Raw genomic sequence first — 72089 nt, forward strand, 5'->3', positions numbered from 1 at the left:
TTTTAAACGACTCAAAAAACTATAATGCAGGAGCAACTAAGTAATAGAGAGAGAGTGGAGCAGATTATGAGTTTGATAAGTAGGTATAAGAGTCTTTATGTAACAGGGAAAGACACCATACAACATTACATCGGAAATGATCCTATGCAGTATGCTCAAAGGGGCTGTTGAAAGAAAAGAGTGAAATTTTGCAATGCCACGTTTCATTGCTGTTATTGGAGCTGAAGAACGAAAACTTTAAAGCTAATGATTCCTTATAAGTTAGTAGTGTTGCAGTGCTAGTCAAATTCTTTACTAAAAGAGGATGATCCTACTTTGAATATCTTGGCATCCGGTGAATCTGCTGGAAGCTTCAATATTGCTGTAGATAAAAGTTACCAGATGTCTAAATAAATGAAAAAAACTAAACCTTCTAAATCTGAATATTGTATTTTTTTGGAAAAATGCAATGAGGAAGGACAGGATAAGAGGAAATTCAAGATTTGCAAGAAAGTCAAGTTCCTCCGGGATTATATGTAAGTAATTACATGGGCAATCAGAGACTTTGGCATTTGAAGAGCCAAACTAGTGTTGATAGGGAGGCTTTAAGGAGGGGTCGGCATTTGGGCTTGCCACTTGTCACTTTCTGCAGCATTCTGGAGTTGGCTTCTTTGTATGGAATGCAAGCTGCCAGACTTGTCACAATCTTTCTCATCTTCCATGCTGCCCATTGCAATATCACCACTACCGTACAAACCACTCATAACTTCATCTTCCCAATCTTAACATCAATTCTCTCTCCTTTTCTATTTAGTCAGCCCCGTCATTTATTTAGTGTTACGATAGATGTTCTCCTTTGAAAAAGGAATAAATGGTCTAGAATGCGGAGAAATATTCAAATTCACAACTTAATAATATTAGAGAGTTTGAGAACTAATAGGTTAATTAGCCTATCCATGAGCTTCTATTATAGCAGGCGGCTTTGGGATATCTCAAGTAAAACTCAGACTCCGACCATTAGCAGATTATTAAACTTTTTTTTTTTTTCCTTAAAAAAACAGAGCTATTCAAACTTCTAAGATCATTAATTCTGAAAGTTCATCAATAGCAATATTGTTAAACTTAGATAGACTGATCAGTCCTAACTTCAGATCATTAGCATACAGTTACGTGGCTGATGTTCAGATCAACCATTGCCAGTGGAAACAAATTGATATAGGTAAAGTGTGCAATAATCTCGAAGTTACGCTTTGGAAAATTCCGAGGCGGTCTCCAAATGGGAAAGGATAACAATCGCACAAAATTTATGATATATGCTTGGCGAAATGTAAGAAAAGACTGGAATTCTAACTTGTATGATGCTGTCTTGGTTTTTATGGATTCCCAAGAATTTATCATCACCAGGGACTGGTCTGCAATCCACGAAGCAGTTCATCAAATCTTCTTACACTACTGCTCAAAGATCTAAATGCCACCCATCCTTGCATGTACACAAAATTTATTGCTATTTAATGTATCTGCATTCAAAGACTCCATTAAATTTGACAAAAATTGATCGCTGCACAAAGTAATGCACCACAACCACAATTATCTCACTAAAAGTAAAACCTCAAATAAAGAACTAATTATGAAGTTGAAGGAGTTCATTTACACCGATGACATCTCAGCGGAAGGAGTAAATAAACAAAAAATAACACAACTAAAAAGCTCGACAAATCAGCTCAGGAGTGAAGCAATTGAGACTCCAAAACTCAACGAAATCAACTCAACTAATTTTACAAGAATAATTTCAAAATGAACATAATTTACAGGCTGTTTTGGTTGTCTTTACATATTGGATAACCATGTCTTGCTGCTTCTAATTTGGCTTCTTCGGTAAAGACAACAAAATAAGAGCAAGCTAAAGGGGGTGGGGAGAAACTGTACACAAGATGCAGAACAAATGGGGGTATCGCATCGCATGATGAAACTCGTTTTTTTTTTCTTATATTTAATTCTTCCACTTATTGGAGGACCACGCATGCCTTTCATGTGATGCTAGACCATGCATGCCTTTCAAGTGCCAACAAGAGAAGAGCAGCATATTTTATTGTCAAAACATTTCTTAAGACATTTGTATAGTCATGGCTAACTTTTCATTTTATGGACCTTGATCCTGCTTGCCATTTGAATCAGATGTGGTCAAGACTGGAGGTTTTGCTTGACCAGTTTGCATGGGAGGAGCTGTCAGAACATAAGTCAGCCTGGAGGAGGAATTCTCAATTAATCCAGCAACTCCAGCAGCTGCAGATTGGGCATTTGAAGGGAGGAACAGATCATGTCTCTGATCCTTATAAGCACTCCAAACCTGCAAGTTAAAGATTGTTCGCAAACAGGATCAACATATCTTGGTTTCATTAGAAGGTCCAACTTAGAACAAAGTCTTAACACTTTTTTGATAGCTAAGAGTTGGTCCAGACTACAACTCAGTCTCACGGCCCAACAAGGAGAGGGATGATATCTAAGCAATTCTAGACCTGCATTTATTATTTTCATTTAGCATTATTGTCATCTAGAATACGGTAAGAAACATAACATCACTAAAAGAACAAACAACTAGATGATCATTATGATATTTATGAAATAATATGCTAACGGCTGGGTCACAAACTAGATTTTATACAAAACAAGAAAAAAAAGAGCATGTGTCTTTGATTGTTTCAAGATCTTAACAACTCAAACTGTAAACTCTTCTTCTTTAGAAAATCCAATTCTAGAAACTGAATTCTCAAGAACAGTTCCCATGATGAAGCAGAAAGTATTCAAATTCTGCCACAACTATTTTGTCAGTTGATTTAACTGTAAACTTATTATTTTGATCAGGAAAAAAACTGTAAAATTATTATGTTCTAACAGACAAGCAAATTCAGTTGGATGTCTAGATGACTTCAGAATAAGTAGTCAGTCCCTGAATAGATTCATCAAAGATATAGCAATATTCCAATGTCTCTTACGCCTCCCATTCCCACCCTAGGAACTTTTTCTGATTTAGCATATTATTGTGAAGGCAACCACGGAGGAATCTGCCCCACTCCATACTGGAAACGCTGAAATACTTAAAGATTCCAATTGCGATTCAAAGATTTATTAGGTTTGCCAAGCATGTTATAAACGTTTCTAAATTCATCTTATTCCAACAAGTTAATTTCTGTTCCCTTCCTCTTATTCTAGATAAAGATCTTTCTCAACAAGTCCATAGGAACATCTTAACATCCAAAATTGAAGAATTTATTTCGTACATGGGTGGGTGAAAGCCTCAGAATTTGAAAAAGTTTTGAAACAGTCACAAACTGGACGACACAAGCATACCATTGTTTACGGGTTTGGACTTACATCGGAAGCATTTAGTATCTCACGAACTTTAGTACAATGGGCCCCTTCTGCCGCAAAAGCATGCAAAACCTGGATAAATATGTAACACTAATTAGTAATGGATATCCAGAAATATATAACTGGCGAAAGCATGCAAAGAGTGGGAGAGGTGTTAAACATGCCTCTACTGAGTAACTTAGATTCAATCTCATACACTTTCCTTCGATTCTTTCTTTAGCCATTCCTTTTTCTGAGTTCTATCTTTTTCTATCACTTATTTGTTTCTTCCCTGGTTCATTGCTTCTTGTTAACGGAATACTTTTCACTGAGTAACTTAAGCCTACTCTAGAGCGATGAGAAAAGTGAAGGTGGAAGTTAACAAGTTAGAATGGGAAGAGTCTGTTTTTTCACTTCAGGGACCAAATCTTTTGAAGTTTCGGAACTCAGTGACTACTGGTATGAAATCTTGGGAAGGAGGAAAAATCAAATTAACAGAGTTACTTTTGATAGACGCAACATCTGGGGTTATGCAAATGTATGGAATCGGCAACAAAAGGACAATGTAACATTTGCAGAAGCTGGAATTATCAAAGTCGTATTCATATCGCATACTAAATTTCTAATTTCTTAGTCTTAATCACTAAAAGTAGTCAGGTGTTTTCTTAAAAACTAATACATCTCTTTGTCAAATATATTCATTGGACAGTGGTGTGCTCTTAAAGACAGAGCCCACTGACGAAGATATGCACGCCTTAGCACCTTGACGCCTGCACTAAAGCATCAAATAAGCGAGGCGAAGCGCACAACCTGGGCTTCTGAGCTTCAGGGCTTAAAAGCACTTTAAATAAGCCTTTAACACTGCACAAAAATCAAATCACACTTTATTTGTGAACAGTCGGTTCATTTAGAGCTCCAAATCCATATAAATTTGCCAACATTTGAACATCATTCTCATAAGAACAAACCAAATCATAACCACAAAACAATAACTAGCACTGCCACAAACTAAAATATCATCACACCACGAAAGACTTTACAAAACCCGGGAAGAAGTGGGATTTGCATGAACTTTATTTTGAAAAACCAAATGAGGTTGTATTAGATTCCACAATGACCATATCTCCAATTAAGTTTTACAGGTTTACAAATCCTAACCGGAAGGGGCACAATGTTCAAAAATTGGGAGTTGTCTGTTATGAGATGACTCAGGAAGTATTTCCAAATACTTAAAACCGAAAAAGTAGACTACAAGATCATACAAATACAGTAACAATATCAAGACATACTGACCTCAACTGCAAGCACCCTGCCAATGGATGCTTCAGACTCATTCCACTTCATCTGAGAGCGAAGTCCATTTCTTCCTCCAGCTCTCCAATCAAGAAGGCCTAGGAGTACTTCAACAAGTCCAACCCTATATTATACAAAGCTCTTCGAGTGTAAGTAAAAGAGGGGTGGGGGGGGGGACTAAGAATATCCTTCTCAGACTCAATAAAATCGTTAATTTTGTTGGACATCAAAAACAAAAGACAACATAAAACCCAAAAATTTGTCGAAGAAAACTGAATACTTTCTAAGCACCAAGCAAACCATGAAAGTACTGAGGGCAGTTCACATTCATCATATTATTAATGACCCATATTGAAGAGGCCAACGCTCAAGCAGTCTTAAGCAAAATCAGTAATCTAGATTCCTTGGGAGTAACTTTATCCCATTCTCATGTCCAATTTTACCTCAATCTATAGAAGGTGGGAAAAGAATTTTGATTTCCAATAATCATGTTTTAGGGACAAGGTAAAATCATTTGCAGCGTCATGTTATGATTTGCACCATATTTCCTTTAAGTGGCTGGCTTTGGTGGTACGAGGAGAGGTAAAGGGCGGCCTAAGAAGTATTGGGGAGAGGTGATCAGGCGGGACATGGCGCGGCTTCAGATTACCGAGGACATGGCCCTAGACAGGAAGTTGTGGAGGTCGAGAATTAAGGTTGTAGGTTAAGCGGTAGCTGTGCTTTTTTCTACGGCGCACCAGAGTGAGAGTGAGGCTAGTCTGTTAGGATTTTGTATTAGACTGCTAGTGGTGCCGGGCTTTATCAACTGGTTATTGTTTTGCTTTTTATCTATTTTCTGGTTCTTGTGATGCTGTTATTTTTTTCTATGGTTTTTATTGATGGTACTGATATATTGCCTCTTTTCGTCTTCTTGAGCCGAGGGTCTATCAGAAACGGGGGGGTAGAGGTAAGGTCCGCGTACACACTACCCTCCCCAGACCCCACTAGTGGAATTTTACTGGGTCGTTGTTGTTGTTGTTGTTGTTTCTTTAAGCAAATCAGGGTTCCGTCTTCGGTTTAGCTCCCATTTTTTTGGCAAACAAGTAGTAAACCACATAATACAGATCGTGATCACTCTAGATTAGAATGATTGATCCATGATTAAGGAATCATATTAAGGGCTTTAGAACTAGATCCTACTACTTTTTTTATAAAGATGGTGTTCAGGGCAGCTTGTGCACACTTCGCCTATTCCGCCTGCTACCTTCCACCAATGCAGGTAACACCGTATAGGGTAACTCTACATTGGCTTAGGGAGAAGCGAAGAAATCATCTAATGTCTTTGGTTTCTGCTGGAATAGCCACCTGGTACATCCAAATATCTCTAAATTACAAAAGATGGTCCCAAGTCTCTCGAGTTTGACTTCGAGTAATACTACCTTAGGAAACACACTTCTACCTCTTTCCCTAAACGAGTCCACCACAGAATCACATCTATGTTTGAAATAGTCCATTCAGATATGAGGGGTCCAAATTGTGACTTAAGGCTTTCACAATTTAGTTACACCTTTGTTGATGACTATTCTTGCTATACTTGGCTTCTTCTTAAGGAAAATAGAACCGACTAATTTGTGCAACTCCCAAATATAGAAAACTAATTATTAATCTTTACAAGTCTAGAATACAAAAATCTAAGTTTTCACAGAATTAAATTATGTACTCACTTAAGTCCCTGCGCAACCAACGCATCCCTAGCTCGGTTTCCAGCAACGACTACACGTTTTAATGTTTCAAGAGCTAGAATACTTCCACCTTGCCATCCGATAGCTTTCATCAAAAGGGGAACAACCTGAGTGAGCAACCAAAGGCACAGATGATAGTTAAAGTATGATTTTGCAGCAAAGATTTTTATTTTAAACAGCAGAAAAGCCCGGGAAACAAAAATCAGTCTACTTATTCTAAGTTATGTATTGATAAAATACCTGGGGTGTACCAACACTAGTAGCTGCCATAGCTTCAGCGCACGTCGTACTTGCTGCAAGTTGATGCAGAACACGCAAACAACTAAGACGCACACGCTCTTGTAGTGTTGGTGAAGGGGGCTGCATTGAGTTATCGTCAGCCTCATAGGCTTCCTTGGAGTGGTCAGTATTTTTCACTTCCCCGATGGCCATTGTTTCTCTTCTCCCTTCATATGCCACTGCAGACACAAGTTTTGGCACATATCCTAAAAATCCAACATGATCTGCAAGAGCAGGGTGCACCCTTAATAAGGACACCAGAGCAGCAGATAGAAGCAGAGGAAGTTCGGGGTCAACAGATTGGACATCATAATGTGTCGCAGCAATTGATGAAAGATATTGATCCAGTAGCCCTTCCAAAAATCGCTTCGGGTTTCTAAGAGGAAATTTTGGATCTTTTAAAAATAGTCTAACATAGATTCCTCCAACCTACACCACAATAGCAATTCTCCATCAAAAAAGAAAAAAGTAGAGTCATAGAAAATGGTTCTACACCTTGCATTTATCAATCAGTACCTGCGGCTCATCCCTCATTTCCTGTTGGCCAGTTGCCTGCTCAGGTACATCCCAATCGACAACACTGCCTTTCATCTGTTCTCGATATAGTTCTGATGCCATGGTTGCAATTTGAGCAGACAAAGAAGCAGCCATTGCTGGAGTCCACACGAGTTCTGGAGTCTCTGTCGTTTGTTCAACAATGCTCACAACAGCTTCACCAGGACCATCCCTGATGACCGATACCAAGCCATCAGGAAGAAACCTAGCCAGAGTTATAGCAACTCTAGGTCCATGCATTGGCTGTCCAACAAGCTTTCCCAACAACGAGGCAGCTGCTGCTCTTTGCTGCAGAGGGACTTCTGCACAGCATCATTCAATATTTTTAAACTACTGTCTAGGATGTTGATCTACAAGAGAATGCCAGGAAAACAAATTACCTTGCAAAGGCAGGAGAAGTTCAAGAATGTAAACTACTCCACCATGCTTCGCAGCTGCCCATGCAAGCTCTGGTGTGCTAGCTAAAGCATACAGAACATGAAGAGCTCCTTCACGACAGCTAGGAGAGGAGTGAAGCATTTGCAATAGAAGGAGCAGACTGGATCCATCAGAAACAATTGCCTCCAAGCACGGAGCATATGTTGTCAAGCGTGACAGGACACTCAGACACAGTTGGGGAACAATGGTTGTTGAAGTAACAGGAACAGAGAAGCATTCAAAAACTGGTAATAATTTTTCTTTTGCAGAAAAAACTGATGCCAAATCTGGGGTGCTCGTCAGGAGATTCTGAAGAAAGACTACCAGATGTCAAACCTCAAATCAATACATATTCAACAGGACAAATGATTTCTCTGTGTACCTGGAGCGCAATTAGAGCAAACTGGAGTTTCTTAACCAATTCATCTTCCTCATTCTTCATCTGTTTCACATCTGAAGGAGTTGAAGGATCATTAGACAGCTGCTCTTCATTATATGGTCCATTAGTCGTATCATTTTGGAAATCTGATGTCCCGGTGGTTGACGGAATATCTGATCCCACTGCAACATCACTCCTTACTAGACATGATATAAAATCAACAAGGGAAACACAGAAGACCTCAGGTTCACTAGTTTCATAATCAGGTTGGTCATTGTACACACTCAAATATACATTTCCAACAAAAAGTTCCTTAGATAATGCTTCATATGCGAAGGAATGAGAATCTTTCAGGTCATATGAACCATTGGGATCCTGGCTAGCACGCTGCTGGTCAACAAACTTTAAGAGTTCTGCTCGGGTTGATGTATTCCAAATTATCTGCATTCAGAAGCAATAGCAAATTGAGAGGGACAAAAAATCTCAGAATAGGCATTGAGTTTTAAAAAGGATAAATAAAAAGGAAAAAGGAGGAAAAATAAACAATCTATAAACAATAAGTTTTATGAATGCAATATGGAGAAGAACATGTCAGCTCGATCTAAAGGATGATTGCCCAGTTTTTCACATGCACAGAGATTGTGTCTCAAAGAAAGTCTTTTCTGGAAAAAAAACTCTCAAGAGCTCCAAAGAGGGTACAGAATACTTTTGTACAAGTTAGGACCAACTCCCACGAGTCCCCTGTCAGCATAGATTAGTGGGTGCATTTTGTGGAGGACTATGTTTTTGTAGGTTGTCCACTTTCTGTGTACCACTTGTATACTGGGGCTTTTTCCCATATTAACAAATAAACTTTTACATTACAAGAAAAAAGGAAAGAAGAGTAAATAGTACAACAAAACAACAACAACCCATTAAAATCTCACAAGTGGGGTCTGGGAAGGGTAGAGTGTAGAGTGTACGCAGACCTTACCCCTACCCCGGAGGGGTACAGAGACTGTTTCTGAAAGACCCTCGGCTCAAGAAGACGAAAATAAACAATATATCAGTGACAGCAACAGAAGCCAGAAAAATAATATTAGCATCGTAAGAGACAAAAAATAGATGGAAAAGCAATAACACTACCAGTAATAATGCCACAGTACTATGAAAAAACGGAAAAATAGTGTGGACACTACATAAACCACTAGTAGTCCAAGGCAAAACACTATCAAACTAGCCCCGTCCCCGGTACAAAGTAGAAAAACGCTCCGACTCCCTCCTAACCTTCAACCCTAATGCTCGACCTCCACATCTTCCTATCAAGAGCCATGTCCTCTGAAATCTGAAGTCGCGCCATGTCCTGCTTGATCACCCCACCCCAATACTTCTGAGGCCGCCCTCTACCTCTTCTCATACCTGCCAATGGCAACCGCTCACACCTTCTGATCGGGGCATCTAGGCTTCTCCTCCGCACGTGCCCGAACCATCTAAGCCTCACTTCTTGCATCTTGTCGTCCATGGGAGCCACACCCACCTTCTCCCGAATATCTTCATTCCTAATCTTATCCAGACTAGTTTGCCCGCACATCCATCTCAACATCTTCATTTCTGCTACTTTCATCTTCTGGATACGAGAATTCTTGACTGGCCAATACTCAGCCCCATACAACATTCGTAAATAGTGTTTAAGAAAAAAAGGAAAGAAGAGTAAATAGTGTTTAAGTATGATTCTTTCACGAAACATACTGAAGCTGAGCTGATATCAGAATAGTCAACTTTTTGGGCATTCTTTTTGTTACTCCCTACAGGAGAGATTGAATCTCCCGGGGCTTTAGACAACTGAGAAATAACAATAAAACAGAGGCATCCCAAACCATTTAAAAGTATTACCCTTTATCATACTGACAAAGCTGTTAAGGAAAAAACTCGGTTTTGCATATGCAACAGTATATCCACCAAGTGAATTTAAAAGATCTGCAGCAATCACCTCTGGGGTCTCCAAGTTCGAATTTAGTTTGAACAATAGGTCTTTGGGAGATTGATCTTTCAGCATACTGGCAAGCTTTGGTGTCAGCAAAGCTCTAAGCGCATCAGCAGCAACCATATTATATGGTGTCTGATTCTCATCAGCACCCAAACCACTAAGTCTTGCCAAAGCCAGAGCTGTCCGTACAGCATGCATATTCTTTGCAACTTGAACACTAACACCAACACCATGAGCTTCTGACTTATCCGTCTCTTCTGCAGTAGAATCATACTGAAACAACAGTGGCAACAGGTACCTAAAGAAGACGACCATAAGAAAATGAATACCATATGTTCCTGAAACCATGACTTAAAAAGAAAAGTATAAAGAATTCAACATCAATGGACCAGCCACACTTTATGTGACAAGTTGGATCAATTTCATGGTTTATTTTAAGGGTAGAAAGGGCCCTTGAACAGTGGGACAGGAAGATTGAACAAAGGAGGCTTTTGATTGATTGGAATCCTTGCACCTTTTGGAGGGTAAAGTCGCAACCTCTGTTGCAACTCCGATCCCCACTTCGTGGTTTTTGCTATGAACTTTTATTTTTGTTTTGATTTTATTATTATAAATATGATTTACTAGGTAAGTATTTTAAATAAATCCAAGCATAGCAATAGATAGACTTTTAAATATAGTTTTTAAATTTGTCATGTTTGATATTTTCCACACAATTAATCCAATTAAAATTTAGAAAAGTGGCAAGACGTCACCAATCAACCTATGCTACATTAAAAGGGATCAAAGGAGTAATCTATTTTAGGTTATAAGAAACTCTTTGAGGATAAAATAGTTGCTAATTTTCTGATACTTAAATGATCCTAAAGCAAAAAATTAGCTGCGTAAGGTAATAGCAACTTAGTATTAGGGAGCACATAAATAAAGAAAAGTGCTATTTCAGAAACTGGACACATACTACATGAAACAGAGATAGGACACGAGAATGCATGATTGATAACCTAAGTCATAAACTCAAAAAGCTAAAGATAAAACAGTAACTGACAGTTTCAGGTTCTGTAAATGGTTAGAACCATGGCAGTCAAATCACTCATTGTCAAAATATTCTGTCAGCTTGAATACTATTTAACATTTATAAATGAGTGATTCCTAAAACAAGCATTCGAAGGTCCTTTTTAAGTTCAACAGCAAATAACTGATACAACGAAGGTCCAGTCATATCACCTGTTTGGCTCATCGTGAAAGCAGGAACACAAAGCAAAAATAGAGGTAGGATTAGGCAAAAAGTAATGGCCGGAAGAAACAACAGGTTTGACACTATTCAGCAAGTACCATAAATCATCTATTCTTCGTTCGTAATCTATGCAGTGTTAAATAGTTAGTAATATATAGTGTCCCACATCGGGAGTAGATACTTATTATTATGTAATCATTGTATATAAATAGGGCATTGTACAATACTTCAGATATAATTAATAAAATTTTTCCGTGCTATACTTCTCACATGGTATCATAGCGTTGGTGCCAGACAGTCTCAATTTCCGACGACTTCTAGGGTTGTTATTGCGTCACCTACGTTTTCTTCAGTGTTGTGCTAAAACCAACACCACCACAGGGTCCTACGCCTTCCGGCGACCAAACCCCAGCAAACCCTCCCGGAAAATAACCTCCCATGCGTCCACACGCGCCGGCCGGAAGAAGAAAAATTCCGGCGAGATCTCCTCACGCGCCGCCCTCTGGCCATTTTCTGACAAAATTTCTTTTGGACAGCATACTCGCGAGGCTATTCCGAGTCTATCCATCCAAGTTACATCACATTCCGACGACCATTTTATTTTCCGGCGACTGTTAAGTTTCCGGCGGGAGACAATTTTTTTCTTCACTGTTCCGGGGAGTTTTTCATTGTTCTTGATTGTGTGTGCTATTTGGTCCAACAATGTCTTTGGGATTTGATGTTTTTGGTTCTAAAAGCACGGGTTCTGGAAATTCGAGTTTGATGATTACTTCGAAACCCTTAATGGGAAGTTCAAACTACTTAGCCTGCGCTTCTTCTGTTGAGTTGTGGTGCAAGGGTCAAGGTGTTCAAGATCACTTAGCCAAGAAAACTAGTGACGGAGATGAAAAGGCCAAAGCACTCTGGGAGAAAGTTGATGCTCAATTATGTAGTTTGTTGTGGCGATCGATTAATTCCAAGATAATGCCTTTGTTTCGTCCATTCCAGACATGTTATTCAGTTTGGGAGAAGGCTCGTACTTTATACACTAATGACATATCTCGTTTTTATGATGTGATATCTCGGATGACAAACTTAAAGAAACAAGAATTGGATATGTCTACCTACTTGGGACAGGTGCATGCAGTTATGGAGGAATTTGAGAAATTGATGTCAGTCACTGCTAGTGTCGAAAAATAACAAGAGCAACGACAGAAGATGTTTCTAGTTCTTACACTTGCTGGACTACCTAATGACTTTGACTCGGTGAGAGACCAAATTTTGGCTAGTACTTCGATCCCTACAGTTGATGAACTATTCTCTCGATTGCTTCATCTTGCTGCGCCACCCAGTGGTCTCACCACCAACTGTTTATTCCTCTATTCTCGCATCTTAGACAATGGAAAATCGGACATCTCTGGCTATGGAGAATCGACGTGGAGGAGGTCGTTTTGGGAGATCTCGACCCAAGTGTTCTTATTGTAATAAAGTTGGACACACTCATGAAGTGTGTTATTCTTTACATGGTCGACCACCCAGAAACGCTCATGTTGCTCAGACCAAGACTAAGGTAATCAGGGATTTTCTTTATCTGACGGGAAATATAATGAGTTCCTTTAGTATCGAGCAAGTAAGCAAGCATCTCCGCAAGTAGCCTCGGTTGCTCAGAGTGATACTCTTGTTGCTGGTAATTCTTTTGCTTTTGTTTCTCAGTCTAGTACTCTTAGACTGTGGGTCATGGACTCGGGAGCTTCTGATCATATCTCTGGTAATAAATCACTTTTGTCGAATATTGTGTATCTACAATCTCTTGCTACTGTTACCTTAGCCAATGGGTTCCAAACTAAAGCAAAAGGAGTTAGACAAGCTAATCCCTCATCTTCTGTCACTTTAGATTGCGTTCTTTATGTCCCTGGTTGTCCTTTAGTCTTGCATCTGTTAGTCGTTTGACTGGTGCCCTCCATTGTGGTTTATATTTTATTGATGATTCTTTTATTATCCAGGACCGCAGTACAGGGGCAGATGATTGGCATAGGGCATGAATCACAAGGCCTTTACTACCTTAACTCACTCAATCCTTCCACAGCATGTCCATTTACAGATCCTCCAGACCTAATTCACAGACGCTTAGGACATCCGAGTTTATCCAAGCTTCAGAAGATGGTGCCTAGTTTGTCTAGCTCAGGTATTGTGATCTCACAGCGGAAGTATGCCTAAGACCTATGTTACTCGGACTCTTCAAAAATGTTGTTGGGTGCGTGTTGGATCCTCCAAATTTAGTGCATTTTTGGAGGATCCGACACGAGTGCGGCATCACTTTTGGAGAGTCCGAGTAACATAGCCTAAGATATTCTTGAGGAGACAGGAATGACAGGTTGTCGACATATTGACACTCATATGGATCCGAATTCTAAACTTCTGCCAGGATAGGGGGAGCCACTTAGCGATCCTGCAAGATATAGGCGGCTGGTTGGTAGATTAAATTACCTCACAGTGACTAGATCTGACATTTCTTTTCCTGCGAGTGTTGTAAGTCAATTTATGAATTCTCCCTGTGATAGTCACTAGGATGCAGTTGTTCGCATTCTTCGGCATTGATAGTTTAGAGCTATGTACATAATATAATCTTGTCCCACATTGGAATGGGAGTAATATGTCCTTTTAGTGTATAGCTATGAATAAGGACCTCTTGTATTGTATTCATCATCTAATATCAATAACATATTTTCTCCCGTGCTTTCTCACATGGTATCAAAGCAATTGTGAGAGATTTATCGCTGTGCATAAATTCCAGCGACTCCGGGAAGAGAAATCAGTCACCGGAAGTCTTACCGGCGATTTTTTCAAGGTTGTTTGCGTCTGCTTTATCTCCGTCAGTGTTGTGCAAAATCCAACACTACCACAAGAGTAGTCATTGTCCGGCGACCAAACCCCACTAAAAATCTCCGGCAGAAGCCTCATCACGCGCCCCCAGAAGCTCACGCGCCGGCGCGTACGCCCACTTCCGGCCATTTTTTGAAAAACTCCCTTCAGAACAATTGGGTCGTCTAGTAATTCCGATCCTACCCCAACTGTTTTTGTTTCATTCCGGCCACTTTGAGTTTTTTCCGTCAGCTACAGTAGATTCTGGCAGCTACAGTAAGCTTCCGGCAGCTACAGTAATTCATTATTCTGTTTTAGTGTTTCCTTACTCTGTTTCAGTGGATTACAATTGATTCTTTCTCTTATTTGGTAATAATTTGCAACGATGTCTTTGGGATTTGATATTTTTGGGTCTAAAAACATGAGTTCTGGAAGCTCTTGTGTTATGATTACCTCGGAACCTTTAATGGGAAGTTCAAACTACTTAGCTTGGGCTTCATCTGTCGAGTTGTGGTGTAAAGGTCAAGGTGTTCAAGATCATCTAATCAAACAGTCTAGCGAAGGAGATGAAAAGGCGATAGCACTTTGGGCAAAGATCGATGCTCAGTTATGTAGCATCTTGTGGCGATCTATTAATTCTAAGTTGATGCCCTTGTTTCGTCCATTCCAAACATATTATCTGGTTTGGGCAAAGGCTCGTACCTTATACACTAATGACATATCCCGCTTCTATGATGTGATATCGCGGATGACAAACTTAAAGAAACAGGAACTAAATATGTCTACTTACTTGGGTAAAGTGTCAGTCATGGAGGAATTTGAGAAGTTGATGCCAGTTTCTGCTAGTGTAGAAAAACAACAAGAGCAGCGACAGAAGATGTTTCTAGTTCTTACCCTCGCTGGATTTCCTAATGATCTTGATTCAGTACGCGACCAGATTTTGGCTAGTCCGACTGTCCCCACAGTTGATGAATTATTCTCTCGATTACTCCGCCTTGCTGCAGCACCAAGTCACCCAGTGATCTCATCACAGATACTTGATTCCTCTATTCTCGCATCCCAGACAGTGGATGTTCGGGCGTCTCAAACTATGGAGAATAGACGAGGAGGATGTCGTTTTGGAAGATCTAGACCCAAGTGTTTTTATTGTCACAAATTTGGACACACTCGTGAAATGTGCTATTCCTTACATGATCTAGACCCAAAAATGCTTACGTTACTCAGACCGAGACTACAGGTAACCAGGGATTTTCTTTATCTAAAGAAGAATATAATGAGCTCCTTCAGTATCGAACAAGTAAGCAGACATCTCCACAAGTAGCCTCGGTTGCCCAGACTGATACTTCTGTTGCTGGTAATTCTTTTGCTTATGTTTCCCAGTCTAGTACTCTTGGACTATGGGTCATGTACTCAGGTGCTTCTGATCACATCTCTGGTAATAAATCACTTTTGTCGAATATTGTATATTCACTGTCTCTTCCCACTGTCTTCTATCACCCTAGATTCCGTTCTTTATGTCCCTGGTTGTCCTTTTAGTGTTGCATCTGTTAGTCGTTTGACTCTTGCCCTCCATTGTGGTATATATTTTACTGATGATTCCTTTATTATGCAGGACCGCAGTACGGGACGGACAATTGGTACAGGATGTGAATCAGAAGGCCTTTACTACCTTAACTCACTCAGTCCTTCCACAACATGTCTAGTTACAGATCCTCCAGACCTAATCCACAGACGTTTAGGACATCCGAGTTTATCCAAACTTCAGAAGATAATGCCTAGTTTATCTAGTTTGTCTACATTAGATTGTGAGTCGTGTCAACTAAAGAAACATACCCGAGCCTCCTTTCCACGTAGTGTTGAGAGTCATGCAGAGTCTGTTTTCTCCTTAGTTCATTCGGATATATGGGGTCCTAGTAGAGTCAGTTCAACCTTGGGATTTCGTTATTTTGTTAGTTTTATTGATGATTACTCAAGATGTACTTGGCTTTTCTTAATGAAAGATCGTTCTGAGTTATTCTCTATATTCCAGAGTTTTTGTGCTGAAATCAAAAACCAATTTGGTGTTTCTTTTCGCATTTTTCGTAGTGAGAATGTCTTAGAATATTTATCTTCTCAGTTTCAACGGTTTATGACTTCTCAAGGAATTATTTATCAGACATCTTGTCCTTATACCCTTCACCAAAATGGGGTTGCAGAGAGAAAGAATAGGCACCTTATTGAGACTACTCGCACACTTCTAATTGAATCTCGTGTTCCGTTGCGTTTTTGGGGCGATGCAGTTCTCACAGCTTGTTATTTGATTAATCGGATGCCTTCATCTCCCATCAAGGATCAGATTCCGCATTCAGTATTGTTTCCCCAGTCAGCCTTATACTCTATTCCACCTCGTGTTTTTGGGAGCACGTGTTTTGTTCATAACTTAGCCCCGGGGAAAGATAAGTTAGCTCCTCGTGCTCTCAAGTGTGACTTCCTTGGTTATTCTCGTATTCAGAAGGGATATCGTTGTTATTCACCTGATCTTCGTAGGTACCTTATGTCAGCTGACGTCATATTTTTTGAGTCTAAACCTTTCTTTACTTCTGCTGACCACCATGATATATCTGAGGTCTTACCTATACCGACCTTTGAGGAGTTTACTATAGCTCCTCCTCCACCTTCGACCACAGAGGTTTCACCCATACCAACCATTGAGGAGTCTAGTGTTGTTCCTCCTAGTTCCCAAGCCACAGGAACACCACTCTTGACTTATCATCGTCGTCTGCGCCCTACATCAGGCCTAACTGGTTCTCGTCCTGCACCTGACCCTGCTCCTACTGCGGACCCTGCTCCTAGTACACCGATTGCACTTCGGAAAGGTATACGGACCACACTTAACCCTAATCCTCATTATGCCGGTTTGAGTTATCATCGTCTGTCATCTCCCCATTATGCTTTTATATCTTCTTTGTCCTCGGTTTCCATCCCTAAGTCTACAGGCGAAGCGTTGTCTCATCCAGAATGGCGACGAGCTATGAGTGACGAGATGTCTGCTTTACATACAAGTGGTACTTGGGAGCTTGTTCATCTTCCTTCAGGTAAATCTACTGTTGGTTGTCGTTGGGTTTATGCAGTCAAAGTTGGTCCCGATGGCCAGATTGATCGACTTAAGGCCCGTCTTGTTGCCAAAGAATATACTCAGATATTTGGGCTCGATTACAGTGATGCCTTCTCTCCCGTGGCTAAAGTGGCATCAGTCCGCCTATTTCTATTTTTGTTGCTCGGGGGAGGTCTCGTGGCTTTGTATGTCGCTTGCGTCGGTCACTTTATGGTCTAAAGCAATCTTCTCGAGCCTGGTTTGGTAAGTTCAGTACGTTTATCCAGGAGTTTGGCATGACTCGTAGTGAAGCTGATCACTCTGTGTTTTATCGGCACTCTGCTTCAAGTCTCTGTATTTATCTGGTAGGCTATGTTGATGATATTGTTATTACTGGCAGTGATCAGGATGGTATTACCAATCTGAAGCAGCATCTCTTCCAGCACTTCCAAACTAAGGATCTAGGCAGATTGAAGTACTTTATAGGTATAAAGGTTGCTCAGTCTAGCTCAGGTATTGTTATTTCTCAAAGAAAATATGCTTTAGACATTCTTGAGGAGACATGGATGATAGGTTGCAGACCTGTTGACGCTCCGATGGATCCGAATTCTAAACTTCTGCCAGGACAGGGGAGTCGAATGATCAACTTGCAGATATTTTTACTAAGTCCCTCACTAGTCCTCGTATTGATTATATATGTAACAAGCTCGGTACATATGATTTGTATGTACCGGCTTAAGGGGGAGTGTTAGGTTAGAGCTATGTACATAATATAATCTTGTCTCACATTGGAATGGGAGTAATATGTCCTTGTACTGTATAGCTATAAATAAAGACCTCTTGTATTGTATTCATCATCTAATATCAATAACATATTTTCTCCCGTGCTTTCTCACAGGCATATAAAGTCAGCTCCAGGCAAAGGATTACTATTCGAGGATCGAGGCCACGAGCAGAACGTTGGGTACATAGATGTTGATTGTGCAGGATCACCTTCTCATAAACGTTCTACGTCTGGATATTGTGTTCTAGTAGGAGGTAATTTGGTCTTTTGGAAGAGCAAGAAACAGAGTAGTTGCTCGATCTAGTGCCGAAGCAGAATATTGGGCCATGTCTATGGCAACGTGTGAGCTAGTTTGGGTCAAGCAGCTACTCAAAGAGTTGAAGTTCGGAGAAAGCAGCAAGATGGAACTGGTGTGTGATAATCAAGTTGCTCTTTATATTGCATCAAATCTGGTGTTCCATGAGAGGACTAAGCATATTGAGATCGACTGTCAGTTTGTCAGAGAAAAGATACTCTCAAAAAATATTGTTACAAAGTTTGTGAAGTCGAATGATCAGCTTGCAGATATTTTCACTAAGTCTCTTACTGGTTCTCGTATTAGTTACATCTGTAACAAGCTTGGTACACATGATTTATATGCACCGACTTGAGGGGAAGTGTTAAATTGTTAGTAATGTATAGTATCCCACATCGGGAAGTAGATACTTATTATTATGTAATCACTATACAACACTTTAGATATAATTAATAAAACTTTTCCATGCTATACTTCTCACATCTGGAAAGGGTGAAAATAAAAAAATTCACTTACCACAAAACACCAGCCTTAAGTAAAGCATCTTGAAATTCAGATGACACAGAAACATGAGCAATTGTCTGAAGGGCAGCATCAACAGCAGCTGGTACAAGCTCAAGTTTAGTACAATGTACAATATCATCAACTAGGCCAGAAAATTCAAGCATGTCAGCTCTGGCACTCTCAAACTGACTCAAAACTGAAAAGGTTCTCATCACATTTGTGACAATGACAGTCGATAGTTCACTGGAAGGAGTAGTTGGTTGTACTACACACATGCAACGGGACAGAAGATTTGCAAGAAGTTGTATTCCGGCATCCCTTACAAGTTCTTCACCATTCAGTGAAGAAGATGCACACCTGAGACATAAAAAGCATGGAAATAGTTCATATAGCTGAAAGAGAATAGTATAGAGAACAAAATTCTATTCTATTCAGATAACACACGTTAGCCATATCAATTCAGATGCGGCAACAAGAAGAGATGCTCGATCAGAGGAAAGGAAGTTGTTGTCATCTTTGTCCAGGGTGATTGCATTTAACAACATTGGGTAACCAGCATATTTAAATGGCTCCAGTACATCTCCATATCGTCTATACAAAATGCATTGTCCTTTCAATAAAAGCAATAGTCTCCAAAGTTGTGGACCTTGCAGTCCTTGCATTGTAGCCTGACCAAAGTGTTTAAGAAAGAAAAAAGTAAATGGATAGAAGTAAATATACACATGCATTTAAAGGCAGTAAGAAGAAAAATATTGTCAAAACACTAGAAACAAGAAATAACCAACACATGAAGGCAGCAAACGCAGCTACAAGCTATACTTTACTCCCTCCAAAGTTAGAATATTTGCACAAACTTTTCTTTGGGTTTCCTCAAGAGTGTTCCACCTTTCTTTACAAGAAAAGCTAAATTTCACAGCAATCCTAACCTTATCATCAAAAATTACAGCGCAAAAGAAATGAACAATCAAGATCCTATATTTGGATTATCCATAATTCTTGTTTCTTTCAACGTTCTCTGTTGCAAGGAAGTTTCCACAAAGCTAACAGGTGGAACAGACCTTCAATAGATTTATCATTTTAAGTAGAATTGTCACTGAAGGACAAAAGACGATCAGACATCTGGTACGGCAACAAAATGATATATTGAATATAGATTAACAGAGGGACTGTTATACGCAAATATTTCACTATGTAGGGATTTGTAATAAAAGGAATATAGTCTTAATGTTTATTTAAAGACATTAAGGACCTTATCTCTTCTATATTTAGCATAAGCAGCAATCTTTTGGGGGCAAGATATTAAAGGTCTCACTGTTTCTAATGCTTGTATGTTTGTTCACTGTCAGCGCTTCAAGATTGCACATAATGATGTCAGAATATTAGAAGGCAAAAGTCATGCGGCTTCAAACCATAGTCTCTAGCCTTACAAGTGATAAAGCCTATTCATAACTGCATTAGCGCACTGAGCTCATTTACAATGTGTTACGGATCGAAAAAAAGAAGGAAACATGCTGAGCTTAGGAAAACAAAAGGAATCGGAGATTGAAACTATAACATATGGTGAAAAGAGATTTCTCTCTCCTGAAAAAATGCTCCCAGGATTTGCTGAGTGACTGTCCAGAAATTTAAGTCGAGTTAACATGGGTGAAGATAGGATTTATTATCATGCTGGTTTTAAATCCTCTGACATTACTAAAACTTGTTCAAGGTCTGAAGTCTGGTTTGAATGGGTGGAACGCAGCAAGAACTTGATGAGGACAACAACATTAAGTCTCAAAGTTATGAAGTGGTTGTAGATGTATTTAATGTAGCGTCGAAGGAACACAGCAGGTCAGTAAGGAGATGGAACATATGAGATCATTATGCAGACTTCTTCTGCACTCTTAAATACTGTAGAAAGTTGATATGTATAGTGTCCTATATTGGTAGAGAAGGGTTTAGTACTATGTAAACACCCTATATAAATAGGGGTAATGTAACACACAAATGAATACAAGAAATTCTTTCTTCCCAATGTCTAACTCTCACAAATACAACGAACACGGAAGGTACATTAGTTTCATTGTTGTACAGGGAGAGAACAAGTCAGTCATTATTAAACCGGAAGTAACATTAAAGGCTGGGTGGGGAGATATAGCCCAGAAGATTTTAAGGCTTATAAATGATGAAAATACAAGCTCAAATCGTGATGCTAAGGAAGCACAAGTGGAGGCAATGTTTTCTGCAACAATGGAGGCTTATTGGGCTAATGAAGGTGTCAATGGATTTAGGGAATTGGGCCACAAATTTAAAATGCTTACACTAATTAGCCTTAGTCCAATTGAGGCCCAAGAATCTCAAGAAATTGAAAAAGTCCAAGAATCCATTCAAAATTAGGATTTATTTTCCTTAAAGATTAGGATTTCTTAATTATTGTTTTAGTAGGATTATATTTATAGTTTTAGGCAAACTAGAACTGTTAGTTGATACTCTATTCCCACTAGAATTCTTTTTCCTAATTTAGTTAGGATATGTTTTTCTTAACCTTATTCTTCAACAACAACAAACCTTATTTTTATTCTATTTTAATTAGGATTAGTTTTCCTTAACCTTATAAATTTTACTCATTGTAAGGCCTATTTGGCCTATTTAAAGGGCTCAATATGCTGAAAAACACTTGTGATTAGTTTTTCTAAGCTCTTGCTTCAAAAACATGATTTCACTTTTGGTTGACTCTTCTTCTTTATTCAACGCTTCTTGCAATCTTGCGTGATTGAAGAACGGGCGGGTAAGATTCTTTTCATTTTACATTTTTCTCACGTGAGTTTGAAGAATGCTTTCGCTAGTTTTGTGAAAAACTTTAGCGAGGTGTTTTGTTTTTCTCTATTCTTAGTGCTTGAGAGCTGCAAAATCTTGAAAGTACATCAATTTGGTATAAGAGCACAAGTTTCAGGTTCGAATTCTTGAATTGCTATCTTGTTCATCATGTCGCCAGACAAAAAAATATAAAGTTCAGAATCCTCTTCAATTGATGAGCAACTTCAGATTGAAAGATTAAGATATACAGCCCTTGAACAAGACAACGAAGAAATTAAAGTGCAGCTAGATGGCGTTAAGAAATCAATGCAGAATCTGACTGAATTGGTTGAAAGTTTGGTGATTCAAAATCAGCTACCAAATCCGCCACAACGCCTACAACCTCCACTACCACAAAGACACAACATACTAGTGCTACCGTGACGTCTTCCACTTCGAGATCCACCAATTCAACCGCATAGAGCAAGACACATTGAGCAAGCGGAAGAAGCTATAGCTGACCAAGGCATGAGAGAACCGAGGTGCCATGCTCACTGTGATAAAAATTCAGATTCAGAAAACTCAAGTAATCAAGGTAGTGAAGAGTATGACTCTGATGAAGTTCAGTATTGTTAGAGAATGCATGTAGACACTTTTCTATATATTGTACATAGCATAGCATATCTTTAGGGATTGATAGGATCTCTCCTTTGATTATTTCCTTAATTAGCATAGCAATGTAAATGTGTATGTACTGATCACTTTGTGAAATAGAAGACAAGAAAATTGCTCGACTATCTCTGCATTATACATGGTATCAGAGCGGGGTTTGCTATTTCGTCGGAGTTGAATCAGCTTCCCTCGCCGGAGTTGTGGTGTTTCGCTGGAGTTGGTCAGCAGCTTAGGCTGCCGCTTGAGAAGTGAGAATCGACCATCACCACCTTCCTAGGAAGGACCAGCACCCTCCGATCTACATTTATCCAGAATCTAGCGGCCGAATTCCAGATCTTACGCACTGTCAATAACTTCCCGGCAGGATTTCTCCGGCAAGCGCGTGTGGGCGCGTGGAGGACTTTTCTGGATCTAACTTCGTACTAGAGTTTCCGGTGCATTTATGGTAGTCTCCTGATCAACGGACCACGCTTTGAAGAATGAACATCACGAACCAGGTTCTCTCTTGAACAGATTTGGGTCCTTTGCTGTTGTTCGAATCAGGTTCTTTCTTGAACATATTTGAGTTTGAAGCTGTCCTTTTTTCTGAATACTGTGTTGGAAGTAGATTGAGCCTGAAATTTTACGGTTTACAGTTATAGGTTGACTCTGTTACTCTTGGGAAATTATTTGTTGGGAACTTTCCAGTCTTAAGGAAAGTTGTTCCTTTTTCTGACTGTTTAGCAAGCAAAACTTCACCACGTTCTTCTGTATCTACCAACTCTCCAGTATTGTTGGTTTGCATTTGGTGAAATAATCTGTTAGTTTTTTTTATTTCACTTTTGTGCAAAGTGGTTGTTCTACTGTTGGTTGTTGGTGTTCCAATTAGTCTTAAAATATTGTGATTTTGGGCACGGTAAAATCAAATTGTTGGAAAATGAATAACGGAGGAGGAAAGGCTACACATAACAATGACTTTAGCAATGTTGTTTGTCATTACTGCCATGATCCAGGCCATATGAAGTGGTACTGTCAGAAATTGCAAGGGCGCAATCAGAGAACTCGAGCGGTTAATATTGTTGGCGCTTCTAGTCCACCTTCTGATAAAACAATTCTGATATCGGCCAAAGAATTTGCTAAATTTTCTCAGTATCATAAATTAGTGAAGGAATCCGCTTCAGTTAATGCCTTTACTAAGTCTAATAAAACATGTCTTATCACCTCATCAAATAAATGGGTGATTGATTCAGGTGCCACAAATCACATGACAGGTAATCCTAATATTTTTTCTAGCTTCCATTCACACAAAGTACCCTCTCCAGTTAGTTACTGTAGCTGATGGATCAACTTGTAATAGTGTGGGATATGGGACTGTTAAACCAACCTTCTTTATTACCCTGGCATCTGTATTAAGTCTACCAAAATTAGCCTTTAATCTGATTTCTGTTAATAAAATTACCAGAGACCTTAATTGTTATATCTCGTTCTATCCTGATCATTGTTTGTTTCATGATCTTATGACGAAGCAAGTTATTGGTAAAGGACATTTATCAGATGATCTCTATATTCTTGATGAATGGAAGCCTCAATTTCTTGCATGCTCCGGTGTTGTATCTCCTTTTGAAGCACATTGTTGATGGGGACATCCCTCTCTACCGTTGTTGAAGAAGCTTTGTCCTCAGTTTCAGAATATTACTTCATTGGATTGTGAGTCATGTCGATTTGCAAAACACAATCGTATCTCGTCAGGTCCAAGGATTAATAAGCGAGTTGAGTCAACTTTTGAGTTAGTCCATTCTGATGTTTGGGGACCATGTCCCGTTAATTCAAAAACTGGGCATAAGTATTTTGTCACATTTGTGGATGATTTTTCTCGAATGACTTGGATTTACTTTATGAAGAGCCATTCTGAAGTGTTTACTCGCTTTTCTGCCTTTTGGGCTGAAGTTAAAACTCAATTCAATGCTTCGGTACATATTCTAAGGAGTGATAATGCTAAAGAATACATGTCAGAATTGTTTAAGTCATACATGAGACAACATGGTATTCTCCATCAGTATTCATATGTTGACACACCCTCTCAAAATGGAGTTGCTCAGAGGAAGAATAGACATCTACTTGAGACAGCTCAGGCACTTTTATTCCAAATGAAGGTTCCTAAACAGTTTTGGATCGATGCGGTCTCTATGGCATGTTTTCTAATTAATCGTATGCCATCTACTGTGCTTGCTGGTAATGTGCCTTACAGTGTCCTTTTTCCAAACAAGTCAATGCTTCTAATGGAACCTAAGGTGTTTGGAAGCACATGTTACGTTCGAGATGTTCGACCATCTGTTACTAAGTTGGATCCCAAGGCATTAAAGTGTGTTTTTCTAGGCTATTCTCGCCTTCAGAAGGAGTATCGATGTTATTCTGCTGAACTTGGTAAATATCTGGTATCAACTGATATGGTATTTTCAGAGACAACACCATTATTCTATACACCTCCTACCTCTACAAGTCAGGATGAGGAAGATGAGTGGTTAATCTATCAGGTTACCTGTGATTTGACAAAAGGATCAGATGATGTTGTTCCTCCATCTCCCGGTTCTTCTGTTGAGCACCAATTTGTGCCACCACCTGCTCCATATGCGCTAGCACCTACTCCATCTACGCTAGCAATACCACCAATCACTCAAGTTTACTCAAGAAGGCGACAGACCAATGATACATGTCCTACACTGTCTTCGTCATCAGACCCTACTTTAGAGGACCTTGACCTCCCTATTGCTCTTCGCAAAGGTACACGTACTTGCAAATCCACATATTCCATTGCTAATTTTGTCTCCTATGACCATTCATCCTCTATGACTAGTTCGTTGAATCATCGTGGGTGTCCACTTTAGAGTACGAGTCATGTCAGCTCGGTAAGCATACTCGCTCTGATTTCCCTCGGCGTCCTAACGCCGAGCAGAGTCACCTTTCACTTTAGTCCATTTAGATGTTTGGGGTCCTAGTCGGGTCAGTTCTACTTTGGGATTCCGCTATTTTGTCAGTTTTATTGATGATTATTCCAGGTGCACTTATTTTTGATGAAAAATCGATCCGAATTGTTTTCTATTTTCCAGACATTCCATGCAGAAATTCAAAATCAATTTGGGGTTTCTATTTGCATATTTCATAGTGATAATACTCTAGAGTATTTGTCTTCCCCATTTCAGCAATTGATCTCTCATGGGATTATTCATCAAACATCTTGTCCGTACATATCTCAACAAAATGGGGTAGCTGAAAAAAAGAATAGACATCTTATTGAAACTGCTCGTACCCTACTCATACAACCTCATGTTCCGTTGCATTTTTTGGGGGATGCAGTTCTTACATCTTAGTATCTTATTAATCGTATGCCATCCTCAGCTATCCAGAATCAAGTTCCAATCTCTATCTTGTTTCCCCACTCACCTTTGTTCTCTCTACCACCCCGTGTCTTTAGGAGCACGTATTTTGTTCATAACCTTATTCTAGGAAAAGATAAGTTAACTCCATGTGCCGCAATAACCGGTTGAACCACTCCGACTGGCTGAGCTGCTGGAGCCTGATACTGGGGAGCTATCTGCTCCGGAGCGGGAGTAGTGGGAGTCTGGGCTCCTCCCCCAGCCTGGGAGACGGCTGGTGCCATGAGAAATGCGCCAGTATGGGCCACACTCTCCATAAGGCCCACCAAACGGACCAAAGCGTCCTGAAGTATTGGGGTGGCAATGAACCCCTCCGGAACCTGAGCTGGCCCGGTAGGAACAGTCTGGGCTGGAACCTCCTCGTCAAGCTCTATCTAAGGCTCCACAGTTGGGGCTGCTGCTCGGGCTCTGGGCTGAGCCCTGCCCCTGCCTCGGCCTCTGGCATGGCCTCGACCCCGACCCCTCGTAGGAGGGGCCACTGGAGGCTCTGGCTGCTGCTCAGCTGAGGAAGCGGTACGTGTTCTCGCCATCTACGAGAGAATAAGAGTAGAAGAGTCCAATCAGTATTGAGAAAACTACATCGCACGACAGCTGATTCACGTCCTGCACTTGACCCTGCTAATACTGCGGACTTGTCTCCTATTAGTCAACCGATTGCACTACGGAAAGGTACACGGTCCACACTTAATCCTAATCTCCATTATGTCGGTTTAAGTTACCATTGTCTGTCATCACCCCATTATACATGTGTATCATCTTTGTCCTCTGTTTCCATCCCTAAGTCTACAGGTGAAGCACTGTCTCATCCAGGATGGCGACAGGCTATGCTTGACGAGATGTCTGCTTTACATACGAGTGGTAATTGGGAGCTTGTTCCTCTTCCTACAGGTAAGTCTATTGTTGGTTGTTGTTGGGTGTATGCAGTCAAAGTTGGTCCAGATCGCCAGGTTGATCGACTTAAGGTTGCCAAAGGGTATACTCAGATATTTCGGCTCGATTACAGTGATACTTTCTCTCTCGTGGCTAAAATAGCATTAGTCCGCATTTTCCTATCTATGGTTGTTGTTAGCCATTGGCCTCTCTATTAGTTGGACATTAAAAATGCTTTTCTTCACGGTGACCTTGAGGATGAGGTTTATATGGAGCAACCATCTGGGGGAGTCTAATGGCCTTGTATGTCGGTTACGTCGGTCCATCTATGGTCTAAAACAGTCTCCTCGAGCCTGGTTTGGTAAGTTCAGCACAGTTATTCAAGAGTTTGGCATGACTCGTAGTGAAGTTGATCACAACTCTGTGTTTTATCGGCATTCTGCTTCGAATATCTTATTTATCTGGTGGTTTATGCTGATAATATTGTTATTACTGGCAATGATCAGGATGGTATTACTAAGTTGAAGCAACATCTCCTTCAGCACTTTAAGACTAAGGATCTTGGCAGATTAAAGTATTTTCTGGGTATTGAGGTCGCTCAGTCTAGCTCAGGTATTGTGATCTCACAACGAAAGTATGCCTTAGACATTCTTGAGGAGACAAGAATGACAGGCTGTAGACCTATTGACACTCCTATGGATCCGAATTCTAAACTTCTGCCAGGATAGGGGGAGCCGCTTAGCGATCCTGCAAGATATAGGCGGCTGGTTGATAAAGTAAATTACCTCACAGTGACTAGACCTGACATTTCCTTTCTTGTGAGTGTGGTGAGTCAGTTTATGAATTCACCCTGTGATAGTCATTGGGATGCAGTTGTCCGCATTATTCGATGTATAATATCAGCAAGGATTATTGTTTAAAGATCGAGCCCATGAGCAAATTGTTGGATACTCAAATATTGACTGCGCAGGATCACCTTCTGATAGACGTTCTACGTCTAGATATTATGTTTTAGTATAAGGTAATTTGGTGTCTTGGAAGAGCAAGAAACAGAATGTGATTGCTCGGTCTAGTATAGAAGCAGAATATCGAGCAATGGATGTGGCAACATGTGAGCTAGCTTGGATCAAACGTTTGCTCAAGGAGTTGAAATTTGGTGAGATCAGCAAGATGGAACTTGTGTGTGATAATCAAGCTACCTTTCATATTGCATCAAATCCGGTGTACCATGAGAGAACTAAACACATGAGATTGACTGTCACTTCGTCACAGAAAAGATACTATCAGGAATTTGCTACAAAGTTTGTGAAGTCGAATGATCAGCTTGCAGATATTTTCACCAAGTCCCTCACTGGTCCTCATATTAGTTACATATATAACAAGCTCGTTATATATGATTTGTATGCACTGCTTGAGAGGGAGTGTTAGATAGTTATTTATGTAAATAACCTAGTCCCACATGAAATAGGAGTAGAATATATATTATGTATAGTTATAAATAGGGCTATTGTAAAACACTTAATAGAATATAGGCGGAATTCCTAAAAATTGCCCTAAACTTGACATGGATTATTAGTTACACCCCTAAACTATTCGTGGTCTTAATTACCCCACTGAACTTGGCCTTTTGAGAGCAATTACCTCCCTGGACGCTGATGTAGCGAAGAGTATTGGTGCACTCTCTTTTAAGCGCGTGGGAATGAAGAAAATTGAAAAACCAGCTGCCAAGTAGGTTATTTTTTAACTTTTAATTGTCATATAGTCATATATAATGATTTATTTGTTACAACTATGTATTGTTTCTTGCTTTATCTTAACATATAATGTGGACTTTACTCTAACTTTTATTCTTTTTAATTTCTTCTATAGATATAATGTCTATTTATTCCAACTGCATATTTCTTCTTTTTTTTGGGCCAAATTTGTAAAAGTTCGGTTGGAACTCCATCATTTTAGCCAAATAGAAAACTTTTAGCAAAATAATGGAGTACTAGTTGTGTATTTTCTGTTATTTTTTACTTTAGATATAATATCTATTTATTTTAATTGTGTGTTTTTATTTTCTAGTGGGACAAGAGTGGGTTGCTCTAGTGGTGAGCACCCTCCACTCTCAACCAAGAAGTTGTGAGTTCGAGTCACCCCAAGAGCAAGGTGGGGAGTTCTTGGAGGGAGTGAGCCGAGGGTCTATCGGAAACAGCCTCTCTACCCCAGGGTAGGGGTAAGGTCTGCGTACACACTACCCTCCCCAGACCCCACTAGTGGGATTATACTGGTTGTTGTTGTTATTGTTGTTGTTTTTATTTTCGAGTCAAATCAGCAAACAAAATGGCTACAGCTCCATTATTTTTTACCAAATAAAAAGGTATAGCCAAAATAATGAACTTGCAATTGTACACTTTTTTATTTCTTCTTTTGATGCAATGACTATTTATTTCAACTATGTATTTTTACTTTTTCCGGTGTAAAAAAAATATTTTAGAGCTATATAAAAAATTATAGCCAAAATAATAAAAATCAAACTATGTATTTTTATATCTTTTTAGATGCCTTGACTATTTATTTCAACTGTATAAATCTTTATTTTCAGGTCAAATTCAAGAAACAATAACTAAAACTTTATTATTTTTAGCCAAATAAAAACAATTAGCCTAAATAATGTAGTTCTAGCCAAGTTTTATTATAAATATTATTCGAAAAAGATTATCTAAAAAAGTAACACACTTAAAAAGGTATAAAATATATTTTATTTTTCAAAAATTGCCACATGGACAGGAAAATCCACGTGGCAGGCGAGTGCATGCCACTTTTCTAGGATGAGATCGTCCATGGGGGTAACAACTATCGAATAACCAAGTATAGGGGGGTAATTAAGACCACGGATAGTTCAAGGATGTAACCAATAATACATGCCAAGTTTACGGGGGTTTTAAGGTATTTTGCCTAGAATATATCAATAATATATTGTTCTCCCGTGCTTTCTCACATTTTCATCTTACATTCTTCTGATGTGAGTTTGAAGAACGCTTTCGCTATGTGAAAAATTTAGCGAGGTGCTTTTGTTTTTCTCTATTCTTGGTGCTTGAGGTGAAAACCCTTGAAAGTGCATCAATAAATGTCCCAAAAGTAAAGAAGAATATTCCACAGGCTAGATGCAGTCATCCTATACTGTAGCAACCAAAAGTAATAGATGGACATCGAAGGGGATGAAAGCTTCTCTAATTAAATCCAATAGTTCCATAGTCATCATTCATGGGGGTTCAGAATTAACAGACAAAGATTTGCTCGGAAGATGCATAGCTAGGAAAGTTGAGATTCCTTCGCAGGAGACTCCAACTCTGAACGACATCTGAAGATGGGCTCGCAACACATGGAAATCCACCCATGGTGTCAATGTTTTCGAAATGAATGATTCTCAATTTTTATTTGAATTATCTTCTATGAGGGATGCAGAACATGTCCTTCCAAGAGAATGGCATTGGAGGAAATCCAAAGTGGTACTCGAATGGTGGACACCTACAACTAGTTGTTGGCCTGAAGAGATGAAGTGCAGTTGGGCATGGATAAGGCTTCGAGGTATACCCGTTAATTTATGATCTCAAGAAGTCTTCAAAGCAATTGGAGATCACTGTGGTGGATGGATTAAAACGGAGGAGACGACACTAAAAAATCACTTATGTTGGGCTAGAATCAAAGTAAGTGAGATCAGTGTTTAGAAAAGCGATCGCTTCGTCGCTTTAAGCGCGAAGCGACGCGACGCGACTCAGTGTCGCTTCTAGCTGCCTGAGGCGAATCGACCGAGGGAAGCGCACGCTTCAACGGAGGAAGCGACGAAGCGACGAAGCGAGCAAAGCGACGAAGCGATCGCTTCTGTTAAAAAAGCGACACTGAGTCTGTTTTTTTAAAAAGATGGCCCTTTTTTAAAAAGAGGGCCCTTTTTTAAAAGAAAAAAACTTTGGGTCTGTTTTTTTTATACAAAACAGACCCTAAATTGAAAAATTGGTCATTTCTTCTTCTCTCTTCTACGATCAAGGTCGACCAAAGCCTAGGGTTCTTCATCAACATTTCTGACCAGTCCAGGTAATTTTCTTCTTCTCCTTTCTTCTTCTCTTTTTTTTCTTTCTTCTTTCTTTCTTCTTCTGGGTCCCGTCAGAATCTGTTTTTTTTCTTTCTTTTTCCTTCTTTCTTCCTTCTTCTTTTTCGTTTATCTCTGAGACTCTGACAGTCCAGTACTCCAGTTTGCACTGTTCAGACTTCAGCGACTTCTTCTTCCCTTTATCTCTAACCCATTTTGTTTTTTCCCCCTTTTATTCTTCTTATTTATTACTTTTAATATGTATTTTAGTATATGTTATATTTTTCAGTTTATTTGATTTTTTTAATGTATATTTCAGCATATAAAATTAATTATTATTTATATATGTTATATTTTTCAGTTTATTTGATTAATTTTATATGTATTTCATTTTAGAAAATTAATTATTATATATATGTTATATTTTAGTTTATTTGATTTTTTAATGTATATTTCAGTATATAAAGTTAATTATTATTTATATATGTTATATTTTTCAGTTTATTTGATTAATTTTATATGTATTTCACTTTAGAAAATAAATTATTATATATATATATATGTTATATTTTAGTTTATTTGATTTTTTTAATGTATATTTCAGTATATAAAATTAATTATTATTTATATATGTTATATTTTTCAGTTTATTTGATTTTCTTAATGTATTTTTCAGTATATAAAATTAATTATTATATATATGTTATGTTTTCAGTTTATTTGATTAATTTTATATGTATTTCATTTTAGAAAATTATGTATGTTATATTTTAGTTTATTTGATTTTTTTAATGTGTATTTCGGTTTATAAAATTAATTATTATATATATTATATGTATTTTCAGTTTATTTGATTATGTATTTTCTTATATCTTAATAGGGATTTCAAAATGTCTCAAAGATCGAAAGATAAAGACCCGGCTTGGCGATATGGCGATAGAGTTAATGAGAAGAATACAAATATTGTATGCAAGTTTTGTAACAAGATTACAACGGGTGGAATTTATCGCTTTAAATTCCATCTTATTGGTGGCGATAGAAACGTCACAAGTTGTCCGAAATGTCCACCGGAGGTGAGGGATGAAATAAAGAATTTTGTTGAGAAGAAGAAGGAGCAAAAAAATCAAATGAGTCATCAACCATTGGTGACCAATCTTGATGATGATGGTGATGATGATATTGAAGAATTGTCACTAACGGGGAAGAGATGCAATCTCTTCAAGCCATGGATCGACGGGTACGAGTAGGACTAAAGGTCCTATAGATTGCTATTTCCCAAAGAAGCCGGAAGGAAAGAGCGGTGGAAAAGATGTACAAAAAATTGCTAAGGACATTTTGAGGGATCGTGCAGTTAGAGCTTTTGCACGATGGGTCTATGATGCTGGGCTCCCCTTCAATTGTGTCAACTATACTGACACTTTTGGAGACTTTATTGAGGCCGTTGGTCAATACGGACCTGGAATGAAGCCTCCCACTTATCATGAAATCAGAGGTCCTTATCTAAATAAGGAAGTGGAGGAGACTAATAAAATTGTGGAGGAACATAAAGTTGCGTGGAACAAGTATGGCTGCTCCATTATGATGGATAAGTGGACGGCAAGAACTGGGAAAATGATTATTAACGTGTTGGTGAATTCTCCCAAGGGAAGTTTGTTTCTTGAGTCCATTGATGCTAGCGACTCATCCACTGACCACATCAAAATGTTCACCTTGTTTCAGAACACCATTGAAAAGATTGGCCCAAGCAAAGTTGTTCAAGTGGTCACTGATAATGCGAGTGAAAATGTGAAAGCGGGTGGCATGGTGGAAGGAGCGTACAAGAATGTCTATTGGACTCCATGTGCGGCTCATTGTATCAACTTAATCTTCGGGGACATTTTCAAGGAAAAACCCTTCTCTACAGTTTTTGGCCAGGGCGTTAGGGTACATTCTTATATTTCTCAGCGGCCCTTGTTATTGAATATGATGAGAAGATTCACCGGACAAAAAAATTTGGTGAAACCGGGCAAGACAAGGTTCGCCACTGCTTTCTTGACTTTACATAGTATCCACTTGCAAAAATCCAATTTGAGAAAGTTGTTCACTTCAGAGGAATGGAGCAAGAGTAAATTTGCAAAGGAAAGTGCAGGGAAAGATGTTGCACGCATTATTCTTTCTTATTCTTTTTGGAATAATGTCCTTCATGCTCTTAAAATTGGTGGCCCTTTGGTTAAAGTACTCCGTTTGGTGGATGGGGAGCAAAAACCACCAATGGGCTACCTCTATGAAGCTATGGATAGGGCCAAGGAGGCTATTCAAGCATCATTCACTGATGAGCAGAAATATGCAAAGGTCTTTCAGATCATTGATGCAAGATGGAGTGAGCAACTTCATAGACCTTTGCATGCAGCTGGACTTATTCTGAACCCGTCACTCTTTTATGATCAGCATGAGAATAATTCATTGGCTAGAGAAGTGTGGACAGGATTCCATGAGGTTGTTATCAAGTTGACCCCAGATGAAGACATGCAAGAAAAGATAAGTAGATCAGCTTGCTATTTACAAGGCAGCTGAGGGACTTTTTAAGCTCCGACTTGCTATTAAACAAAGAAAGACGAAATCGCCAGGTGACCAAGTGCTTCTATATTTTATAGCTCTAACTTTAATGTATTTTTTATACTTATTAACTCTTGAATTTTTTTTTCACTTCTATAGTTGAGTGGTGGGACCAATATGGTGTAGAGACTCCGAATTTACAGACTTTCGCCATCAGAGTTCTAAGTTTAACTTGTAGCTCATCCGGATGTGAAAGGAACTGGAGCGTTTTTGAACACGTGAGAAATAAAAAGAATTATTTCGTGTTTTGAGATAAAGTAAATTATATCTCAATTGTCCCAACTCCTACTAATTAGTTGACACATCTTGTTTGCAGATTCATACAAAGAAGAGGAATCGACTAACCTTGAAGCGCCTCCATAATCTAGTGTTCATAAAATACAATAGAGCATTGAGGCGTCGCTACAACCACCGCAATCTAATTGATCCAATTCTTTTGGACAATATTGATGAGGCTAATGAGTGGCTAACCGGAGTCCCCGAAAATTGTGAAGATGAAGAAGTATTTGAAGGCGATTCTAATTTCACTTGGGGTGATGTTGCGGTTGCTAGTGGAGTTGGGGAGAATCCTTATGGTTTAAGGGGGAATACTTCAAGTTCAAGCTCGATTAGGAAGGGAAAAAGTGTGGCTACCACAAGTCGATCCCTATCCCTAATTGATGAAGATGAAAGTGATCATGAAGAGGAAGAGGAGGGGGAGGAGGAAGATGACGAGCAATATGAAGATAATAGAGGAATTCAAGATTTTGACAATCTTGAAGAAGAACAAGAAGAGTAGAAGAATAAGAGGTTGATTCTAGTAATTTAGTAGCTTTGATTTTGACAATTTGAACTTTTTGATTATTTATAATTTTATATTGTGTCTTTGCAAGGTTTACATTATGTTTTTTAAGAATTGCGCTTCACTTTAATAAAGCGTGCGCTTCGCTTTGCGCTTCGCTTTTGAAGCGAGGCGAGCCCTTGTCGCTTTTTTGCGCTTCTCGCTCTTAAAAACACTGAGTGAGATGAAAAAGAGGTGCCGAGAGACAACAAGGTGGAAAGTGATGTTTTTGGTACAAAATCCCCATTTGGTGTGAAATTGAGGCGACTGTGAAGAATGTGTTGCTAGTCCGAGAAGGTGGGCGTGAAGAACAGATGGGTAATAGGGATAATCTGGGAGATGGGACTTATTCGGTACAGCATGTTCCTGGTCACGTGGGTTCATCGAAGGAGAATCAGATTAACAACATGCAAATCACAGAAGTAGGAGCAATTGGGGATTGGATATAGTAGAAGTATAACCTTTGAATCAGTAAGTTCAAGACGAAGAGAAGGACCCAGATTTTGACACACCATTTTGGGTGCACCAAAACATCATCAGATTAAGTAAAGAGTTTGGGGTAGAATTCCAAGGTTGCGAGAAGGAAGCTTTAAAATTATTCGTGAAAATTGATAGCAAGAGACAAGCAACAAGGTTGGCAGCTATGGTGTCAGTCACTCTAAGAAAGAAATTAAACAAAGAATTGAATTAGGAAAAGGAGAAGTAGGGGAGAATTCTTACGGTCGATGATCAATGAAAGTTAATATTGTGTCATATAATGTTAGGGATAAATCGAATTAGGAAAAGAATGTTGATTAAAAGTATGATATACAGTTGGAAAGCAGACGTATTCTGCTTTCAAGACTCTAAATTAGAAGGGGATATCAGGGGAATTGTCAAAGAATTGTGGGCTGATAGGTGGGTAAAATTTGCACAATTGGAAGCTAGTGGAACCAGGAGGCATCGTTTTACTGTGGGGAAGCAGAGATTAGCAGTTTGGGCTCTTATTCTATTACTTGTAAGTTCACTAGTAAGTCTCAGGATTTTACCTGGCACTTCTCTAGTGTATATGCTCCAAAAGACAAGGAAGAGAGAGAAGAAGTATGGTGGAAAATTGGTGCTGCTAGGGGATTACTCACTGGGACTTGGGTGGTGTGTGGGGATTTTAATACTATTAGATTCCCTTCTGAGAAGAATAATTGCAACAGAATCAATGTCTGAATTTTCAGAATTTATCAAGGATATGGGCTTGGTAGACTTGCAACTGTTAGGCAGAATATTCACCTGGAAGAAAGGGAAAAACCATGATATTGCAGTCGAATCGGCTCCTATTTCAATCGTGTGGTCTACGATGATTGGGATGAAGGCTTTAGAAATATTAAACAATCAACTCTCCACAAAGTCATTTCAGATCATACTCCTTTGATGCTTGAATGTGGTAAATGGGAACCAGTCAAATATTATTTCAAATTTGAAAACTAATGGCTACAGATGGAAGGATTCGAAACAGAATCAAGAACTGGTGGGACTCTTTTGCTTGTACTGGCACACCTGATTATATTTTAGCTTTCAAGTTGAAAGCTTTGAAGGTAAAACTCAAAGAATGAAGCAAAATAATTCAAGGAAACTTGGAGGTGCAGAAACTGAATATTCTTAACCAGCTTAGCAGAATTGGATGAGATCCAGGATCAAAGGCCTTTGAGTGAAGATGAAATCAGTGTTATCAAAGGCGCGCCTTAAGCCCTGAAGCGAGGCTCAAAATATGTTGAGCGCTTCGCCTCGCTTAACGGGCGCTTCAGTGTTGTCATCAAGGCTCTAAGGCATACTTTTCCTAGCTAACGAGCGTAATCCGGAAGACGCGACATTAAACAATTGATATTTCACTTTATCGTAAATTTTCTTCAATTTCTTTGTCCATATATTTGGTATTCATGCGTATAGATATTACTCTTGGACTACACATACATATTTGTAGTTTTTCTACATTTGCGCCTTTCTTCATTAAAGCCCACGCTTTATTTGCGCTTTGCGCTTAAAGCCCCAACAGACCTTAGAGCTTTTTTTACGCTTTTCGCTTCTGATAACACTGGATGAAATACACACAAAAGCTGCTATGACTCTGGAGTTTGAGGAGATTGCTAAAATTGAGGAGGTAACATGGAGACAAAGGTCCATAGCCCTATGGTTGAAACAAGGAGACAGGAATATAAAGTTCTTCCATAGAACTGTCAATGCTCATAGAAGGTACAACTACATTGATCAGTTGTCTGCTGAAGACATAAAGGAGATAGTCACATACTATGAAAATTTATATGCAGAGGCTGAAACTTGGAGACCACAATGTAATCTTAGGGAGTGTCCTATCATCAGTCCAGAGGAAAACCAAATGTTACTGAGCTCTTTTGAAGCTGAGGAGATATGGAACAGCGTAAAAGCTTGTGCATGGATAAGGCACCTGGCCCTGGTGGATTCCCTATGGCATTCTTTCTTCACTGTTGGGAGGTGGTGAGCCCCTGATGTAGTGGCTGCTGTCCATTATTTTCATGAACATGGAGTCTGTGAAAAGAGTTTTACTGCCACCTTTGGGGCATCAATACCTAAGAAGGTATTAATGCCAAGGAACTTAAGGATTTCAGACCTATCAGTCTGATAGGTAGTGTCTAGAAAATTATATCAAAGTTATTGACTGAGAGACTTAAAAAAGTATGAGCAAACTTGTGGATGCCCAGCAGTTGGCTTTTATCAAAGGTAGATAATGGATGATATCCTCATTCCAGATGAATGTGTAGATGCTAGAGTAAAAAGCAAAATTCCAGGGATATTGTGTAAGTTGGAAATAGAAAAGGCTTATGATCATCTAAACTGGGATTTTCTAATAGAAATGTTACTGAAGATGGGTTTTGGAGGAAGATGGGTCAGTTGGATCAAGTTCTGCATCAGCACAATAAAGTTCTCAGTTTTGATAAATGGCTCTCCTGCAGGTTTCTTCTCTTCTCAGAGAGGATTGAGACAGGGTGATCCTATGTCACCTTTTCTATTTATCATGCAATGGAAGGGTTAAATGATATGTTAAGAACTGCACAAGTAAACAATTGGATTAAGGGTTTCGGGGTTAACTTTAGGGCTAACATTAATCTAGAAATCATCTATCTACAAAATATGCAGATGACCCACTAGTGTTTTGTGATGCTGAAATTGAACAAGTGAAGATGCTGAGGGTGATATTTATCTTATTTGAAGCCACATCTGGATTAAACATTAACTAGAATAAAAGTTACATATATCCAGTTAATGATGTAATTGAGATGCAAAGTCAGGCGGGTGTGCTTGGAGGTAGGATGGGAGAATTGCCAACAATATATTTGGGAATGCCAATGGGGGCAAAGAGTAAATCAAAAGGGATATGGAATGGAGTTTTGGAGAAATGTGAAAAAAATTAGTAAACTGGAAGAGTCAATACCTGTCTCTAGGAGGTAGACTTATCCTTAGTAACAGTGTCCTTGATGCTATGCCTACTTATATGATGTCCCTATTTCCTATCCCTGCAAGTGCAATGAGAAGAATAGATGCTCTAAGAAGGAATTTTCTTTCGCAAGGCAGCAGCGAGAATAATAGAATCCATCTGGTCAGATGGGATATTCTCACAACCAGCAAGAAAGAAGGGGGTCTGGGGATCAGAAAAATAAGAGTTCAAAGTCAAAGCTTGATGATGAAATAGTTATGGAGGCTTGCTGCTACAAAGCGATCACTGTGGAAGGCTGTAATCAGAGCAAAGTATGGGATGGAAGGGAAGTGGACAACCAACATGGTGTCCATTAGAAATATATGGCCTAGTTCAGCAATAACTCTAGCTTTAAAGTTGGAAATGGTATGAAGACATCCTTTTGGGATGACAATTGGCTAGGGCAAAGATCTCTGAGGCAGTTTTTTCCTGATATCTGCAGCCTGAATCAACAAGGAGGAGCATATGTGGGAGAGATATGGTCAAATCAAGGTGGAATCTTACTTGCAGAAGAATGCTATATGACTGGGAAATTGATAGGCTGATGGAATTCTACAATTTGTTAGAGAAATTGAAAGGGACATCTACTAGTGAAGACTGTATGCTCTGGCAAGGGAATAGGCAAGGTATTAGGGCAATTAAAAATCTCAGTGAAGTTTGCCTATAAGGAGTACAATCATTCAAACAATCAGATTGACTCTTGGCTTCGAAGTTAATATGAAAAGTTAAAATTCCATACAAATTTGCCTGTTTTAAATGGCTCTTAGCAAAAAAGGCAGTCCTGACGCAGGACAACCTTATCAGGAGGGGATATCAACTTAGTTCCAGAGTATTACTTATGTGGGGCTCATGCAGAGACAATCAACCATCTTTTTTTTGCATTGTAAATTGACAGATCAATCATGGAAAGTCTTCATCAAGCTGAGAGGGATAAGGTGGGTCATGCCAAGGAGAATTCTGGAAGTCCTAGCAAGCTGGATTAGAGATGGTAGTCAATCTAGTCAAATACAGAGATGGATGTCCCAGCTTGCATTTGGTGGACGATTTGGAGCGAGAGGAATCAAAGGTGTTTTGAAGACAATAATAGTTATATCCACAAGCTGAAGATGAATTGTCTAGTTCTTTTTTATTTTTGGTGTAAACAGGAGTATTTAGAAGATTCTGAAGCTATTTTTGATGTTTTAGATTATTTGTGAATAGACCAAGGACCAGGATCTCTTCTTGTACTCCACTTTGTAATTATGGATGACTACTCAGTCATTGAGTAGTGTGCTTTATATATACATAATTATGTTACCTTCTAAAAAGAAAACTATAACATATCAAATAAATCGTGGCCTAGGGTCAGACAACCATTCACTCTCCTGCTTTCACAATTTAAACTTAGGATCAAGTAACTACCTGCAGCCGTTCATAAGCTTTCTGCACTGCCAGAAACCTCTCCCTCCCCTCAGGATTTTTGTCTGGATGATACTTCATTGCAAGTTTACGATATTGTCGCTTGAGCTTTTCTTCATCAATGTTCTCAATCTGCTTAGAAATATTAACTGTCTCCTGTGATTGTCTTTTGGGAGCATCATCTCTTGATACCTCATCCAAGGAAATCTCCAGTATTTTGCAAGCCTCTTCTTCAGAAAGATCCATGGGTCTCCGAGTTAACTCTTCTCGCCACATAACCAGCAGTGATTGCAGGAATTCAATGTGTTCAACTATTGGCCAATTAGGAAAGCGAACTTCATCACATAAATTACGAAGGTAATAACGGTGGCACCACATCTCATCCCTTAGCTCTGGGTATGTCACAGGTGGCATCGGAGCATATTCATACAAAGAATGGCAATGTTGTGACAACTTCTGTGTAAAATCACCTAGATGCTGAAGGACCTGCAGAGATAGAGGTAAAGTTTAGCAGAAACTCATAATCTTGGAAAGATACAAGGAATTTACAGAAAATTCTTGTTAGTCTGAACAACCTGACGAATAAGATTTTCAACTCGCATCTTGTGCGTCCAAATAATCTCAGGAGTGTCAGAATCAGAAACCATTGCTGCTGCAAATGCAGCAGGACCGCTACGTTCCAGAACATATAGCAATGACTCAGGTAAAAGCCCACCCAAAACACTGCGTTTTGCCAAAGGCAAAGAAGAGGAGACAGCGGCTTCTTCCCCTCCATGAAATGCTTGATGAACATGAGTCACAGAGAACAGCTGAGCAATTGAGAGGAGATTGGAACCAGGATAAGCTAGAGCAAAGTAAAAGGCTCCAGTGCTATATAGTTTTATCATTGCCTTTGGATTCCTAGTAACAATGGCCTTCAACAAAGCAGCAGCACTTTCTACAACACTCGGTTCTCCAGAGAGCATAGCCTATAAATCACCGTTTTAAAGGAGAATCAAATAAGAAAAATTCAGAGAACATCCCCATGTCACTCTTTAAAAGCGTAATCCAAACTTGAAATTTAAGCAAACAATCAGAGATGAATATGAAATAAGATAAATTGCATATGGTACAGTGCTGAGTAGAGCTCGAAGCCCTTATATCTATTATAAAAAGGATAATTTTGACAGTGAATGGTAGTTCAGGTACTAAATGGTTTCCTGTAGTGTTCTTCAATTAGTAAACCATGCTGACTTTCATAACTTGGACTACTTATTCTGCAACCACCTCTTTCATTGCAGATGAACTTAAAGAATCTTGCATTTTCAAAGTATTACTTGATCCAACAAAAAGTCAGGACTTATAGTTCTAGAAGGATCATTTCCTCCACCTTATTCCTGGAAGTGGCAGAACACCTCGAAAGTCTGACACCCACAGCTTGCTCATCTTTCTCTATGCATTTTGATGACATCAGGCTTCTCGGCTGGAATCCAACATTTAAACAACACCTAATCCTCAATTGGATTTATTTCCCCATTCCCATATCAAACGTTATTTCCAGTGAAGTGAGGAGCTTTAAATCTAGCCTTGACTAGTCAATCTTATGTTGTCAATCCTTATTCTGAAAATGTGTCCCAGAAACTAGCATGTGCACTATTATTTCACTGTGGTATTCCAACTCGGATAGAAGAATATGATTAAAATATTACACATCTCTGCACAACTTTTTACATGGATCATAGGAATACTGGAAAGAGGAAGAAGTAACATTTTAATGACGGAACAGCATGGCGTATCAAGAGGGCATCAAGGAACTCTGGGAGCTAGTGTCCAGCTAGTTGTTACGTAAAAAGTGATAGAGTAAGCTGTTCAAATTGTTTGTTTCGACCTTCACATTGACTATTGAGCATTCGGATGGATACTCAGAATCAGCCACCTATGTTTCTTTATTTCAAAAAAATCATGTTGGACACGTCCAACTACGAAGACACCACGCTTAAACAGATTTTTTTGTTTTTTTTTTAGAATGCTAACAAACCTAAACAGAATCAAGAAATTTCAAGAAGTACCAATTCACACACTAAATAATATTGCAGAAAAAGAGAAGGACAGGATAAATATATGAAGAAGAAGAAAAGCAACAGCTATGCCATCAATGCTTTTTCCAAACATAATCTAGATGCCAGTTGCTCCTAGTCCACACAATAAACTGAAACTTCCTTGTTCATCAAATATAACGACGATGATAATCAAGGACTCTTTTACTACAAAAAAGCATACCAAAACAAGCAAACATTAACCTGAGCAATATGCGGAATGCAACGTGGACTTGATAAGATCCGCTTGACCCTAGGTGTTGGCGTAACAATCTCACCAGCATCATCTATATCCGAGTGTGCTGCAACCATGCTATGTAATATGCTCAATGCTACTTCTCCTACCTGGAATGACATTACCATTTTGAGTGATCATATAGGTAGTAGTTTAGTACAATTAGAAGCGTGTGACAAACTGTTACTGTATTCTCAAACCCCAATGACACATACATAGACAAATATTGTGCAGAAAAAAGCTTCCTGATTGTTTCCTCCTTGATTAGGCAAAACTTAAACAAGCGAACAGAAATATGTACCTTAACTTGTTAAGTGAAAGACTAGCAAAAAATCAAGCCATGAATTAATTCTCCTAGCCCCAAACTGATCCTCCTCCATTTTCAGGCCATTATAAAATTTATTCACTTTCACAGAATGCAATGTTTTCCCCTAATCCCAAAGTGAGATCCATCCTCCATATTCAGGCCATTACAAAATGTCATCCCTGTCTCAGGTAACAGATGTCCTAAAGTATTCACCACCACTTTAACAAGTAAAAAAGGTAACACCTACTAACATTTATACAGCAAAATACCATAATTTTCTCGTAAAAAAGATCCATTATCACAACTTCAAAACCACTCAGTTCAAGTGTTACAAAATTTCGAAGTTCTTTTCAACTCTATTCACTGTTAAAACAGGACGCAGGAAATTGGGAAAACGAGTTCTCAACTGTATCAAATGACAGTATTGTGATACCTGGGTTGGAGTGAGAACAGGAACTCGGGCAGCCAAAGCCCACCTAAGCTCACGAATATCTCGCAACTTCTTCCAGTCTGGCATCCCAGAAGCCCAACATCTTGTGGTCCAATCTATTTCCATTTTTGACCAGAGTCTCCTAATAGCGTCCTTCTCCATTGGTCCAGCTTGTGCACCATCCTTGTCAAGAAACATCCACTCCTTTAATGGTTCCATAAAAGCAGAAGCAGCAATCAAGTTCGACTGCAGAGGTATAGTTGTTCTTTCTGAAGCTTCATGAACTACTGTTAGTAGATCAACAGCCAGTACACAGCCACCAACCAAGACACATGACTCTACATTTGCCAAAACCTTCATCAAGACCTGCGCAGGGTGGAAAATATTGAAAAACGAAATAACATTCTCAAAATTAAGACTCTAGCCAAATAATATTTTGATCAGACATATAAATGTAAAATTAACTAGAGAGACTCTCTCCGCAATAAAATGGATTTTCAAGTAACAGTTCCGAAGTCGGTGCATTATAATTCCTGTTGCATGGTAACCTAGCTAAGAAAACACTTCTAACAGGTAAAGATGGCCCCACTCTTCACTACACATATCATATGACAACAGCTGAGAGAGCTTACATTTGTTTCATGTGGGCATTAGCTGTTATGCATTAAATCCATTTTCAAAATATAAAGCGTGTTTGAGGAACAGTTATTACACGAGATCAGAGGAGCAGAAATTTTAGTCTTCAGCCTCAGAAACTAGTGTAGAAAGTGCAAGTGTTTTGCTCTTTCACACAGTGTCATTAAAAGCCAGCATTTCGTCGCTTAAAGTGATGAAGCAATGTGAAGGGAGGAGTTTACCTCTTCATGGTCGAGCCATGCGCTTTAGAGAAGTTCGCACTTCAAACAATGGCGCACAAAGTCATCTCAATGAGAATCAGTCACTTCTTTAATGTCAACTTTAAGGAGTTGGATCAATAATGGCATTACTCTATATTGAATGTTGAATTGCAATTCAATTTTTATTGGACTAAATTCATAGATGTTTGATATTTTTTAATTCTCTGCAAATTGTGCACTTTATTTCAAAGAAGCGTATGCTTCACTCTCGTTTTTTGCTCCAACCCGACAGACCTTGTCGTCTTTTTGCGCTTGTCCCTTTTAAACGTTGCTTCCACAGAAGTGCTTCCCTTCTATAATATCAAGAGATGATGAGTTTCAAAAGTGTTATTGAGGAATTTGGTATTTATACAGTGAATAAGTATTTCCATACAAAGTGGCATGCTTTACTTGGCCGGTTGCTAAAAAAGCTGCTCTAACATAAGATAACCTGAGAAGAAGGGGAATTCCTCTATGTTCAAGATTCTACTTGTGTGGTCAAGAGGTAGAGACAATCAGCCACCTGTTTCTACACTTCGGGGTGACTAGTCAGCTGTGGAATTTGTTCATCAATATCAGGAGTATTAGGTGGACAATGCCAGGAAGAACAACTGATCTCTTGTCATGCCTAAATGCAGGAGGAAATAACACTATCTCTCACAAAGACAGATGGAAAATTGTCCCTACAACTATTTGGTGGACATAATGGAAAGAGAGAAATTCAAGATGTTTTGAGGATACCGTCAGCCCTATCCAAAAGATCAAGATGAACCGTATTCTCCTTTTTTCTTTTTGGTGTAGAGCAGAATATAGTGATGATCTAAAATCAATTCTACAAGTCTTAGATTCCTTGTAAGAAGATCAAGGGTTGTAATTTTTTGCTTCCTCTTTGATCTTTTGTAATGATCCCTTTTGGCTCCCAACACAAGCTTGGTGCTGAAGATTTATTAATATACTGATATATGTTACCTTTTCATTTCAATTGGATCACCTCATACATCGACTGGTAAACAATTTCTTTTGAGAAATGGGAAGTGTATTAGATTTAAATAAAAGCATCAAGAAGGTGTGCACAAAAAAATAGAAGATCCCTTTCAATTCTTGAAGGAATTCAATAAGATCAATAACAGCTTCTGCATCAAAGTTTTGTTTACACCAAAAAATAAAACAATAGTAAACAGTCCATTTTGATTTCTGAATGGAACAACCTTCTGCATTAAAGGAATTCTTTTGCTTACTTCTTATTTCTGAGGTACGAGCAAGATATTAGTAGGAGAGTTACTAGATATTAAAGTGGCAAAGAAAGGTTACACAACCAAAATGCCAGTTTTCAAATAAAGCAGCAAGAGCATGGGAAATGCCAAAGCATATAGGAACTGCAGTCAGAAGACTCCTAACTGAGGCAGATAGGAGGTGGAAGGCATGCATTAACGACAGAGATTAGGTAGGCGTTTTGGCATATATGTTATTTGCAAATCAATGTTGTTTTAAATTTTGTCCATTATTTAAACTTCAGCTTGAAATAGAGAATTTGAAGTTGAAAGCTGGTTTGAGGAGTATTTCATGTGAAAAAAAGGTTTTCAATCACAAAACTTCAACTTTTTTCCAAGTGAAATTCATGTCCAAACTCAATTTCAACTTCCAAGTACTCTTTAGTCTTTTCCAACTTCAACTTCAAATACTCATTTTTTTCAACTTCATCATAATATTGTCCAAATGGACACTAGATTTTCTAATAAGGGTGTAAATCTTCATCATTCTAAGTGAATTGAGGAACCAATAGAAGCTCTCCCCTTAAATGGGTCTTTTTTATATCTTTTCATACTAGGATCCATTATTAGCCCAACAAACCTCATTTGCCATCTTTCTTTAGTCCTTATACTTAATAGAGCAACTTCTTTCTTTTCCAGGGACAGATGGTGTTATTTTACGATCACAAACATCGGTGTTATTTTACGATCACAAACATCATTCGCTATTTTACTTTTTACTCCTCATACTTAGAAGAAGCAATCCTCTTTTCCTTTTACGAAAAAATGTGGTGTTATTTAAAGACAATCATTAAATACAACAATAAGGTAAACGAGACGCACCTTTAGAAGAAGAAGAAGACGGTGTCGTAAAGCTCTATCATCGGTCCTGTCCAAGAGAACTGTAATGTGTGCTGTGCCTTCAAATGAGCCAACTGTGTTGTAGTGTTGTTCATAAACAATTGCCATGGCCCGGGCACAGAGCTCCCTTACTGAGGAGCCTCCCCCTCCTCCAAAACCATCTAATCTTCCCATATCACACCAATTATCAGAAGCACCTAATTCATCAGGAATAGCACCATCGACAGTAAGCCCAGTGTCAGCATCACATAGAAACCGGTGATAGAGGGCTCTGAAAAAAGCAACAGGGTCACGTAGGGGAAAATCTTGTGCTCTCCCACTGGTGCCACTCTCAAGAAGTAAACGCAAATAGTATTGGCCTACACAAACTTCTTTTGATAAGCTAGGATATCTAACAGAAAACTCGCTGTAGTTCCAAGATATTTGAGGTGCACTCTCTTGGTCAGTTATTGAGTTTCTGTTTGCACCGCCAGGAACAATATCTTCAGTGCGTTCTTTTTCAACATCTAGATTATGAACCTCAGCCTGCAACGACTCTCTTAATTCCTGCCTGGTCCGCTCATTCCAAATCAAGTCAGCACGGTTATGGTCAAGACTGAAAGCTCGCCAAAATTCTGGCCAATTCAATAACAACCTTCCACATCCAACAGGTGCATCTTCGACCACTACCTGTGCAGGAGCTGGAAGACCTGTATCCTGAGAAATTGCACTAACATCGGAATCCACAGCATTTGCAACATTTGATTCAGCCACGTCATGTATATTTGTCGAAGGACTGTCAAGAGCAGGAATGGTTGACGACTGATCAGTTTGAGGAACAGCAGCAGCAGACAGCTCACCTTGGAAGTATTCACCTGCATTCACAGCTGAAGATTGCATTGTTGGCACCTGTCCAGGAACTAAATCAACAGCAGCTCTCTGATAACCATCAGAAGTTCTGAAAGGGACAGCACTTCCAGGAACTTGCTCACTAAGTTCATAGTTAGTAGAAGAAGGCAAAGAATGCCCTTGAGGTGTGATCCCTTTCCCAGGATGAATTCTCCTTTGGTGAAGCAAGCGTTTACGTCTCCTACTCAGCAATGAATTTTCCCGGTCAGTCACACCTTCAACTGGAACCACATTGGATCTGGTGTGCAGATAAGCAACAAGTCCTGGAGGTAAAACTCTAGATAACAGATCAAGAGCAGGTTGATAAGAGTCAGCCCAAAGAGCCACAAGTTGCCTGCTAACTTCACGTCGCTCACCAGCTGGAAGGTAAAGTGCATGCAACAAATGCCGCAGTAGTGCACCATCTCGTAAAGCAGCGTCACGCATTGATTCTGCTGCAACTGCATCTTCTTCAGCAATTGTTCGCATAATGACAGCTACTGTTTCTCGCACACTTTCAGCAGGATGTCCAAACAATGCAAACAACCGGCGGCGCAAGCCAGCTACTAGACGTAATAACTCCACAAACACTGTATACTGGGTTGTTTCTCCATGTGGTTCACAGACCATTGCCTCAAGAACCTCAATAATAGACATTGACAAAAATGGCGATACTGATACAGGCCTTAGCCGATTTACCAGAACTACAAGATTACTTTGTTGACCAAACAGCACAGACTTGGTATGCATTATTGTTGCATGCCATTCCCCCTTTGTATCTGTTTGCATATTAGTTTCCCCTGGACCACCACCAATAAGTACCGCCACAAGGCCTGCGGTTTCACCAGCTACTCCTTCAGACCCATTTCTAAATAGACCCATTATACGGCCAACAGCTGCAGGAAAAGACATCACATGAGAAGCAGCACTTCTTGATGAAAGCAACCTACGCAAACAAGCAATGAAACCCATCACTGTAGCAGCAGCTTTAGGAGACGGCGGGGGCAGTGGTGGTGACTCTGGTGGGAGATTGGGAGCAGCTGGAAGCATTGTAATCAAAGCCATCAGTGTCACCTCAGGTACTTCAATACCAGAAGGTACTCCACCATATGGAATACATGCATTAAATTCTCGTATCCGCCGCCATAATTTTGCTCTTGATCCAGGAATGGATCCTCCCTCGGCCACAGCATCTTTAGCGGCTACTGCCAAGTGTTTTAAATGCAGAGTTGCAGTTTCCAAATCAGCAACAGGTTGTTGTGAAGCAGGAAATTTTAAGTGAAATCTGCCACATGGCGGATCAATTCGATGACCAGGCATTGTTAGCCTTGGTAGCACCGGGATGGGACACTGGCACTACAAAAAACAAAACCACCATATAAACCAGATTTCTAAAGCAATACAATTTCAAAAAATCCATGCATTCAGTGATGCCTAAACATGCATGGAGCAGAGAATGCACTCAATCCAACCCCTTGAAAAGGAGAAAAATTTCTTAGTGACCAAGAAGAGCATGTCCACTTACTTCTGTTTGCAAGACATCACGAACTGCTGCAAGTAAGCTATCACGAGAAGTGCTAGCATAGACCTGAAGTAAAAGGGACATAAAACTAAAAGCCTAACCAAACAAGTAACAAGTAAACAAACAAAATTGATCTCCAGCAAAGCCAGAAAGACACACATGAATTGGGCATCCATCATTAAACTCGATAGCAAACATTTGGGGCTCCTCAGCAAATCGAACAAGAGCACCAACGGCAGATAGAGGACGCACGATAACAGCCTGCAAGCATTCACTAGAAAGTATTAATAGCTTTTTACCTTGAATCAAACAAAACAAGCATCATAACAGATTCCTAAAATAGGAGATCAAGAAGGATACAGATTTGTCCCCTCCTCCTATTGCTAAGGTTGGGGAAACTAGGTGAATGTAACTCAGTGATAATTCTGTAGTAATATCTCGAAAGCTACTGCTCATATTGAACCATCATGTCCATAGCCAATACCTCTTAGACATGCCATAAAACTATAGATAATTTGATAATGAAAGTTATGGAATCACTTGAGTGTATATATACTGCTAATGTTGAACTTTTAAGAATTACTATGTTTTTGCTTTTTAGCTTGATTGATTAGGAAGAATAAAAATTCAATCTTAAATTTTTAATGAATATACAGAATGTATTAACCACAGATATATAATTGCTCTTCCATGTCCTGCTATGTAGTATGTCCTATTTAAAATTTTAAAAGAGATAGAGAGAGACACTTGTGCCCCCCTTGTCTTTTCGTATGCAACATATACCTTGCTAGACATACTTCATGTTAACCCAGAAAAATCTCTTCTCAGTTTCCGGATATCAAAGCATGTTCATAAAGCAATAACTAATATGAAAACACCAATTGTTTGCAGATGTCCAGGTTTCCATGCCGGATATACAAAAAAGCAGGGATTCCCCATCTAATTTGAAATCTCCTATTCCATATTAACCATTATCCCTTCTTGGAAAAGTCCCACAAAAGTTTGCATGAAAGAAGACCCTACCCAGTAAAAGTTTTTGAGAAGTTCAAATTATACACAATAGAACGATGAACCAAAAGAACTAATAATTTTTTCTTTTTTTCTTTTTTTGGATAACAGCGGCGTCCAGGCCAGCCTGCACAAGACTATTCCACCGGGTACCTGCTACAAAAACAACTGATATTTTAAACCAAATGTAATGCAATTTTCCGACACAGCATGGCCAAAGAGGACAAATTGAAGTAGTGTAATGCATCCAGGATAGCCTCTCAGGATACGGTATTTGGTCCACAAGAGAGAATGACAATAAGTAAAACATCTGTGTGAACAAATGCAACACCGGGCATTAGGAATTCTCTGAAAAGAGCTTGATTAGATATCAGTGTTATCAAAGGCGAAAAGCGCAAAAACAACTCTAAGGTCCGTTGGGGCTTTAAGTGCAAAGCGCAAAATAAAGCGTGGGCTTTAATGAAAAAAGATGCAACTGAAGAAAAAGTAAAAATATGTATATGTAGTCCAAGACGAATAATTATAAGCATGAATAACAAATATATGGGCAAAAGAATTGGAAAAATATTACGATAAAGTGAAATATCAATTATTTAATGTCGCATTTTCATGATTACACTCATTGGCAAGTAATAGCATGCCTTAGAGCCTTGATGCGATACTAAAGCGCCCACAAAGCGAGGCGAAGCGCTCAACATGTTTTGAGCCTCGCTTCAGGGCTTAAGCGCGCCTTTGACAACACTGATTGATATGTTTGTTGCGTTCTTCAAGTATGCCACTGGACCAAGCAAGATGCAAACTCTTCAAATAATAGATAAGATTTTTTCTACTGCGGGGAGGGATGAGCTGAGGGATTAAGAACAAAGATTTGTATGAGAAAGGAGAAGCGTATCAAAATTAAAACTCCTGAAAAAAAAAAAAACAATATCCAGCTTACTTCATAATTCTCAGGTCGTCTTTCCACAAGTGAGACCTTAGTGAGAATGAGTTGACGAGATACCGCATCGCCATGTTCTCCAAGGCCCCCTTTTGGGCCAATAGACATACTTACTCCTGGAGTATTCAGAGTCCCCCGAGCAGCTGAGCGCAATCTTGTTACTAACCAAGCACCACAAGGAGTTTCATCTGCCCCAACAGCCTCTTTTGCTGAATTTTAACATCAATATAGTCAAACAAATAGGATATGACACTCTGTGATTACAAGAATATCACAAGAAGAAAGTGAGTAAATATATAATTCTTCTCTCAAGAGATACCTCTCCTATTTATGTACGCAGATAAGGTCACTGCTTGAGAATTGTCGACAGTTAATCCCACACCCACCATGGATGTCGCAGTTTTAGTCTGATCAAAAAGATGTAGCAAATTAAACATCATAAGAATACGAATATAGCATGCAAATGACTCATGGTTCAGAAAGTGAAGTCTCACTGGATGAGAGTCATCCTGATTCCAGGGCCAAAAGTTAATGACTTGGAGAGTAATACAAGGACATTTTTATTACTTTTACCATTATCAGAAAGAAAAAGGACAACTTCATTACCAGATTTGATATGATGGCAGCGTTTGTAGTTCCCGAAGCAGCTTGGAAAGCTTTAGATTTTCTTCCATAAAGCGGGCAAAGAAAAAAACCTCCGGAATCTGTATTTTTCTTCCCATAAGGGTCAGATAGAAGGATAATGGAAGGAGAGCCCATGTCTCTAAAGTCCAAGCACCAACAAAGATCTCCAGATTTTGATTCAATAAGCTCAACTCCTATATAAGTAATTTTCAACTTCTGCACCCCCAAACAGAAAAGGGAAAATTATCATTGTCTGCTTTTGTTATGGGGCAGGGGGTTTGGAAGGAAAAGAGGGGAAGGGAGAGGAATAAAACCAGTACACACTCTATCATACACAGCAGTCCGGAGTTGGTGTATACATTACTTGACTTATCAAGTTAAAACGGAAAAAGCAAACATATAAAATAGTAAAGCAGATCATCAAAACCATCAAATTAATGATGCCAAAGCATAAGGAGCATTAGGCTGTTAGCAGCAGAGATCAGGACTAGAAATATTGTGACAATGAAAGCATATAAGCATCTGCCACTAGTTCCTTGAAACATGGTGAAAGAGAGAGCTAATAATAGTAAATGTATAAGCATAGGGCATAACTGTGCAAAAAGTGAATGAGCAGGATAAGAACAGACAGTTTGGCCAACAACGAAGAAGGAGAAGACCAAGAAGAGTTGTGCAAGAATGGAGATCAAAAGAAGTAAATGTTGAACAGGGTGATATTTCAACAACAAGTGAACTAAACCAAGAACATCAGCCAGTGAAGCAAAGTCAAGAACATGATAGGGAAAACTCACTAGAGATGCAACAAATCAGAAACAGATACAGAGAGGACAGCAGGGGAAAGGGACAAATGAAGCCAACCCACAACATTCCTAAGAGAGGGAAGGCTATGATCACTGAACCAACTAGGAGTGTATGGTTTTGAGGCTTTACAAATTGCGGGACATGTAATTGAGAAGACAAAACCACCAGATCATGGTGGAGGATCCTCTTAATCAATGACTTGGGTGATTTGGAACATAAGGGGCATCAATAGAGATATAAAAAAAAAGAGTTGAAGAAGTTTTTGAAGTGAATAACATTGCTCTGGCAGGCTTGTTAGAAACTAGAGTTAAGGAAAATAAGGCTATTAATATAGCCAGTAAAATAGCACCTGGCTGGGAAATGGTAAACAATTATAGCAAGGCGCCCCCGTTAACTGAAGAATCGGGTTTAACCGGAACAACAGGCTGTTTGGTGTAGCTGTGGTCAGAAAGGAGGCTCCATACATGCAATGTCAGATTAAAGGAAGATAAAGAGGTATAGATTGGCTGACCATAGTATATGGCTTCAATACAGTGGAACAAAGGAGAGAATTGTAGGTAAATCTGAATATTATGGCAAGTCAGATTACAAAACCATGGTTAATCGGGATTTCAATGCATTACTATACCCTCGTGTCCTATGCAGAAATTGAAGACTTCTCTAACTGCATTCATGGACTACTGCTCAACGAACTACCATGGTGAGGAGAGTATTACACATGGTCCAACAAGCAAGCTGGTGGAAATAGAGTGTATACCAGGCTGGTAGATCATTGGGGAATGATGAATTATGGTGCAGTATGGTAATGTTATTACTAAGTATGGGGCCTTTCATATCTGATCACTCACCAATGTTTCAATCCTTTGTTGATGGTCAACAGAGTTTTAAGGTTCCATTCAAGTTCTTTAATGTATGGGGCCTTTCATATCTGATCACTCACCAATGTTTCAATCCTTTGTTGATGGTCAACAGAGTTTTAAGGTTCCGTTCAAGTTCTTTAATGTATGGGCTGACCATCCACAATTCTTGCATATTGTGGAAAGGGAATGGGCTACCAAGCTATCTTATGGCAAGACCAAAACTGTCTAGGTAAAATTGAAATTATTGAGATCACATCTGAGAAAGTTGAACAATGATGAATTCAAAAGCATAAGTCAGAAGATTGATAATACTAGAGCTGACTTAAGGAGACTGCAGATACAAATACAACAGCAATACACTGATGAGCTGGCTATACAGGAGAAAGAAGCTTTACTACAACTAGAAAGGTGGTCTATGATAGAGGAAAGTATCTTGAAGAAGAAAGCAAGGGTTAGCCGGATAAAGCTAGGAGACTCCAACAATAAATACTTCTCAGCTGTGATAAAGGAGAAAAAAGCAGCACAAACACATTGTGGAACTCACAGCATTAAATGGAGGTAGATTGACTGACAGCGAAGACATTAGAGAAGAAACCATCATGTTCTATAAATCATTAATGGGATCTGTTGCACATACTTTTCCAGCTGTTAATAGGGAAGTCATGAAGAAAGGACCAACATTATCACATCAGCAGCAGCTTGAATTGTGTAAAGATGTGACAGAAAGAGAAGTATATGAAGGTCTTTGCTCTATAGGTGATGACAAAGACCCAGGTGTGGATGGGTACAATGCAATTTTCTTCAAGAAGACATGGCATATAATTAAAGCAGAAGTAAGTGTGTGCTGCAGTCCTGGATTTTTTTAGAACTGGCAATCAACTGAACCAAGAGATGACTTCTTAAATGTTCGCAAATGGAGAAGAGTTAATATAGGCACGGACCACGAACCTAATAGTTGGATCCATGAGGAGACAGGAGAAAGCCATTCATTAGATGTACATAGCTATAAATTGTACAGCTATTACTCTAATTTCCAAAACATTTAACCCTACTACATTGAAGGAATATAGACCTATAGCATGCTATGTTGCTCGGACTTGGGTGCAGGCGTCCGATCTGGGTGCGAATCTAGAGGTCGGATCTTTCATAATCTAAACATTAAGATTCGGGGGTATGGATCCAAGTACGGATACGGGTGCGGGGATTCAGCTAAAAATAATTCAAAATTCTAAAAGTAGATCTATAAAAATATCCTAAATTATGAGAAGATATTCTGTGAAAAACTTAATTGTAGGTTGTGGAGTGCAGCCAATAATTCAATCTTTCATTTTGAGAATTTCTCAAGTTGTAAGCACTAGCACTAGTACAATCTTTCATTTTTCATTTTTCATTTTTTATTTTTCCTCAAATTTGTTGTGGATTGTGGTCAAAGTACCCAATCTCAATTGACCACACCCGTTACGAATCCCACACATTTACCAGTACCAGTGTCATGTCGACACGAGTGCGGCAAGTAAAATGAAGAGTTCGCGCAACGTAGATAGCATGTTGTACAGTTTTATATAAACTTATAGCTAAGGTGTTCGCAGCAAGGATTCAGAAGATAATTGCATTTGTTGTTAGTGAAACACAAGCTGGATTCATCCTGGTAGGAAATTAGCTGATAATGTGATATTGGCTCATGAGATAGTTAAAGCATATGCAAGAAAACAAATCTCTCCTAGGTACATGATTAAAGTGGACATGCAGAAGGCATATGACTCACCGGAGTGGGCATTTGTTGAACAAGCTCTGGAAGGGCTAGGATATGCATCAAAACTGTCAACTGCTCTATAGTTATTAATGGGGAGCCAGATGAACCATTTGATGCACCTAGAGGATTAAGACAGGGTGGCCCAATGTCCCCACTCTTGTTTGAACTTGCAATGGAATACCTGAGTAGAAATCTAAATGAACCTCGCAACATGGATGGAATTCAAATACCATCCTAAATGTGCAAACCTGAGAATTACTCACCCTAGTTTTGTTGAATGATCTATTGCTTTTTGCAAGAGGTGACCTTATGTCTTGTAAAGCTGCTACATAAGAAGTTCATAAAATTTTCTAAAGCTTCAGGTTTACATGGAAATCTATCCAAAAGTTGTGAGTATTTTAGTGGTGTTAAACCTACTGTAAGGCTTGAGATCCTCCAGCAACTTGGTTACTCTCAAGGGGACTCGCCATTTAGATGTTTGGGATACCATTAGCTACTATAAAGTTGTCTTTGATTCAATGGCATCCCCTCATAGAGAAGATTGTCGCAAGAATTTCATCATGGACTGCTAAGAAGTTGACATACACAGGGAGGATTCAACTAATAAAGCATGTGATATTTGGAATCCAAGCCGATTGGTCCCAGCTATTTTCATTGCCTGCTAGGGTAACTAAGACCATTGAGGCTTACTTTAGAAGTTACATCTGGTCAGGGTCCAATACTATAACTAAAAAAGCACTGGTAGCTTGAGAGCAAATGTGTTAACCAAAAACTGCCGGTGGATTTAATCTAACCAATCTCAAGATATGGAAAAAGGCAGCTATAACAAAAGTATGTTGGGATTTGGAACATAAGCAGGACAAACTCTAGGGTAAGTGGATCCACTCCTACTACATCAACGGCCACCAGTTGAGTAACATGCCTATTCCTCGACAAGCCAGCTAGATGGTTAGGAAAATATTTGAAGCAAGAGATTAACTGAGGCAGATACAAGTCAGTGCAACAAAGAATCGGAGCACGATCAGATGTGTGTGTGTGTATATATATATATATATATATATATATATATATATATATACACACACACACACACACACACTTACAAGTTACAACTAATTGGAGTCCATCCAAAGGAACCTAAGTTTCTCGGGCTCTTCACTTTTGGTGCCGCACCCACGTAGATACGACATGGGTGTGGGTTTGGGATCCATATCGGATCTGGTCAACCGATTTTGGGTACTTACACCAAAATCGACGGGAAAATTTGGGACAAATACAATGAATTCTAAAATCAAATAATAAGTAGGGTGAAATTGAAGAAAATGGAATACCTTGTATATAGAAATTTCTATGTCAGTCCTTTTCCTTTAATCATATTATCTCCTTCTCGGATTCTCGTTTTAGTCAATATTTTTTCCTTCTCGAAATACCTTGTAAGCTTTCCACATAATGTCTCATAATTTAGAGATAAATTTATAACTCTACTTTTAGAAATTTAAATTATTTTTAGTTGAATCTCCCCACCCGTATCTGTAACTGGATCTGTATCCACGAATCTTAAAATTTAGATCATGAAAGATCTTACCTCTAGATCCGCACCCGTATCAGACACCCTCGTCTGAGTCCAAGCAACATATAAAAGTACCATGGAGATGTATGTTATTTAAAAATAATGCTAGACCTAAAAGAGTGTTTACAATGTGGACTCAATTACATGAGGGGTTGAACACAATTGATAGACTGGCCAAATGGGGTATCACATTGGATCCAGTTTGTGTGTTATGTCAGAGTCAACCTGAAACTAGTGCCCATCTATGCTGAATGTGTTTTCATAAAGAGCGTGTGGAGAAGGTTACTTCAATTGGTACAATGGAGACAAGGGGTTATCGCTTCTTGCGAGTGGCAGCAACTATGGGTACTGCAGAAGGCCAAAAGGGAAGTCTAAGCAAGCACAAGTTATGAAGATGTTGTATGCAGAAAGTGTTCATGCCATCTGGTGTGAGAGAAATTGCAGGATTTTTTAATAAGTAACAAGAATAGTGGACAGCTTAGCTAAGCTAAAGACATTGCATGTGTATGCAGTCTAAGAGCAACTGGAGGAGCTAGAGACTTACTATAGAATTGTTATTTTTGGTTCTGTGTAGTATAGTTCTGTGTTTTATGTGTACGAGGGATTCTGGATTTTCTTTGTTTGGAGACAGGAGCTGTGTGGGCTAAGCTGTGTTTTGTAATTAAATACTTAGTGATTAATAAAATGCTTAATTACCAAAAAAAGAAAAAAGAGAAAGCTAACTGCAAATATTCTGCCACTAACGCCTCAAGCATGGACTTTAGGAAGATGAGCTAACTCTTGAGACAGGAAACAAGAAGAAAAATTAAAAATTATCTTTTCCATCTTTACAATTCGGAAGCAGAAAAGCTCAGAGCTTTAGACAATTCACAAAAGAATTTCTTCTACAAAAAAGGTATAATTTGAAAGCATTCAGTAATTCAATTAATGAACATTTTATGCCATACGCCAACAGCAATTGTAAGCAGAGGACCAAGTCCCCAAACTCATTATAAGACATCAAGGTGTCACAGTTTCAGGGACCAGACACCTGAAAACCCAAGTAAATCCAGAATGACTGCCTAGTATGTATCACCAACTGGGATGGCAAATGGAACATAAATAATTTCACCAGCAGATGTTTTATATGATCTGCCATACTGATGTACTTTCAAGGTTTTGAGCCTCTCAAGCACAAAGAAGAGAGAAAAACAAAAGTACCCCGCTAAAGTTTTTCACAAAACTAGCGAAAGCGTTCTTCAAACTCACGTGAGAAGAATGAAAGATAAAAAGAACCTTACCCACTCGTTCTTCAATCCCGCAAGATTGCAAGAAGCACTGAATAAAGGAAGAAGAAATAAACAAAAGTGAAACCCCGTTTTTGAAGCAAGAGCTTAAATAAAATAATCACCCATCTTTATTTTTTGAGCCCTTTAAATAGGCCTTACAATGAGTAAAATTGATGAGGTTAAGAAAAACTAATCCTAATTAAACTAGAATAAGAATAAGGCTAAGAAAACCTATCCTACCTAATTTAGGAAAAAGAATTTTAGTAGAAATGGACTACCAACTAACAATCCTGGTTTGACTAGAGCTATAAATATAATCCTATCAAAACAAGAATCAAATTATTAGGAAACAAGAAATAAGAAATCCTAATATTTATGGAAAAGAAATTCTAATTGAATGGATTCTTGGACTTCTTGAATTTCTTGGATTCTTGACCTTCTTGATCTAGCATCACATACTGCGTTCCAATGATTTGTGGATCTTTCAATAACCAAAAGAGAAGGAAAGAGTGTGCACGCACACACAGAGAAAGAAAAATTTCGAAGACTAGCATCAAGATATAGAAAGTGACCACGGCCTACAAATTAATAGGCTTGACCTGTAAGCATAAAGCAAGATATCTACTTTATACACGAAGGGCATGTTGGTGCTTGCATCCTAGGGTATGTTGGTTGCACCTAAACTTAACCCATCTCATCTTATGACAAACAGTTACCCACTCAAATCCCCATTCTCATAGAAGAAAAAGTTGTCCCAGTTGATAAATAGTAGTGGATTGAATTAGCCTATATGAAGATAAAGTTACGAATCCTTAAGCCCAACTACTCATCAGAATCATTCAATCCAGTTTTGTTCTCAACTAAATCCAAGTACCTTAGTCTGCTTCCTTGGTTCACCCCAAACATATAGGGACACTTAGAGACAGAAACAGTAAAATTGATTAGTTGTTGCAAAATTAAAAACTCTCCAATGACTCAAAACCAAAAGGAATTATTCTTATCGACAGACAAAGATCATAAAGCAAATAAGCTGTCCACATGTACTTTCCAGGGCTTCCCACCTTAATAAAAGACACTCGCAGCCAAATATTACAAAAGATATATTGAAGAAGCATTGAATCATCATGTCCTCACTACCAATCTCACTGTTCCTGTATCAACTCAAACTTGGTGTTTTAACAACATTCTAAACTCCTTTTTGGTGGTAAGTACATTCTGATAGGGAACACTTTGTTTTAACTAATCCCATTGTTCCCGGTATGATTCTCGCTGTATAAATCATATTTTTCAAAGAAGTTAAAAGAAAAAGCATCCATCACAGAAACAAGTATCTGCAGCTAATATTATAAGACTGCTGCTAGCTATTAATATCACACAAGGGAAAAAAGCACTTACAAAAGGAACCCACTCAGAAGTCCTCCTCCTTAGATGCAAAACAGGGAACTCTGCAACCACTCCAAGCTTATTCCACCTAATTCTATGCAATTCAGTCAAAATGCTTGCTCTATACTTGGAAGAGAACTTGATAGCCTTGAACTTCCCGCGGCCATCAGTCCTCACACTTATGGTAAACTCATTTGAATTGTCATCTCTCCCAATAATAGGGGCCGCACCATCATAATCAGTCTCAACATCGTATGAGTTAGTGACTGATAATGTACTGGGATCCAGTGTAATCAAAGTGAAATTTGAAATGCAAAAAATCCTTTTGTATCGACCTCGCCAGGAGTGTTTGACAACCATGTAACGGGCCAAGTACTCGGGCTCTTCGGAGCCATGGGCATGAGAGGAGGAGGGTGGAGCAGAAGAGGAGGAGGATGTGGTGGATTCAGAAGTTGGAGGTTGGTGGTGGTCAGTGGCGTGGCGGCTGACAAAATCCATTTGAGGAAGGTATTGGAGAGAATAAGGCTGTGGTGGACTAGGGCGCAGGAAATACCATATTCCCGAACCACCGTCCGATGACGGTCTCCCCCGAGACTGATTCGCACCCAGCCTTCAATCTTCTATTTCACTGTTTTTTTTTTGTTTTTTCTCAAACCCCAGCAGCAGTCAAACTCCAAACTTTCATCGGTATTTCCCAAATTTTAAAGGATGTGCCTTGAATTCAAGACCCTGCGGAACAAAGTACAAAAACCCCCAAATGTTAATTTCGACTTCAGTTTTCCTTGGAGAGGAGAAGCCAATCACTTGTCAATTTCGAAAAAATCATCACAATAGGCGAATTTCGAAAGATCAGAATTAAAAAATGAATGCGAAATCAGTGTAAGCTTCAATTAAGAAGTTGTGGCTGTATATTTAGATATTAATAATCCGCAGCTTTGGAAAAAATAGAACAGATCATGGAAGAGAGAGAAACCTTGTAAGAGAAGCCGGTTGATCACTGATACATTGAGTTGTACAGAAAGAAACATTCGTCATTGGATTATGCCTAATCAGTCACTTCTTTTTCAATTTTTGCGCAATGCTCCCTCGTATTTGAAATATATTCCAGTATGCTCCTAGGGGTTAGAACGGAAGAAACCGACCGAGCCAAAAATATTTTTATTTCGGTTTCGGTTATTCCGTCTATTCGGTCAATTTCAATTTAAAATTTTAAATTTTTAGTTTTTCAGTTCGATCGTCGATTATTGATTTATTTGGTTCGATTAACCGAAAAATCGAATTATTAGCAAATGGATTCTTTAAACTATATATAAATTTTTAAATTTTTAGTTTTTCAGTTCGGTAGTCGATTATTGATTTATTTAATTCGGTTAACTGAAAAATCGAATTATTAGCAAATGTATTCTTTAAACTATATATAGGCGAAGCCCGTAGGTAATAAATTAATAATATTAAGCCCAATTTTAAGTTCCATCAAAGACCCAACCCAAATAAGTAAGTCAAACGGCTTTTCCCAATCTTAAGACTTTCACTCTAATAAAACTTCCATTTCATTCTAAGCGCTGGGGTTCTTCAAACTTCTATTGCGCCTCTCTAGACTCTATCGCCATTGATACACTTGTGCCGGTGGTGCTCCAGCAATTTTCGTTGTCGTCAGTATTCATGCTCAGTATTTTAGTGTTCTGCTTGTTTTTGTTTTCGTAGATGGCAGAAAATGAAAGTAGGGCAAGCGAAGGTTGGGGTTCAAATGATAGCATACCTAACACTAAATGTCTCAGTCCTAATGAAGCTCCAAAGAAAAGGAAAGTCATGCAACCTAGATCTGATGCTTGGAACCATTTTGAGAAGTATGTTGATCCTAGTGGAGCTAATAGAGCAAAATGTAAGCATTATTGTGAAAAAACTTATGCATCTGCTACAAAAGGTAATGGTACTACATCAATGAACAATCATCTCACTACGTGTCACGACCCAAAATCCATTATAGATCGTGATGGCGCCCAACACCACCGTCAGACAAGCCAATTGTGATTGATCAATTTAATTACTCATTTTATTACTTTCGAAATCATAAATTTTAATAAGGAAGAAAATTTATACTTTTAAATCCACGGGAACGTACAAAAATTATAGTTTATAAGAGGAATGAAAGGCGATGATAATATACAAAACCGTAAGCATCAACTTGTATATCCCAAAACCCAGTGTCACAAGTACATGGGCATTTACTAGGGAGTACAACAATAATAATACAACATCTGTCTGGAATCCTCCTAGTTATCTAGCCGTCACACCCCCAGTTATCTCTGATTCCGACCTTGATATGAATCCTCCTACGATTTGCCTTCCATATATGCTCCATCTCCGTGTTACTTACACGATTCTGGTATTACTTAGTACTTGCCTATTTTTGGCAAGTACCAGACCTGGAATCATGTGGAAATCATTTTTAATCTTTAAGATCTAGACGGTATTCCGTCTATATACGTTCATGGCAAGGCGATATGAAGTCGATTCACCAAAAATCTTCGGTCGAATCTTTGATTTATGTCAATTAGGGTTTACCTAATTTTTCTCCTAATCCGATTAAATTGATTCTGCATGTTATTATTTCCTTATTTATGTTTGATTTTACAGTGTTTCCTTGTTTGTTTGCTTGATTTCTACTACTATATAAACACCTCCCTATTCCCCTTTGAAACAGACTTTTTTCACGAGATTCACTAAAAACTAAAGGTTGTCACTCTATTATTCTCTCATTCTCTTGTTCTATACTTTGGCTCTTGGCCGGCTGAAAGCCAAGGACACCGGAATTTGATTTTTCAACTTTTCTTGGTGCGAGCACTGCCCGGGGTTCGTTTGAAGCCTTTGGGAACTTTGACACACTAAGATTCTGGGTTCTATTACTCTTTGCTGACGTTCAGAGTAGTGTGGAGTTTGTTCGATCTTGTTTGTCTATTTGTCAAGTGATAACTGGTAAGTTCCTTAGCTTTAGTAATTTTATTCTCCCGCGTTCATGATTTGGAAAAAAACCCCTCCCCACTATCTGCCAACGCTCTCTGCCAAACGCTTCATCCCATCCCCAACGATCAAAAACCAGACCACACACTCACAGGCAGCCGGCGACCACCCCACGCCGGCGACCACCCCTACCAGCAGGTAAGCCCCTCTCCCCCCTCATCTTTCACGCCTCCCCTTCCTCTCTATCCTCTTTCTTCTTTCCCTCTTCCCCACTCCCATACTTACTAGAGCAACAACACTGCTGGCGACTGCTATTTCGCCGGGCAGCAATATCGGCATTTTTCCCTCTTGCTTTTCTTCTTCATTTTTAATTCTTAGTTGCGGGTAATCCCTCCCCCCCTTTATCTGCTCCTTTCCTCTTCGTTACCTTCTTTGCCCTTTTTTGTTACGGTTGGGACTTCGCCAGTAGTAGCGGTGACAGCCCCCCCCCTTGTTTGGCTTCGTGGTAGCGGCGAACGGGACATGCATGTGCAAACAGTGAATAACAGTCAGGGCGACTGTCAACAAGGGGCGACGCAGGAGTTGGACGTGAACGTGCAAGGTGGCCGCAATACCGCCGTGTATACCAAGACAATTCCCAAGTTCTAATTGCGGGAGTTAATACCTCCCATTTTGCTGTTTCCCTTCATTGTGTTAGTTAAATTACTGCCATCTTAGTTCGTATTAGTTTAATCACCATATTAGCGTGCCTGCAGTTACAATATATCTTTTTCTACTCTGGTCTGTTACTTAGTGTGTGTTAGTGATTTCCTTTAGTCTGCCATAGGTATAGTGGTTGTGGTCTGGGATGGCCGAGTGAGGTCATGTCCTCGGGGGGGGGGTGGGGGTGGGGGAGGGGTTGGGGGAAGGCAGGTAAGGGAGGTAAGGGGAACAAGGGTGCCTATAGGTTGGAATTAGGTCATGGAATATAGGTACACTGACGGGTAAGTCTATAGAGTTGGCAAAGATCTTCCGGAAGAGGAGGGTCAATGTAGCGTGTGTCCAAGAAACTAGGTGGGTAGGGTCCAGGGCGAGAGATGCGGACGGGTATAAGCTTTGGTACTCCGGAGTCCAGAAGGGTAAGAATGGAATGGGTATCTTGGTGGATGGGGAACTTAGAGAGTCGGTGGTTGAGGTTAGATGGGTGAATGATAGATTGATGACTATTAAGTTGGTGGTTAGAGAGTACACCCTAAACATCATTAGCGCCTACGCCCCGCATGCGGGCCTGGATGAGGAGGTTAAACAACGATTCTGGGAGGGGTTATATGAGATTGTGCGTCAAGTACCGCCTACTAAGAGGCTATTTATAGGAGGGGATTTCAATGGTCATATTGGGTCGACCGCAAGCGGCTATGGCGAGATGTATGGAGGCTTCGATTTTGGGGAGAGGAACGGATGAGGTACTTCGCTAAGGCTTTTGGGTTGGTGATTGCGAACTCTAGCTTTCCGAAGAGGGATGGGCGTTTGGTTACTTTCCAAAATGCTGTGGCGATGACTCAGATTGACTATATCCTCCTTAGGAGGTGTAATAATTGGCTGTGTAAGGATTGTAAAGTTATTCCGGGTGAGATACTCACGACACAGCATAGGCTATTGGTGATAGATGTTGGTATTATGTTAAAGAGAAGGAAAAGGTTCGATTGCGGACGATCGAGAATGAGGTGGGGTGCCTTGACTAAGGATAAAGCCCAGGAGTTGGAGGGGCAGTTGTTGGCTATGGGAGCTTGGAGGAAAAGTGGTGATGCGAGCATTATATGGTCGACAACAACAAACTGTATAAAGGAGGCTGCGAGAGAAGTGTTAGGGACCTCAATGGGCGTCTCTGGCATGCACAAAGGAGACTGTTGGTGGAATGAAGTAGTCCAAGGTAAAGTGAAAGCAAAGAAGACAGCATATCTAAAATTAGTAGGGAGCACAAGTGAGAAGGAGAGGAGGGCGTGCATGGAGTGGTATAAGGTAGCTAGGAAGGAAGCAAAGCTGGCAGTCACGGAGGCTAAAACTGCAGCCTATGGCCATATGTACGAGGAACTAGGGGAAAAAGGCGGAGAGAAGAAATTATTCCGGCTGGCGAAGACGAGAGAGAGGAAGGCCCGGGATTTGGACCAAGTGAGATGCATCAAGGACAACGATGGTAGAGTATTGATGGAAGACGCTCAGATTAAGAGGAGATGTCAGACTTATTTTCATGAACTTCTGAATGAAAAAGGGGATCAGGATATTGTGCTAGGTGAACTGGAGCATTCCGAGAGTCACTGTGACTTTGGGGACTGCAGGCGCATCGAGGTTGAGGAGGTCGTATGAGTTATGCGTAAGATGAGTAGGGGTAGAGCGACCAGGCCAGACGAAATTCCGATTGAATTTTGGAAGTGTGTGGGTAGAGCAAGCTTGGAGTGGCTGATTAGATTGTTTAATGTTATTTTTAGGACGAAGAGGATGCTGGAAGAGTGGAGGTGGAGTACGGTGGTTCCGTTGTATAAGAACAAAGGTGATATCCAGAGTTGTAACAATTATAGGGGTATCAAATTACTGAGTCATACCATGAAAGTTTGGGAGAGGGTGGTTGAAACGAGGGTGAGGAGGACAGTGTCTATATCCGATAAGCAGTTCGGGTTCATGCCGGGTCATTCTACTATGGAAGTTATACACCTTATTAGGAGGTTGGTGGAACGGTACAGGGAGAGGAAGAAGGATCTGCACATGGTGTTTATTGATTTAGAGAAAGCGTACGAGAAGGTTCCTAGAGAAGTTCTCTGGAGATGCTTAGAGGCAAAAGGCTCGTCGGCTACCTATATTTGGGCAATTAAGGACATGTATGATGGGGCTAAGACTCGGGTTAGGACTATAGGAAGCGACTTTGAGCAGTTTCCAGTTGTTATGGGGTTACACCAAGGTTCTGCGCTCAACCCGTTCTTATTTGCCCTGGTGATAGATGTGTTAACACACCATATTCAAGGGGAGGTGCCATGGTGTATGTTATTCGCCGATGACATAGTTCTGATTGATAAGTCGCGAACCAGTGTTAACGAGAGGTTAGAGGTTTGGAGACATGCCCTTGAGTCTAAGGGTTTCAAGCTGAACAGGACGAAGATGGAATACCTGGAGTGTAAGTTCAGCACTGAGCCGAGGGAAGTGGGCGTGGAAGTGAGGCTTGAATCACATGTCATACCAAGTAGTGGCAAATTCAAATACCTTAGGTCGGTTATCCAGAGGAAAAGAGAGATTGATGAGGATGTCACACACCGTATTGGGGTGGGATGGATGAAGTGAAGGTTAGCATCTGGAGTCTTGTATGATAAGAGAGTGCCACCGATACTCAAAGGTAAATTTTACAAAGCGGTAGTTAGACCGTCCATAATGTATGGAGTTGAGTGTTGGCCTGTTAAGAACTCACATATCCAGAAGATGAAAGTAGCAGAAATGAGGATGTTGAGGTGGATGTGCGAACACACTATAATGGATAAGATTAGGAATGAAGATATTCGGGAGAAGGTGGGCGTGACTCCCATTGATGAAAAGATGCGGGAAGCGCGACTCAGATGGTTTGGACACGTACAAAGGAGAAGCCCAGATGCCCTGGTAAGGAGGTGTGAGCAGCTGACTTTGGAGGGTACGAGAAGAGGTAGAGGACGGCTTAAGAAGTATTGGGGAGAGGTGATCAGGCAGGACATGGAGAGGCTTCAGATTTCCAAGGACATGGCTCTTGATAGAAAGTTGTGGAGGTCGAGTATTAGAGTTGTAGGTTATGAGGTACATAGTTGAGTCTCCCTTACTTTGTACCTTTGTGAGGCTAGTCTGGTAGGGTTTTTGTCGATGTCAACTAGTGGCAAGGTTGTGTCTTACTACTCTGTTGTTTTCCATAGTGTCGGGTCTATGTATTGTCTATCGCGTTTGCTTTGCATCTACTTTCTCATTTTCATGATGTTATTTTTCCTATGGTTTCTATTGGTGATACTGATATTGTCTCTTTTCGTCTTCTTGAGCTGAGGGTCTTTCGAAAATAACCTCTCTACTCCCTCAGGGTAGGGGTAAGGTCTGCGTACACACTACCCTCCTCAGACTCCACTAGTGGGATTTCACTGGGTCGTCATTATTGTTGTTGTTGTGTTCATGATTTGCATATTCATACCTCTGAAATTTCATGACCTAATGTGTTTCTAGACCATCTCTATGTGCAACCTTGTTGGCATTAAACTCATTTTGTGATCTGAACTTCTTTAGCACTTGATTTTACCTAAATCTGCCAGTTCTGAGATATGTTTATGCTTAACTTGAATAATTTGGACCCTCTTAAGTTCGTTTAGCCTAATGTGTTGGTACCTGAATGTTTACATTTACTGTGTGGCATTAGTTTGCTTCCTTGCTTTGTTCTGGGTTCCTGTAATGACTGACTCGTATCTATAATGTGTCCTAATCTCTGTTAAGACCTTCACTCTAGCTATGACCTGCTCCCATGCTATTTTGTCACTCATTATGTCTTAGGTTTGCCTAATCATGTATCCCCTAGTGATTAGTTGGGACCTTTAGAGTAGCCATCTTAACATGTGTTTCCTTCTAATGTTTGGTATTGTTTTATCTTAGTGATATAAGTTGGCATGTCTACTTGCTGGTGTTGTGATGGATATTCAACATAATTTGGACCCCTAGGCTTTAAATTCTTTAAGTTAGTGCTCTACTTTAGATTCGTTGGCATTGTGCACCTTTGTATGTTAATCTTGTAGTCTCAGAAAACCTGATTCCCCTACTTCTTACAAAAATATTTTCTGCCCAATATGCTCAGTGTTTGAACTTGTGATATCAACCTGTCCTTTGAATTTTTTGTTGATTCTCTTTGCTTGTATGTTCTTTGTTCAATCGCCCCTGCTATGCCTTCTTCTAATATATAAGTACACCTCTTTAAATTATATCACTTGATCACTGTCATCTCACTCTCATTTGTCACCTACACTATTCTGGATCTATCACTCTTGGCCGGCTGAAAGCCAAGGCCACCAAAACTCTCTCTATTGACCTCCCTAGTGTGAGCACTGCTCGGGGTCCATTTGAGACCCTTGTGAACTCTGACACACTAGGATTTGGGATTCTTTGATCACTCTCTTTGCTGCTGGAATTTGAGCTGTCTCTAGCATTTAGCTTTTCTTCCTCACATTGTTGGTATAATTTGCAAACTAGGTTTGTGTAAGTGATTTCTGTGTAATTCAATATTTGGGTCATATGGGCAGTTTGTAAGTATTGGGTTTGGCTTGAGTTCCTCTATGATATTTTGGCTATGTTGATGGGCATAGTCCCATGTTTGGATCTGGGCATGCTATTTGCGAAGAAGGGGTTTGTTGAAGGCCCAGGCAATATTGGGTATCTCATTTGGGACTGCTGTAGGCCTACTATAATTTCTTGTATAATATCTGCACTTATATTCCTCATCTGGTCTGTAATAATTTTGTAATAAACAATTGGGGTGTTAGTGAAATTGGAAAAACGGTATATTCCAATGTTTGCACGAAAGGGTAAAAAACATGCTTATAGGATTCGTATGATTTACTTGTTATTTTATCCAACCTGCCATATATGCTATTTAAATTTCCATGTACACTAGTAGAAATCATGCCATTAGGGGAATCACACACTCACACAATTTGTTTACTATCAAAGTATGAGCTTAAATACTCTATCTATTCCCATGTCTACTGCTATGTGTCACTAGACAGCATGCCTATAGGAAATAAATGCCGATAACCGTCCTTCAATTTGCATAACGGCAGCATGTTCATTAGATACCATGCCTATAGGATTATACTAGCTTATGCTCTACTGGTCCTCATCTAGATATCATGCACATAGGTTCTTAATTGATTCATCAGTTACTGTTATATCTATTGCTCACCTAGAAAACATGCCTATAGGGATGAAGTGTTACAGAATCAGTTTTCAACTTCCAATTATTAGAACCTAGCTATAAAATATTGCTATTCGCTTAGAAAGCATGCTAATATGATCAAATACGAGTAATTCTGAGTATTCCCAATGGTTTTCATTCCCCCTATTGCATAAATCACTTAGAGACCATGTCTATAGGTTTTAATAACTTATAATCTGTAATTTCAATAAACAGCATAACAGTACCGGATACTCTTAAACTGAGTAGTTATTTAAAAACCATGCCTATGGAGCTTAACGACTTCAATTTGCCTCAATTCTAAAACTATCTAGTGCCTAACAAGAAATCTATTCGCGTGCATTTGTTGTCTAAGTGTGGAGACTAACTTGAGCCTTTAACTGTCCTTAAGTGAAGTCCTATTTGTTTTGAATGTCGCTTAGTTTTATCATTTTGAGCAGCCTAAGTAAAGTCTAAAACTACCCAAATAGAGGTCCAACGCCTCCTGGACCATAGGCATGGGATGGGTAGTGCACGCATAGAACGCGACCTGGAATTGAATTAGAACGCTTTAAGAAAATAACTTCAACATAGTAATCGGGTAGCAGGAGATGATAGTCTGTGCCCGCTGAATAATATGGGCAACTCCTATCTAAAAGGAGTTGCGAAGTATTATTTATGTTGCACGGGGTGATCCTTTAGGCTAAAAAACTTAGGATCCCCCTTTTCTCTTTACACACTTAGTCATCTAATATTGACTGTTATAGTTGTATCCTTGTAGTCCTTAAGATTTGTACCAATTCTCATTGTGTTATAATGAAACTCTTTGACCTTTTATTCTCTTTGTTTATTTAATCATATCGCTTAATTATAATCCACATAGTCTTAAGTTCTCCCGGGACCCATAGTTGTGGACCTCGAAGAGTGCCTAACACCTTCTCTTTGAGGTAATTTGAGCCATTACCCAATCTTTGGTGGCGCTGACTAGACAAATAGAGTTATCTGCACAATAGGTGCCCTAACGCACCTTAAAAATCGTTAGGTGGATACTCTTCTCTTTTAACATTTTATCCTACTCAAAAGAGTTGTCGCAATGTCGAAGCTCGCTTTCACGAGAAAACGGGACGCGACAGCATGGCGACTCTGCTGAGGATACTTAGGCTCATACCATAATGAACTTGACTTACGTGGATTACTTTCTTTATTACATGTACATCCCTTCTTCACCTTTATTTGTTTAAATTTTCTATTACATACATATCCCTTCCCCTATTTACCTTCATTTGTTTAAATTTGTTATGGCATGCACATCCCTTCTCCGTTCACCTTTATTTGTTTAAATCTGTTATGACATGTATATCCCTTCTCCTTATTCACTTTTACTTGCTATGACCGCTATTTTATCTTGTCAAAATTGCCATACCAGGCCTCTCCCATCCCTACTCTCTTACTTGCTTTATTACATTCTCGCATATACTCCACGAACTGACTTCTTCCTTTTGTCTTTCTTTTCTATGTTTTTCATGTTTTACCTTACTACTGTATTCACTGCTTTTACATATTTATCGTGCAAATACTTGACAACGTGTTATTATCTCTGCGTAAAGCATGCTCCACATCATACTCCACTCGTGCCAATTATCAACATAGCGACGCTTGATGAGTGTCCGCGCTCTTCCAAAATTATCCTTTTTTTAAAATCAGAATGGCTTATTTGCGGTAGACTAGTCAATCAGCGGTGCAATCGACGGTCCCGTGCCTTTCCCTCTTAAGTTGTCTACTTGGGAGTACCAGTCTAGACCATTCTAGAAACCCTACTCCAATTTGAAATGTACATGCATCATGCTAAACCTAGTACGGGTTGGAACGTTATTAACATAACAACCCGCTAAGATGAACCTCGTCCAAAGTCCGACGGGATTTCCACAATCCCAATGGACGCTATCATACTATGTGCATTACTTGGAGAAAATATGCCAATGTGTTGATCATTATTGCGCAAACATTTTTGGCATTAATGAAATGACGCAAATGTTGACATCAATTTTCTCCAAGTCTACGTGTGCTTAGGCCTACCTCGGGCACAATGAGGTCCCCAAATTAGGACGCGAATTATTGCATGACTTTGTGAAACACGTTTTAATGTCACAAACACTCTTTTAATATTCCTTACTAACTTCGTTACCTTTTGCTTTTTCTTTCTTTTGATTATTCCCATTCCCAACTGGTTGGTTCGTGCATACTAGCTATTCTCAAAACTGGACTGCTGCACCATCCCGGGCCCGTCGAGTTCCTGGGTAGCTTGGCAGATTAGCATCAATTATTTTTAAGCATTTGAGACATTTTCATTATTTTGCTTTGAAATAATTGCTCGAGTCATCGAGCCGCATTTGTTAACATTTTAAAGATTTCAATTAATGCATTGCTACTTTTTGTATTTACTATTATTCTCTACATTTTCTCTTTTTACAACATTATTATTACCTGTCCCGATGAACCTGTGACTGTGATATGTAATGAGACAACGCAACAAAAGGATAGTGATTCAGAAGACCTGGAAGATGATACGAAACCTAAGGAAATCGTCAGAGAAGTGGAAAATTTTGAAAACAAGCCAAAGTCCAATTTGGACGAAACTGAAGTAGTTAACTTATGGGATTCCGAACTGGTGAAGGAAACACGCATAAGCATTCATCTATCACTGTCAGAGAAAGAAGAGTACACCAGATTCCTAAAAGAATATGAAGATATCTTTGCATGGTCCTACGACGATATGACGGGTTTGAGCACATCTATAGTAGCTCACAAATTACCCACTAATCCTACATGTCCACCGATAAAGCAGAAGCTCAGTAAATTCAAGCCGGACATGAGTTTGAAGATAAAAGAGGAGGTCACCAAGCAGATCAAAGCCAAGGTTCTTAGAGTGGTCGAGTACCCGACTTGGTTGGCCAACATCGTGCCAGTTCCGAAGAAAGATGGGAAAGTCAGAGTATGTGTTGACTACCGAGATCTAAACAGAGCAAGTCCCAAAGATGATTTCTCGTTGCCTAATATACACATATTGATCGACAACTGTGCCAAACATGAACTCCAATCCTTTATGGATTGCTCCGCGGGGTACCATCAGATCTGGATGGATGAGGAGGATGCTGAAAAGACAACCTTCATCATGCCATGAGGAATATATTGTTATAAAATGATGCCATTTGGTCTGAAGAACGCCGGAGCCACCTACATGAGAGCCATGACAACTATTTTTCACGACATGATACACAAAGAGATAGAATTGTACGTGGATAACGTTATCATCAAATCCAAAAGGAGTACAGGTCACATAACGGATCTGAGGAAATTCTTCGATCGGCTTCGAAAATATAACCTGAAACGGAATCCTGCAAAGTGTGCTTTCGGAGTCCCTGCCGGGAAATTATTAGGATTCATCATCAGTCGTAGAGGAATTGAGTTAGACCCATCAAAAGTCAAAGCAATCCAAGACTTGCCACCTCCGAAGAATAAGAAAGATGTGATGAGCTTTTTAGGGCATCTTAATCATATCAGTTGCTTCATAGCACAATCAACCGTTATATGTGAGTTGATTTTCAAAATGCTAAGGAAAGATGCTACAACAAGTTGGACTGAAGAATGCCAGAAAGCCTTCGACAAAATCAAGGAGTCTTTATCCAAATCGCCTGTTCTGGTCCCACCAGAGCCAAGAAGACCACTGCTGCTTTATTTGTCTGTACTGGATGGAGCTTTCAGTTGCGTTTTGGGACAACATGATGAAACTGGAAGAAAGAAGCAGGCAATATACTATCTGGGCAAATAGATTCACACCCTACGAAGCTCGGTACTCTTTGCTGGAACGCACATGCTGTGCTTTGACATGGATAGCTCAGAAGTTGAGATATTATTTCTGTGCATACACTACATATCTCATATCAAGTATGGATCCACTGAAATATATCTTTCAGAAGCCCATGCCTATGGGTAAGTTAGCAAAGTGGCAAATATTACTAAGTGAGTTTGACATCGTCTATGTAACTCAGAAAGCGGTCAAAGGATAAGCATTGGCAGATCATTTGGCAGAAAATCCCGTAAATGGAGAATACGAACCATTAAAAACGTATTTTCCCGACGAGGAGGTGTCATTCGTGGGAGAAGATATCACTGAAGCATATGATGGTTGGAGAATGTTCTTCGACGGAGCAACAAACTTTAAAGGAGTAGGTATTGGAGCTGTTTTGGTATCAGAGACCGGCCAACACTATCCGGTATCTGCAAAACTCAGCTTTCCATGCACCAACAATATGGCGGAGTATGAGACCTGCATTTTGGGACTCCGGTTGGCCATTGACATGAACGTTCAGGAGCTGTTGGCAATCGGAGATTTAGACCTTTTGGTGCACCAGGCTCTAGGAGAGTGGGCCACAAAGAACATTAAAATATTGCCATATTTGCATTATGTGCAAGCGCTGATCAAAAGGTTCACAAAGATAGAATTCAAACATGTTCCGAGAGTTCAAAATGAGTTCGCAGATGCATTGGCCACTCTATCTTCCATGATACAACACCTAGACAAGAACTTCATCAATCCTGTCCCAATAGGAATTCATAAACAGCCAGCTTATTGTGCTCATGTTGAAGAAGAGAGCGATGGAAATCCGTGGTTCCATGACATCAAGGAATATTTGGCAAAAGGAGAATATCCAGAGCACTCTATCCATACTCAGAAGCGCAAGCTTCGAAGATTAGCCAATCATTTCTTTGAAAGCGGAGGAATTTTGTATAGAAGAACTCCTGACTTGGGATTATTACGGTGTGTCGATACCAAGGAAGCATCCAGATTGCTGGAGGAAATACATGCCGGAACTTGCGGACCGCACATGAATGGCTTCATCTTAGCCAAGAAAATACTAAGAGCAGGGTATTTCTAGATGAGTATGGAAACAGACTGCATCAAGTATGTTCAGAAATGTCACCAATGCCAGATACATGCTGATATGATACGAATGCCACCCAATGAACTCAATGCAACAAGTGCACCCCGGCCTTTCTCCACTTGGGGCATGGATGTCATCGGTCCAATCGAACCCGCTGCTTCAAATGGGCATAGGTTCATTCTAGTGGCCATAGATTATTTTACAAAATGGGTCGAAGCCGCATCTTACAAAGCTGTAACTAAGAAGGTCATCACAGATTTTGTTCGGGATCGCATTGTTTGTCGGCTCGGAATGCCAGAGTCAATCATCACCGACAATGACGCCAATCTCAACAGTGACCTAATGAAGGCCATGTGTGAAACTTTCAAGATCAAGCATAAGAATTCCACGGCATACATGCCGCAAATGAATGGTGCTGTAGAGGCCGCCAACAAGAACATCAAGAAGATACTAAGGAAAATGGTAGATAATTACAAGCAATGGCACGAGAAGTTGCCATTTGCTCTGGTCGAGTATCTTACCACGGTTCGCACATCAACTGGGGTAACTCCTTACCTGTTGGTTTACGGCACTGAAGCAGTTATTCCTGCCAAAGTAGAAATCCCTTCTTTGAGAATAATACAAGAAGCCGAGCTCAGCGGTGCAAAATGGGTACAGAGCCACTATGAACAACTGGCTCTCATTGATGGAAAGAGAATGAATGCAGTATGTCACGGTCAACTCTACTAGAACAGAATGGCAAGAGCTTTCAACAAAAGGTCAGACCAAGGCAATTCACACTGGGGTAGTTGGTGCTAAAGCGGATCTTCCCTTATCAGGATGAAGCCAAGGGGAACTTCTTACCCAACTGGCAAAGTCCCTACATGGTTCATTGAGTACTAACA

The 72089-nt window shown here is 39.5% G+C and overlaps 4 protein-coding genes across 7 annotated transcripts; 3 read left to right on the plus strand and 1 right to left on the minus strand.

Annotated features, from left to right (window-relative positions):
- Positions 1-1730: 1730 nt before the first annotated feature.
- Positions 1731-58466, minus strand: LOC104100577 (dnaJ homolog subfamily C GRV2). Of its 4 annotated transcripts, none has more exons than XM_009607835.4 (23): positions 58364-58466; positions 57403-58119; positions 49738-49971; positions 49451-49538; positions 49132-49340; positions 47346-47447; positions 47190-47252; positions 44780-47020; positions 41815-42177; positions 41044-41184; positions 39340-39732; positions 38768-39250; positions 19113-19336; positions 18681-19025; positions 9941-10235; positions 7975-8412; positions 7556-7901; positions 7137-7474; positions 6582-7049; positions 6324-6448; positions 4621-4744; positions 3352-3420; positions 1731-2326 (listed from the first exon to the last, which is right to left on the minus strand). In XM_009607835.4, exons 2-23 carry the CDS (start codon positions 57886-57888, stop codon positions 2120-2122), a joined length of 7782 nt encoding a protein of 2593 aa, XP_009606130.1. In that variant the 5' UTR covers positions 57889-58119; positions 58364-58466; the 3' UTR covers positions 1731-2119. The 4 variants fall into 4 exon arrangements, with proteins under 4 accessions (XP_009606130.1, XP_009606129.1, XP_009606128.1 ...); XM_009607834.4 differs by having other exon boundaries at positions 7137-7477; XM_033657225.2 differs by having other exon boundaries at positions 2112-2326; positions 3328-3420; positions 7137-7477.
- LOC138903634 (uncharacterized) lies at positions 31932-33942 on the plus strand. The gene is made up of 4 exons (XM_070192056.1): positions 31932-32829; positions 32996-33076; positions 33165-33283; positions 33382-33942. Exons 1-4 carry the CDS (start codon positions 31932-31934, stop codon positions 33841-33843), a joined length of 1560 nt encoding a protein of 519 aa, XP_070048157.1. The 3' UTR covers positions 33844-33942.
- A 3322-nt stretch (positions 58467-61788) lies between the features above and the next one.
- On the plus strand, positions 61789-62870 carry LOC138902625 (uncharacterized). The gene is made up of 2 exons (XM_070190510.1): positions 61789-62676; positions 62817-62870. The coding sequence occupies exons 1-2, from the start codon at positions 61789-61791 to the stop codon at positions 62868-62870; spliced, it is 942 nt and encodes a 313-aa protein (XP_070046611.1).
- A 7585-nt stretch (positions 62871-70455) lies between these two features.
- On the plus strand, positions 70456-71199 carry LOC138902626 (uncharacterized). Its single transcript, XM_070190511.1, has one exon. The coding sequence runs from the start codon at positions 70456-70458 to the stop codon at positions 71197-71199; it is 744 nt and encodes a 247-aa protein (XP_070046612.1).
- Positions 71200-72089: the final 890 nt, after the last annotated feature.

The sequence above is a fragment of the Nicotiana tomentosiformis genome, chromosome 12 (genome assembly GCF_000390325.3).
Source record: "Nicotiana tomentosiformis chromosome 12, ASM39032v3, whole genome shotgun sequence".
Taxonomy (NCBI): Eukaryota; Viridiplantae; Streptophyta; class Magnoliopsida; order Solanales; family Solanaceae; genus Nicotiana; species Nicotiana tomentosiformis.

Coding starts and splice junctions, on each gene's coding strand:
- LOC138903634 (XM_070192056.1), top strand. CDS start 31,932: ATGAAGCCTCCCACTTATCATGAAATCAGAGGTCCTTATCTAAATAAG. Junction 33,077..33,164: donor AAGAAAGACGAAATCGCCAG/GTGACCAAGTGC, acceptor TCACTTCTATAG/TTGAGTGGTGGGACCAATAT. Junction 33,284..33,381: donor ACTGGAGCGTTTTTGAACAC/GTGAGAAATAAA, acceptor TCTTGTTTGCAG/ATTCATACAAAGAAGAGGAA.
- LOC104100577 (XM_009607834.4), bottom strand. CDS start 57,888: ATGGATTTTGTCAGCCGCCACGCCACTGACCACCACCAACCTCCAACT. Junction 19,337..38,767: donor AAGCTTATGAACGGCTGCAG/GTAGTTACTTGA, acceptor CACTTTGGTCAG/GCTACAATGCAAGGACTGCA. Junction 8,413..9,940: donor CGAACTTGGAGACCCCAGAG/GTGATTGCTGCA, acceptor TTCTGAATGCAG/ATAATTTGGAATACATCAAC.
- LOC138902625 (XM_070190510.1), top strand. CDS start 61,789: ATGAGGTACTTCGCTAAGGCTTTTGGGTTGGTGATTGCGAACTCTAGC. Junction 62,677..62,816: donor GGGACTGCAGGCGCATCGAG/GTTGAGGAGGTC, acceptor TGTTATTTTTAG/GACGAAGAGGATGCTGGAAG.
- LOC138902626 (XM_070190511.1), top strand. CDS start 70,456: ATGTTCTTCGACGGAGCAACAAACTTTAAAGGAGTAGGTATTGGAGCT.